At 37.4% G+C, this 72,089-nt stretch overlaps 3 protein-coding genes, 2 long non-coding RNA genes, 1 other non-coding gene and 1 pseudogene across 11 annotated transcripts; 3 read left to right on the plus strand and 4 right to left on the minus strand.

The window, feature by feature from the left end:
• Window positions 1-9,827: 9,827 nt before the first annotated feature.
• TRNAG-GCC lies at window positions 9,828-9,898 on the plus strand. Its single transcript has one exon. It is a non-coding gene; the product is annotated as a tRNA-Gly (tRNA).
• A 606-nt stretch (window positions 9,899-10,504) lies between these two features.
• On the minus strand, window positions 10,505-11,953 carry LOC121757972. The gene is made up of 2 exons (XR_006041288.1): window positions 11,765-11,953; window positions 10,505-10,931 (listed from the first exon to the last, which is right to left on the minus strand). It is a non-coding gene; the product is annotated as an uncharacterized LOC121757972 (long non-coding RNA).
• A 10,353-nt stretch (window positions 11,954-22,306) lies between these two features.
• LOC121757127 lies at window positions 22,307-25,970 on the minus strand (annotated as a pseudogene).
• A 7,568-nt stretch (window positions 25,971-33,538) lies between these two features.
• On the plus strand, window positions 33,539-35,808 carry LOC121757751 (protein FAR1-RELATED SEQUENCE 5-like). The gene is made up of 4 exons (XM_042153248.1): window positions 33,539-33,548; window positions 34,410-35,157; window positions 35,412-35,484; window positions 35,803-35,808. The coding sequence occupies exons 1-4, from the start codon at window positions 33,539-33,541 to the stop codon at window positions 35,806-35,808; spliced, it is 837 nt and encodes a 278-aa protein (XP_042009182.1).
• A 179-nt stretch (window positions 35,809-35,987) lies between these two features.
• Window positions 35,988-43,482, minus strand: LOC121759233. Of its 5 annotated transcripts, XR_006041618.1 has the most exons (5): window positions 41,412-43,482; window positions 37,996-38,097; window positions 37,493-37,843; window positions 37,295-37,347; window positions 35,988-36,422 (listed from the first exon to the last, which is right to left on the minus strand). It is a non-coding gene; the product is annotated as an uncharacterized LOC121759233 (long non-coding RNA). The 5 variants fall into 5 exon arrangements; XR_006041617.1 differs by lacking the exon at window positions 41,412-43,482 and having other exon boundaries at window positions 37,493-37,784; window positions 38,001-40,362; XR_006041615.1 differs by lacking the exon at window positions 41,412-43,482 and having other exon boundaries at window positions 37,493-37,784; window positions 37,996-40,362.
• Window positions 43,483-60,512: 17,030 nt separating this feature from the next.
• LOC121758767 (probable sugar phosphate/phosphate translocator At3g17430) lies at window positions 60,513-66,168 on the plus strand. 2 transcript variants are annotated; one of them, XM_042154160.1, is made up of 10 exons: window positions 60,513-60,851; window positions 61,137-61,438; window positions 62,138-62,245; window positions 62,965-62,996; window positions 63,070-63,171; window positions 64,058-64,119; window positions 64,214-64,475; window positions 65,256-65,521; window positions 65,598-65,686; window positions 65,842-66,168. In XM_042154160.1, the coding sequence occupies exons 2-10, from the start codon at window positions 61,355-61,357 to the stop codon at window positions 66,004-66,006; spliced, it is 1,170 nt and encodes a 389-aa protein (XP_042010094.1). In that variant the 5' UTR covers window positions 60,513-60,851; window positions 61,137-61,354; the 3' UTR covers window positions 66,007-66,168. The 2 variants fall into 2 exon arrangements, with proteins under 2 accessions (XP_042010094.1, XP_042010095.1); XM_042154161.1 differs by having other exon boundaries at window positions 60,514-60,851; window positions 63,070-63,120.
• Window positions 66,169-66,381: 213 nt separating this feature from the next.
• Window positions 66,382-68,530, minus strand: LOC121758768 (U5 small nuclear ribonucleoprotein 40 kDa protein-like). The gene is made up of 2 exons (XM_042154162.1): window positions 68,407-68,530; window positions 66,382-67,744 (listed from the first exon to the last, which is right to left on the minus strand). Exon 2 carries the CDS (start codon window positions 67,678-67,680, stop codon window positions 66,655-66,657), a length of 1,026 nt encoding a protein of 341 aa, XP_042010096.1. The 5' UTR covers window positions 67,681-67,744; window positions 68,407-68,530; the 3' UTR covers window positions 66,382-66,654.
• Between the last annotated feature and the right edge of the window lie 3,559 nt (window positions 68,531-72,089).

Consider the following 72,089-nt stretch of genomic DNA (forward strand, 5'->3'; position numbering starts at 1 on the left):
ACGACTTCGTCTCTGGTATAATAGCACCGCCGATAACAGAGCTCTGGCGAATTGGATGATATGAATGACTCAGCTTCAAAAAAATAGAACAATTTTGAGAGAGAGGGAGTTTATGTTATAAATGTAGAAGTGTCTTGGTGTGGATAATGCATAAGTATGCTTCGCTATTAATAGGCCTAGCCTATTACATATAGAGCTTATGGAATCAATGCAAAATCAATTGTCAATAGTCACAAGCTTCTATCATGGAGTATGACACCTCTGTCGTCATTAGCTGTTCCATCGACGTATCTGGACCCGATCAATATGCAATGGACAGTTCCTGTGTCACGTATTTTGGAGTTAGTGTCCAATTTGTAATTAATTAATTAATCTCATATTATTATGACATACTTTAACAAATTATTTCTCACTCACTCACCAGAATTCAATTCTAAAAAAATAATTTTTTAAGAAAATGAATATATTAAGATCCCAATAGTCTAATCTTTGCTTGACTTTGCTCTGGCGATAGGTGGGTGCATGCTAGCCAGATCTGTGCAATCGGTGTTTGCAGTCATGGCATGTATCGCTCGATTTTCTATAACACAATATCTGTGCCGTTACGGTGGACGATTTTTTCTATGTTAAGTACTTCCTCCTGTCAAAAATAGTCCGATGTAGATTTTAAAACGCGTAGTGATAACTGATAAGGTCATCCACAACGCTGTTGTTATACCGTTTCTTAAACTACTATTTGCGGACCCCACTATATGTTTTTTACTTCATTCCTTAACTAAGGAACATAACCTGCAACCCTCCGTTCCTTATTCGTTCCTTAACCGTTCCTTATATTACTATTCAATCAATTTCATTTTTTATTTTTATTTTTATTTCCAACCCAATTCAATTAAAACAAACACACGTCATTAAAAAACACACAACATAAAAAAAGTACAACTTAAAATTTAAAAAAATAAAAAACACACAATTAAAATCCTAAAAAATTAAATGTTGCATAATTTAAAATACAAATTTAAAGAAAAAAAAACTACTCACCGGCGAATCATCCCCCGAAGGCGGTGGAGGTGCAATAGGAGGCAGAAGGCCAAGTTGTGCTGCCATATGCACAATTTCGTTCCACCAGGCTTGGTATTGGGAGGGCGAGAAGCGGGAAGTGTCTGTCATTGTGGCGGTCATGTACACCGCCATAAGGGTGTTCGATCCTCCCCTGAGCCCGATCCCGAGGCCCCCTAGCTTGATTCGCCTCGGCCCTTCCTCGCTCTAGCCGCCTTCGCCGCCTTGGTCCCTTGCGGTCGACGGCGCCCATGGCTGGATACCGCGGCATCGCTGGTCGTGCCCGCAAACTCCTGCGGTGCACCCTCTTGTGCGCCGCTGCCCTCACCCTCGTCACCAGACGAGTATTGGCCACTCGCCGTGTGCTTCGTGCGCTTTGAGGTTGAGCCCGAGCTGGAGCGAACACCGTCGGCCCACCTTTTCTCGTCCTTGACGACCTGCCAAATATCAACATATTTGAATTGTTTACCGGTGTCTTGGTTGTAGACGTGCAAAGCCGCACTCAGAATGTCGGCTCCCGAAGCTTCGCTTTGGTAGTGCACCACTTCGGTCGAGTAGATGCCACAGAATTTTTTGACCTGTTTGTCGACTCGGCCAAAGTGAGAGCGCAACATCTTATATGTGCGCTTCTGGGACCCTTTCGGCTGAATCTGGTGGTAGATCTCGGTGACCTTTTCCCAGAAGCACTTGTTGGGTTGTTGATTCCCGACGACGGGATCGTACGAGACGGCGATCCAGGCGTTGTACACCGCCATCGTTTCATTGTTGTTGTACGGATGCCGGCCTAGATCCCCATCTTCCTCCTCCTCCTCGCCCGCCTCCGACTCCGCCCTGGAGCTTTGCCCGCCTCGGCCTCCTCCCAGAGTGGGTTCAACGGGGAAATCCTCCCGAATCTAGGATAATCCCTGCGAATACCGCGGGGCGGAGGGACGTGCGTATGCATCCACGTCAAAAGTGGGTGGTTGGTACCCACCCGGCGTCGCCCAACCCTGGGTGCCCGGCGTCGACGAACCGGAACCACTCAGTGTGTTGTACATGGTCTCCCAATCGTTAAACGTGTTGAGATCCTACCCGCCGGACATTTTGTGATGAGATGTTAGATGAAAATTGGAGAGGAAATGAAGTTAATTTAGGAAGAATAGGTGTGTAGTTGTGTGTGAAATGATGATGAATTAGGAGTATTTATAGAGTACAAAAATAAAAAAAAAATTCAAAAAAGGAGTTTTACCGTTTAATAAAAAAATATTTTTTTTAAATTTGAATTTTAAAAAAAGATTTATTGCGTCATCGTGACGACGGCCACTCGCGGGCCGGCGTCACGCATGGCCCAGGGGAGCGCCACGTTGCCATGGCGCGTGGCGTGACAGCCCGTCCCTCCGGCACGGAACGCGGGACGATTCCGCGCCGCGTTGCGGATGCTCTAAATGATTTTATGACAAAATGGATGGAAATTATTAACCATTTAAAAATAAAATATTTATTGGGGACGTCAAGAGCATGATAGCAAACGTTTTAATTTAAACATTGTTGTTTAGGAGTAGTCTATTATATCTAGGGATGTCAATCGGGTCAGCTTAGCAGGTTTCGGGCCAACCCTATCAGGTGCGGGTTAGTCGGGTTATGAATTTTTTTTTCGTGTTATAGAAGTTTGTCCCTAACCCTAAAAACTCGGGTTTCGGGTTAGCCCAACAGGTTAATCGAGTTGCTACAGATAAAATTAACATGCGATCAATCTAATAAATAATGATGAAAATTACTCTGACCGTCTCATTCAAGATGGTCACCTTTCCTTTTTTGTTTGTTCCAATCAAGATGGTCACTTTCCAATTTTGAAAATTACCTCATCTCTCCTCTCTACTCATTAAAATATTTAACTACATTTTTTCTCTCTACTTTATTGTACCTAATAACACTTCTTAAAATCTCGTGCCACTCACGAATGCGGCTATTTAGAGTGGGACGGATGGAGTAGTTATATTTATAAAACGTAAAACATTTAATTATGATAAATTTGATAATTTGAGATATATGTTTAAACTCAAACATAAACATGATCAAATATTAATATTTAGTGAATTTGAAGTTTCTATTTTATTTATCTATTACTCCATCCGTTCCATCTAAGTCGATACAAAACTTTTGAACACGGAGATTAAGAAATTGTGTTAAATAGATTAAATGAAAGTAAAATAAAATAGGAAAGAGAAAAAAATAGGAGAAATAAAGAGCAAGTAAAGTAAATGATCGAAATAAACTAACAGTGATTGGATGTTTTGTTTTTAGTTGGAACAGAGGGTGTATTATATTAATAAAAATTTAATATATAATTTATATATTTAATATAAGGGTTACAATCAATGTCGAACTAATTTTGATTTCCGAACTGCTGAACCCGTCATTGTTAGCTTGTTTTAGGTCATTGTAAGACATTGTTAGTTCATTTTAGGTCATTTTATAAAATCCAGATTTGAAAAATACAGATGTCATTTTTAGATCATTTTATGTCATGCTTACTATCATAACCTAAAATAGACTAAGAATGACCTTCATAAGATTGAGTTTTGCTATATCACAACTCTTTAATACTCCATCCGTCTCACCTCAATTGACCAACTTTCCATTTTAGGTTGTCCCATCTCAACTGATTGATTTCATTTTTTAGATAAAAACAAAACTTCAACTATCTCTTACTTTATTCCCTTTGTTATTTTATTCTCTCTTTATCTCTCTTACTTTTTCATCTCTCATACTTTAGTTTCTCCATTTTAACTCAATATGTATCAATTTTCTTAATTCTCATGCCAAAAAGAAATCCATCACACGAGATGGGACGGAGGGAGTATAAAATTGAAAGTTATTTTTGTAGTTATCTATATTATAAAAATAATCAATGAAGTGACGAATTAGGAGTCAAATAAATTATACAATAGAAATTTTATCGGGTTTTCAGGCTAGCCCATCGGATTTTCAGATCTTGCCTTAACGGGTTGCGGGTTAATCGGGTGCAGACTAATAAGGTTATAATTAGGGATGTCAATCGAGCCAACCCGTTCGGGTTGTCGGGCCATTCGGGTACGGGCTATTCGGGTTATGATTTTTTCGGGTTATAAAAGTTCGACCCTAACCCTAACCCTTCGGGTTTCGAGCTAACCCAACGGGTTTTTCGGGCCAATGGGTATTTTTGATTCTTTTAATATTTTCAAAAAAATAATAGGTATTTTAAATTTTCTTTAATTATATACATATTTTTAATTAATCATTCAACAATGAAATGCGTATTTTTAATTTTCTTTAATATTTTTAAAAAAGATTAAGTTATTTAAATTTAAATAACTTATTCATTACATAATTATTTACAAAATATCTATCAATAATATGTTTATGTTTATGTATTTAAAACATAAATCAACACTTTGTTTCAAAATTCAAACATAAATCAATTCGTAGAAAATTAAATAAAATTTTCATAACGTTAGAGGTGCTAGCTAATTGGAGTAATTCTAAGTTTTCTTGAATTATGATTGGTCAAATTTAATTTATTCCAGCTATAAATAAGTCAAATAATAATTTATCTTTGTTTTAAGAATCATCAAAGTACGCATAATTCAATGACGAAGCGGCGTCAAAGCACTTTGCACTATTATATTGGAAATATACTAAAGAAAGCTTTTATATACGAGTATTTATGAATCCATGAACCACATAGTGATTTTTTTCGTGATCTTATATAGTCGGTTGACGTATTTGGATTTTGCATGGTTTTAGAGGGTTGTCTTGGATTATTTTGATTATATTTCTATATTTTGGTATGTTTACATCTTTGTTGAGAAATTATAGAAAATGGATTAGAAAATGTACACAAAATATGTGGATGTGCAGCAGCCTTGTTTGAGTCAATGTTTCTCGCGATTTTGAAGTCTGATAAACCTCTAATACATATCATTCTCTCCGTCTTCGAAAGAGCTCCGCGTGGATATATTGCATGCCTCAATCGGAGCTTTGTAGAGAAAGTTATGACCGTTACAAAAACTGCTCGCTGTGCAGAAGCCTTCAACCCGACGGGCTGACCCGTAACCCGAACGGGTCAGCCCGCCTAACCCGACAACCCGAACGGGTCAGCCCGAATGGTCCGATTTTAAATTCGGGCTACGAAATTACAACCCTAACCCTGTATTTTTATCGGGTTATTCGGGCCGGCCCGCGGGTTCGGGTTACATTGACATCCCTAGTTATAATAGAAATTTATCAGGCTATAAATTTTCAACCCTAACCCTATAAATTTGGCGGCTATTCGGGTCAGCCTACAGGTTGCGGGTTGCACTAACATTCCTAATTATACAACATGGTGATGTTTAGTTTTCAAGATAAAATATTACCAAGATATAATCCATGATTGAGTTGTGAAATTATTTTAGTCATAGGAGGGTTAGCTATGACTAATTATCTCATGATTATCCATCTACGATTGAGTTGTGGGATTGAATCTCTTGAAACAAACACTCTACAAATTTAATCCCGGATACAATCTTGCAAATCGAACACCCCATATATTTTTAGGAGGTGTGATTCGTTGCTAAATTTTCTTAAGTTGCTAGCTTGCTAACTCGTCAATGCAATATATTAAAAATGTCAACACAATGGTACTGAAATGTCAACATAAATTTAAGTTGATATTTTAATACATTATGTTGATATTGATATTTAAATGTCAATACAGTTTATTAAAATGTCAACATAAATATGTATTGACATTTTAATGTGATCGTGTTGACATTTTTAATACACTACGTTAATGAGTTAACAAGTTTACAATTTAAGAAAAAATAGCATTTTAATGCACCACGGTATTTTTTAAATTATTATGGGCTTAAAACAATATGCTTCCCATTCCCGCATTAAGAAAAACTTAAAATAGCTTTCGGGGATTAAATTTTTTTTACAACAGTAACTATACAAAAAAACAATCTTGATTTTTAATTGTCTAATACTGATGTTTACGTATAAAATGAAATGCGATAAAAAGAACTGAGATTTAAAAAATTGTAGCGATTTGTTCGAGGCTGCAATCAAAACCGAGATAGATAAGGTCATCCGCAACACTGTCTCTTATCCATCTCTTAACCGTCTCATCTCTTAACTATTTATGAGTTGCACGGTACTTTTCACTCCATCTTTTAACTAAGAGACAACATCTGCAACCTTCAATCACTTATCCATCTCTTAAGCATCTCATTCCTTAACTATTCATTCAATTTCATTTTTTATTTTTATTTCCAACAAATTCAATTAATAAAAACACACTTAATTAAATAAAATAAAATAAAATTACAACTTCAAATTCTAAATTTTTTTTAAAAACACATAATTAAAATCCTAAAAAAATATTAAAAATACATAATTTAATTTCTTCCGCGCACTCTACTGGTTGCTAAAGTTTGCCTAAATGTGCTCCATTAGACAATCTTGGAGTTGGGAGTGGGCGGTAGAATCACGTGTCCTTGCCGACAACCGATCTTGCATAGACGGATGCACTCCACTGCGAGGCGGACTACTTGCGGTAGAGTAGAGCTTCCCGGGGTTTCAGGGTCAAACCAATTTCCCGCCTCAGGTCCTTCATCGGCGACAATCATGTTGTGCAAGATTATGCACGTATATATTATGTCGACCATATTCTCTATAAACCACGTACGAGCCTGGGCTTTGATAATGTTGAAGCGCGATTGGAGAACCCTGAACGCCCTCTCCACATCCTTGCGAGCAGCCTCTTGCTTCTGCGCAAAAAGAACCTGTTTTTCGTTCACCGTCCTGTTGAACGTCTTCACGAAGGTTGACCACTTCGGGTAGATGCCGTCGGCAATATAGTACCACATTTTATACCGCCGGTTGTTAGCGATGAAGTTGATGGCCGGCGCTTTACCATCCAAAACTTCAGCGAAGAGGTCGGATTGGTTGAGCACGTTGATGTCGTTGTTCGATCCGAGGACCCCGGAGTACGCATGCCAAATCCATAGCCGGTAGTCGGCAACGACCTCGTGTATAACGGTGGGATGTGTGCCTTTGTGGCCGCTCGTGTATGACCCCATCCACGCCACAGGGCAATTCTTTCATTGCCAATGCATGCAATCGACGCTGTCAAGCATCCCAGAGAATCTGTGCACTTTTTCGTGAAGCTGGAACAGAAACTGACAATCTGCCGTGCTTGGCTTCCGGAGAAATTCTTCGGTGAAGGCTGCCCGGACGCATTTGCAGAAGTTCATCAAGTACATTCTCCCAATGCTTTCTCCAATGTGGAGGTATTCGTCGAACAAATCCACCGTTTGTCCAGTAGCAAGCTGACGGATTGTTGCAGTACATTTCTGCAGCGTCGTGTGGCTGGGACGGCCAACGGCGTCGAACCTTTCTTGGAAGAACCCTCCCGGGCTGCCAATGTATTTGCGATGTGCAGAAATAGCGGTTTCCGCATGCGGAAACGACGACGGAAGTAGGTCTCTCCCCATACCGGGTTATCACAGAAGTAGTCGCTTACTAACCTTGCGGCGGCTTCCTCTCGGTTACGATGGATGTAAGTCCGGGATAGTCGTTAGGGCGGCGCGGCTTCCTCCGCCTCCCTACGTCGATCTTTTTCAAACGATTCTTCCATTATTCGACGCATTTGCTCAAATGGATCAATGAATGGATTAAATTTGGGAGAAGAATAAAAGAGATAATTTGAGATGAAAATTAGAAAGTAAAGAGAGATGATTTGAGAAGAATAGATGTGTGTGAAAGAGAAGTATTTATAGAATTAAAAAAAATTAAAATGACTATTGAATGGTCATATTACCGTTTTTAAATTTTTAATTTTTTTTATTAAATTCATTTTTTTTAAAAAAATGATTTATTACATCAGCGTGACGAAGCCCACTCGCGGGCCGGCGAGTGGGCGTCACGCGTGGCGCCAGCCGTCTCGATGAGACGGGCGTCTCGGCGAGACAGGGACGAGACGCTGCAACACGTCTCGCGTCCGTCTCGTCTCAGAGGGACGAAATAAGAGCATCTCCAATAGTCATAGCTCAGTCATAGCCTAGCCACAAACCCCTCCTGCCACGTTAGCAGCACTAAAAACTCCTTCTGCCACATTATCAGGACAAACAACTGGACAAGCAATATGTCAGCCATAGCCTAGCCACAATAAACAAAATTATAAAAACAAATAATTAACAATCACACAAAATACGAAATTAAATTTACGACACAGATACGGGAAAACTCAATAGTAATATTTAAATTTTAAAAAGTACATTAATTAAAAAAAAATCTAACGACGTGTAGTCCTCTTCGCCCACAACTCTTCAATTAAATCCTTTTGGAGTCGAATATGAGCATTCACTTGGAGCATGTCGACATGTGCCTTGAGGCGGGCGATTTCATCGTGAGGTACCCCTTCGTACGTTGGGGGCGGCCACGCCGTGGCTTGGGCCGACTTCATTAGCATCGCCATTGGCCCAACTAGTCAGTTGTACACCTTCATCTCGACAATCATGTTGTGTAGGATAATACAGGCGTACATTAAAACAAGTGGTGCAAATGAAAACGACGTGCAAATTGTTGGATATTTTAGGGGCGGTAGCCCCTGGCGGGGTCCAAGGGGCAGCGCCCCTGGCTAGGGTTGAGCTGTACAGAAAGTTTTTTATTTCCATTAAAGTTGTTGTACAAAAAATTCATCCGAAAACGTAATTTCCGAAAGTTGAAGGACTAATTTGCAATAATTTGAAAACGAAGAGACGCGACTCTTCGTCTTCAGCCTCTTCTTATGATCGATTTCTGGTTCAAAGTTGAGATCGAAATATAGACATACAGATCGCGTATATATAGTGTTTCGAAAAATTAAAAAAACAAAATAAAATTGAGCTGGCCGATCGCTCGCCGATCGGGAGCCTACAATGGGGCCAGTCGATTGACGAGGGCATCGGCCAGCTCCCAAAAATCGGCGTGCGCTCGCCGATTTGCCGCTCGTTCGGCGAGCGGACCGGCCAGCGTCGGGAATCGGCTAGTCGGTCTGCCTCTAAGAGACACCCGCAGGACGCGTTGCGGGTGCTCTTAGAAGGCAAGGAGAATCGCTTCGATCTTGCCAACCTTCAATGCAAGTTTTCGCCATTGATATAAAGTCGACGTCCTTGCTCTGCAAATTGGCAACTTTAGCCAAAAATCATTAAACCAAAACACAAGAAATGATAATTTTAGAAATGAAAGAAGAAAACGCAAAACGATAAAATGCTTATGAAATGTCCGTAAATGTTGGAATGAATTTATAGGCAGCCGCAGGAGACAGGGCGAACTGAAACCCTAGTTTCAAATTGGCTAAATTGCCCCTCACAGTTCTTTAATCCTATTTTTAATTTTAGTGATCACTTTTACTACTAATAAGAAACGAAATATATTAAAAATAAAAGAAATAACTGATGTAAATGTCGATACATCCTCGGATCTATACTTATAAATTAAAGTTAATTAAATTATTTACTACTCCGTAGTATATTTTTTTTTATCTTTGATGTGCAGAAGATTGGGGTTTGAACACTAGAGTCGGTGGTTAGCATGGAAAGTTTAGTATCTTTAAAAAAATGGGGGGAGAGAAAATTCACACCACAAAATATAAATAGTCTGAATCCATAATTGAAATTGAATGTACTGGTTCCAATACTAGTACTAATAAATAAAATCCCTTTCAATTGGTCCCAATATGAGTAAAATAGTATATATATAAAGTTAAATTTCTTTAATAATCATAAGCACCAGTGGTCTAGTGGTAGAATAGTATCCTGCCACGGTATAGACCCGGGTTCGATTCCCGGCTGGTGCAATTTTTTATATGCTCTGTTGTGGAAGCACCTGCGTGAAGGTGGAGCAATTGCAGCGTGCTCGTGCTCAAGTCTCTCTTGTTCAAACCGAAATGCCTGAGTTTCAAGTCACTGCTGATGTAAACTCTCTCTTGTGTTATTCATTTATTTTCCAACTGTGCAATCAACTTCTTTATTTGCTTTTATCATCAACATCCTTTTCACTACATTTTCTTATTTTTTATGTGCTTAAACCTCTCCCATGGTTTTCTGTATGCTACTTCCAATCTATGAATACTTTTTTTCTCACCAGTTTTCTTCTCACAACAAGTTACACTAATAAGCCCTTTTCCACCCACACCTATCATTTTTCCATCTGTATTACCTTCAAAGTTTTGACTTTGTTTGATACTGTGTGTAACATGAACCATAACAATGAAGCTAAAACTATCAGAGGACCAGAAAAAAAAAGGTTTTTTCTTAACAACTTTTACTTTATCTAGTGTTGACAAACATATAGCTTCTAAACAGCTACGACAAATCATTTTTTTGGTAGTTAAGGGAAGGAGAATATGAGATATAAGGGTAGTGTTATTGCGCAAAATATTCAAAGCAAAGTTATGTTCATCTTAAGGCAGCCATAAGTAATTGACTAGAATGAGAAAACTAGAGAGTAGAATGTTAGTCAAGTGAAACAGACAACTTGTAAATTTAGAGTTTATTTAAATATCAAGAAACCATAACAAGTCTAGGGATATAAAAAGGGCTGCCGGAAGGTAGCTTCCGTTGATAAAAATACTAGCGTATAACTAAGCCTTGGGTGTCAAGGTAGCTTCTTGCTCATTTCTGTGCTTCAGATGTTCAAACTTGTCAATAGCTACTTGAAGTTCATCTGTACCACCAACTGCTCTCATTGTGTAGAAATACACACCAAAGACAAATGACGTCAACCCTCCAGCAACAACAGCATTCTTGCTCTTTGTTGTAAGAGAACGAAATCCTGGAATGCCCGACATCTCAGAATGAATAACTCTAGTTTATGCTCCCTGTAACAAACTAAACAAACAAAGGCTTGGTTAGTTGTTAGAGCATACAGAGTCTCAAGGCTACAACTGAAAAGCATTCACAATAAAACATAATAGTACAATGTCCTACCTTCTTTGTAACACAATCAAACACTTCTATACATAGGCCCAAAAATGGTAAAACCAGAACATACACTATCATTATTCATTAAAAACACTTATAGCAGATACGAGCAACAAACAAGTTAAAGAGACACACCAATTATTCTTCAGACTACGATGTTGCTCCATTTCCCACATAGCAACATCTTAGTGCAAAGAAGCCCCATTAAATCCATAACCATCACCAAAAACCATCCCCTATATCCAATATCAAACACATGAATCACAGGATCAGAAAGGCTGACACAATAAAGGCACTCCTCGACATAACGCATTAATTGGTAGGACCAAAATTATTATTGAAAACCTCTGAAGTATATACTATTTCAATCTTGCTTCATACTACCTACAAATGATACCTAATGTAATGCATCTTAAAACCTAAATTTAGTACTTTCCATTAGAAATTAGGTCGTCCTAATAGCATTGAACTAGTATCCTATTTTTTCCTTTACTTGCATAGATTTCTCTCTCGGTGATTGCATACAAGCTGTGGAACATTCTCCTGGATTCAATTGATTGCAAAAACATAAAAAATGTCTTAGATAAAAATCAAACAGCTCGTCTTGAATACTACGGCAATAACATTCTCGGATAATCATCCAATTTAATCTGGTAAACCGAATCGGACATAGAATTCAAAAGTAAATGAATAAAGATTAAAGAGAGATAGACGGCACTAAAGCTCAAACCCTTACTAACCTGAGCTTCTTTTCGTCAGTGTCAACGGAATATGTTATCGTGAAATAGTGAAACAGGCTTCTATTTAGCTACTTCAATTTTGGATCGAATGGAATGCGGCTGTTTTATGTAGAGAAATTTTGAAAAAAGAGATTAAATTCGCAAGCCTTTCGAAATTAGAGATTAAATTCGTTAACCTTTCAGAAAATGGGATCGAGGCATGCGAATTTTTCAGAATAAGGGATTTTGATTTTTTTCTAAATTTTCTCTTCTTTTTAAAAATTATTTCCTTCGTATCATTTGTGAATTGACCAAACTATCCACCCTCTTCCTCCTCCCTTTCACTGCATACCTTTTACGAGAACAAAATTCCAAGACCTAATTTGCTAAAACCCATAATAATATGGATAATTAAATTGAAGCAATGCTACGAAGAAGACAAGCATAAACTAAAAATTGTGGAAATGCACTGCTTTGCGAGGCTGTATTGATGAGTAGAATATTGTTGTGGATGAATTTTCCTTATATTTGCCGGTTCGAATTTAGCCACTAATTTTATAAAAGTAAGACAACAATTTTACTTCAGTCTTGGAAACCATAGCAATTGGAGTTTGGGAGCTGAATAAAATGGCCAGAAGCCACTCGGCAATTAGTAACTGAGGAGGTTGGAGGCAGTTAAGAGAGGAGGGTGGAGGCAAGTGGTGATGAGAGGAAGGTGGGGCAGTCGGTGAAGGAGGAGGGTGGAAGGTGGATAATTTGGTCATCTGTAATAGTTGGAAAGAAAAAATAAGAAGAAAAAAAAGAAAAGATAAAATAGAAAAAAAGCCAAAATCCCTTGTTCTAAAAAATTCGCATGCCTCGATCCCATATTCTGAAAGGTCAACGAATTTAATCCCTACTTTCGAAAGGCTTGCTAATTTAATCACTTTTTCTGAAATTTCTCTTTTATGTATGTGAAACTTTATTTTATTTTTAATTACTCTGTAATTTTAAGAATTTAGATTTATCATTTTTAAAATTTTAAATTAATTGATTTTAGGTATTTCCATTACAAAGGAATGATGTGTGATGGGGTACGGACTAAACAAGCCCAACAGCACCAACGGCCCATCAGCCCAAAGCCCAAGGAAGAGTATGAGTTCGGCATTACCAAAGAGTTCGGCCTCAGCCTACAGCTCGGTAAAAGCCAACCAATCAAGCTCTGCTCTCAAGTCGGCATCAAGCTCCCAGATCGGCAACCAAAGCAGTTCGGTCTCAGTAAGAGTTCGGCCTCAGCCTACAGCTCGGCAAAAGCCAACCAATCAAGCTCTGCTCTCAGGTCGGCATCAAGCTCTACTCTCAGATCGGCAACCAAAGCAGTTCGGTCTCAGTATTCGACCGAACAAAGAGTTAGTGGACCCATACAGGATTTCCACAACTTCCAACACACCCACTACCACGTGGTGTCTGCTCAGGCCACGATCGTAGGCCATGACCTACGCTACATGCAGGACCTCCATGACCTCCACGACATCCACAACCATCATTAGTGGTGATGCAAGCCACGATCTTAGTTCAATGTATAAATAGAACTTAGATCAGATAGAAAAAGGTTAAGCTCTCTAGAGATAAACCATAAAATAGCAAGTCTGTATTGTAAGCTGTAGAAAACAGATCAAGTAATACAACTCTGCCCTCTTTTCTTCCCGTGGACGTAGATTTACCTCAGTAAATCGAACCACGTAAATCTCTGTGTCGTGATCTGTATTCTCTACCAGCATTTACTAACATCAGAAATTCGCGGATCCATCACTGGCGCCGTCTGTGGGAAGCAGAGAACCAAATCTGTGATAAAGCGAATTTTTTGACCCTTTTTCCACCCCAAAAAAAAAATGCATACCAGATCACATAACACTCATAATACCGTTCGTGAAAACCATGAGGAAGCTAATCCAGCCCGCAGGTCCGGAAAACAGCCTCGGGAGACATCTACTTCCAGTTTTCACGATGAAGGAACAAGCCGCTCAAAAGGTCCACACACCGAGTCTTCCCAGCAGCCTGATTTGAATGAGGCTGTCAAGCTGTTCTTGGCTGAGAAGCAGGATGAGTTCTTAGCCTTCCTGCAAAAGAGCCAAGAGCCGAAGACGAAAACGGTGGATTCTCCTTCCTCATCCAGACATGAAAGTCACTACCGCAGTAGTGCCGTATCTTCCAGGAAGAAGAATCCTCAACCCCGACATGTTCCTGTTCCTCCTCGGTACCGGAATCACAGGAGATCTCCATCTCCTCCATACCGAAGAGATGTCGGGTTCGCCATGTACGGAGCATTGAAGACTCCGTTCTCGGCCGATATCACCCGAACTTCCTTGCCACAGAACTACCGAATTCCGTCAATGACTTATGACGGGTTGGTGGATCCTCATGACTTCCTGGGACGCTATCAGTATAATATGGCGAACCAGGGTCTCAATGAGGTCCATATGTGCAAGCTGTTCCCCGAGCTGCTCATCGGGAACGCCAGCAGGAGGTTCTTTCAGAAAGCGGAAGCCCGGATTACTTCGGCTCAGCTGCTTTCTATACGTCAAGGTCGCGACGAAAAGATCAACGACTTCCTGACGAGATTCCATAAGGAATGCCTACAAGTAGATAATCTCAATGATCTATTTGTCATTTCGGCATTCCAAAATGGAATCCTGCCCGGAGCTCTCTACAGAAAGCTCGTGGAATGCAGTCCGCAAACAGCTCAAGAGATGTGGGACATTGCGGACCAGTTCTCCCGAGCCGATGAGGCAGACCGTCGAAAACGGTCTTTAGACAGCTCATCTAGAGGAGACGAAAAGAAGCCCGATCATAGCGATCAGAGGCTTCCTCGCCGAACACCTTCCCCACCAAAGGAGGGATAGCGGTCATCCGAGGTGATCGAAAAAGAGCAAGTGTGTTCGCAGATTGCGCTTAAAAGTGCCGAGCAATCAGTTCAGCACCATCAAGCATAGCAATCACAGCAGCCGGAGTCAGAGGCAGGCGAAATGACCGAAGTCACACCGGAGCCGAACTCAATGGTGTACGGCACTGAAGCCGTGATTCCGGTTTAGATCGGCATACCCAGTCCCCGAACTCAATTTCTCCTCAGAAATGAATGGTGACGGACTGAGAGCCAAACTAGATCTTGCCGAAGAAAGAAGAGAATTGGCCTGCATAAAAGCAGCCAAGTACAAGGAGCAAGTAGCCCGGTATTACAACCAAAGGGTGAAGAAGCTGCAATTTCAAGTGGGAGATCTCGTCTTGAGAAACAACGAAGTAAGCCGAGCAGAAAAGCTGGGCGAACTCGAACCCACATGGGAAGGTCCATATCGGGTGTCAGAAGTCCTCGGCAAAGGGTCTTACAAATTGACTCACGTGTCAGGAGCACAAGTACCCCGAACATGGTACGTTTCCAACCTCAAAAAGTTTCATTTGTAAGAGACAGTCCGGTCAGTCAGTCTTGAGTTCTGTTCGGTCAATGTGCTTTCTTTGGTTTGCTTGGTCTTTGTTTGTCTCTGTGCGTTTTGTCTGTCTATGTGCGTGTCGTCTCTTACAAATGTTACTGAGGTATCTTGCTCTTCGAAGGCTGATCCCCTTCTTAGAACATATACGAGCCAACGATTGTGAGTCAAAGCTTCTAAAGAGGATACAAGACCACAATTCAGCTTAAACAAGCAGTTCGTCTGAAACGAACTGCAATAAGCCAACGATTGTGAGTCAAAGCTTCTAAAGAGGATACAAGACCACAATTCAGCTTAAACAAGCAGTTCGTCTGAAACGAACTGCAATAAGCCAACGATTGTGAGTCAAAGCTTCTAAAGAGGATACAAGACCACAATTCAGCTTAACAAGCAGTCCGTCTGAAACGAACTGCAACAAGCCAACGACTGTGAGTCCAAGCTTCCAAGGAAGATACAAGACCACAATTCGGCTTAAGAAATAAGCACTTCGTCTGAAACGAACTGCAATAAGGGAAAGTCCGATCCACGCGATAAACCTCGCCGAATTAGGACGACCAAGTTCGGTCAAAGAAGTTTACCTCATAAGACCGATGACGACCATGTCTAGTCAAAGAGGTTTACTGCATAAGACCACTTCGGTTAACTGGGAAAGTCCGATCCACGCGATAAAACTCGCCGAATTAGGACAAGGGAAAGTTCGATCCCGGCGACAAAAATCGCCAAATTAGAACACAAAGACGAGTCCGGTCAAAGATGTTTATTTCATCAGACCAAAGACGAGTCCGGTCAAAGATGTTTATTTCATCAGACCAAAGACGAGTCCGGTCAAAGATGTTTATTTCATCAGACCAAAGACGAGTCCGGTCAAAGATGTTTATTTCATCAGACCAAAGACGAGTCCGGTCAAAGATGTTTATTTCATCAGACCAAAGACGAGTCCGGTCAAAGATGTTTATTTCATCAGACCAAAGACGAGTCCGGTCAAAGATGTTTATTTCATCAGACCAAAGACGAGTCCGGTCAAAGATGTTTATTTCATCAGACCAAGGACCAAGTCCGGTCAAAGAAGTTTACTTCATAAGACCGAGGACAAGTACGATGAAATTTTTCGCTAAGCTGTAAATACAGTGTTAGAAGCGAAAACAAAATTTCATTTTTCAAATCTTGTTCGGCACACAACTCCGCTACCCTACGAGATGGCGTTACGCTATTACAAAGGACTATTCTACTGTCCAGGGTTGCTAAAGTTGAGCCATCTATTCACAAAATCCTCGTGAAGCTGAGTTCGGGCGTTCCAGGCAGCCGCAGAATAAGCAGGTTGACGAGATGCTCTAATCGACCTGCCACCTCTTCTCTGAGCCCGGGAAGCCCTAGCACCTCGGCGGCTAAGAGTCTCTTCACGAAGCATTTGCCGATCTTGCTCACTCATAACCACAGCTCCTCTGCGAACTTCAGTCCGTCCTTGATTTGACGTCTCCGGTTGTCCCTGAGTTCGTTGCTGACTTGGAGTAGGGTTTTGAGCAAGTGAATCAGAGGTTTGAGCTGGAGTACTAGCATCTGTTAGCGGGAAATGCCTGAGGAATCTCTCAATTGAGGGACGCCGGGAAAGAACTATGTCGTACCGAGAAGCCCAGCGCCGCAATGATTTCACAACTTGTTGGCAAGCCGAGCTCTCCAGCGCATTGTTCCTCCGGAGTACATGATATTCCTCCCACAGTTCGTCAACTCGACTCTGAACATCTGATATGGTCATTCCCCCGCGCACACGGATGTAATCCTCGTACGCAGTCCTCTCAGCAATGGTCGTATTCAGCTCGGCCTCCAGATCATTCTTATCGGACTCTAAGTCCTTATTATCGGCCTCCAGCTTCACTAAACGAGCCAGAAGCTCGTCATTCTTTTCTCAGCTTCGTCTAAAGCCGAAGAGTACAGCCGTTTCCAGTGAAGTATCTCCATCTCCTTGAGTACAAAGCAGCTATGTTAGTTCGGCAGCTATACCGAGCAGATAGTAAAATACAACAGGAATAAAGGCGAGTACGAAAAGCTATACGAAGACAAGTGTAGAGAATTTTTCATCCACAAGGAAAATTTTTTTTACACTAGGAGGGCTTCAAGGCCATTTTACAAGGAAGAAAACTAGACTAAGAGAAGGGAGACGAAATCATACTCCGCCAGCTTCGTCTCCGGCTCCTCGGTCTGGTTCAGCTCCTTTTTCCTGAGCTACCTCAGCCTCGGCCTCGCATCCTGCCGGCCTCGCCTCCGCCTCCTGATCGGCTTCCTTCTCCGGATGCCCGGCCCGCTCGACTTCGGCCTCCGGCTCCAGCGGCTCGGCCTCACCCTCTCCGTTGTAAGTCGAAGCGGGTGAAACGGGTCCCACGGAGGCAAAGATAGCCTCCAGGTTCTCGTCCCGATCAGCTCGACAACTCCGGACTCGGTCTGCAGAAAGCAGGACCGAGGATGAAGCGAGCTCCTCAAGGAGCGGCAGATTCTGAAGCCGAGCTGCTATCTCTCGGCTGTACAGAGGCAACACGACGTCGGCCCCCTGCTCGCCCTTATCGGTAATTAGCCTTACCAGACTACCGACAAAGGCCGAGAACTGGCTGCTCAAAAAGAGTTTCTCCGTGTAAACACGGAGAGCCTCCCCCTGGGCAGCCACGGCGGCAGCATCCCTCCGTTTCGTCTGCTCTCGCTGGATGACGAGCTGGTTTTTGGCAAACTGAGCTTCATCCTGGGCCGAAATCCTAGCAACTCTGGCCTTCTCAAAGTTAGCCTCAGCCTGTTCGGCCCGATGACAAGCAGCCGCCAACTTCCTCTGCATCTCAGCATAGTCATTGGACGCTTTGGAGAGTTCGACGGCGACGAGCTTGGAGAGCATATCGTTCCTCTGAAAATGAATAAAGAAAAAAGTCAACAAAGGGGCCACAAAAATACAGAAAAAAAAGCAAGGTCAGAAAATCAAGAAGAGAATTCACCTCGGCGAAGTCCGTGGGCCATAAAAACGGCTCACAGATATGTTCCGAAGGAGGCGCCAAGACCACGTCTTTCTCTGGCGCTCTCGGGGGCTTCTGGGCCTTCCCCTTCCCCTTTGCCGAAGTCGACTCCGGCTTCTTCGGATCCGAAGAGGTTTTTTGCCTTTTCGGAGTCCTCTCGGCATCAGACGCCGAGCTGGTGGTTTTCGGCCTCTCCGGCTCCTTGGACTCCGAAGATTTACGGCTAGCCTTGTTCAGCATGTACACTGCCAAAAAGCAAGGAAACAAGGTTAGTTTTCGCTGCTAAAGCAGTAAAGCATAAAAAAGAAATCCTCACCCTCAGTTTCTTCGTCCGAAGACGAGATATTGAACACGAGGTCGCCCTTGACGAGCTCAGTTTCCGAGTATTGTTTCCTAATCATAGGAATCTTATTGAGCTCGCCCTCGAGCTCGGCCAACGGTTCTAACCGAGGATGAGGAATCACGGACTTCGGCCCTCTCCAGGGAAAGCCCGGAGCCGCTGTCCTATTATAAAAAAAGAAGCGGTTTTGCCATTTCGGCCACTTGGTTTTGCAGAATGCCCTAAAAGGCTGTAAGGGGATCAAGTAAAACCAAGATCCCTTCCTTTTAAATTGGAAAAAATTAAGGATTGCCCGCAGAGACAGATCCTTATCTAGCCTACGGAGTTCGGCAGCAAAAGCCGACAAGTGCCTCCAAGAATTCGGAGTCACCTGACCTAAAGGGAGTTGAAAAAAATCAAGAAGCTCTACAAAAGGTGGGGGAAGAGGGAAACGAAGCCCGCATTCTAAGCAGGCTTCGTAAACGGTGGCATAACCCTCCGGCGGGTCGTTAGCCCTATGATCATCGTCGGGAACCACCGCCTTCCCCCCGGGAAGAAGATATTTTTCGTGTAGAGATATCACGGTGTCCTTACTCAAGACGCTGTGAAAGTATTCTACAGTCTTCTCTCCGGACTCTTTCCGGCTAGAAGACCCCTTGCCCCCTTTCCTACCGCTACCTAACTCGGAAGAAGAAGAAGAAGAAGACATGGTTCTTACTCTTTGCAAAATCTGAAGAAATTCTGAAGAAATTCTTGAAAGCGGAAGGAAATTTTTACGCAAAGGAGATAGAGTGCAGAAGAAGCAGTCGCAAAAGTGCTTCAATGATGAAGAAAGGAGGTATTTATCAGATTCGGCGAAGATTTCAAAATCGTCGCACCGTTTCGGATCCCACCTTTTTGGGATTCAACGGCCGGATTTTACTGTCGCATTTAATGCAGTCACGTGCAAGGCACGTCCCCTGACGTCAGCCTCCCCCGTACCTTTATCCAGAATGCCGAAGTGACTCGCTTCGCCGAAGTGATTCACTTCGTCTTTCGGGGGGGGTAGTGATGGGGTACGGACTAAACAAGCCCAACAGCACCAACGGCCCATCAGCCCAAAGCCCAAGGAAGAGTATGAGTTCGGCATTACCAAAGAGTTCGGCCTCAGCCTACAGCTCGGTAAAAGCCAACCAATCAAGCTCTGCTCTCAAGTCGGCATCAAGCTCCCAGATCGGCAACCAAAGCAGTTCGGTCTCAGTAAGAGTTCGGCCTCAGCCTACAGCTCGGCAAAAGCCAACCAATCAAGCTCTGCTCTCAGGTCGGCATCAAGCTCTACTCTCAGATCGGCAACCAAAGCAGTTCGGTCTCAGTATTCGACCGAACAAAGAGTTAGTGGACCCATACAGGATTTCCACAACTTCCAACACACCCACTACCACGTGGTGTCTGCTCAGGCCACGATCGTAGGCCATGACCTACGCTACATGCAGGACCTCCATGACCTCCACGACATCCACAACCATCATTAGTGGTGATGCAAGCCACGATCTTAGTTCAATGTATAAATAGAACTTAGATCAGATAGAAAAAGGTTAAGCTCTCTAGAGATAAACCATAAAATAGCAAGTCTGTATTGTAAGCTGTAGAAAACAGATCAAGTAATACAACTCTGCCCTCTTTTCTTCCCGTGGACGTAGATTTACCTCAGTAAATCGAACCACGTAAATCTCTGTGTCGTGATCTGTATTCTCTACCAGCATTTACTAACATCAGAAATTCGCGGATCCATCAATGTGCTACGTACCTCATGTGAGCTCCTTATATGAGCACCACTCACATTTGACGCACGTTTAGAGTTGTTCGTTTCGATTTATATTTTTAGTTTGCTTCTAATACATTAAAAAATGTTATTGCAATTTTTAATCACAAAATTCATAAAAATCAAAGCTTAATTTGTTATTTTATTAATTTATTTAAAATTATAGAGAAAACGAGCAAATCGGGCTTTGATTTTTATGAATTTTGTGAAATTTAAAATTGCAATAACATTTTTTAATGTATTAGAAGCAAACTAAATATATAAATCGAAACGAACAAAGTTAAACGTGCGTCAAACGAGAGTGATGCTTATATAAGGAGTCTACATAAGGTATGTATCATATCATTCGCCTTCCATTATGTACTCTTTTTTAATTTTAGATAATTTTTTTGTTTACAAGTATCACATTCACATAAATATACGAACTTGAAATTATTAAAAATTATGAATTGAAAATTTTGAAATTGTTATTGAAATTTTGTGGCTAAGTTATTGGTGTTGTAGTTAAATTTGAAATGAGCTAGTTTTAGTAAAATCATAAAATGGATGTCCTCGTCAAGTTACGTTTTGAAAAGATGTCATTGCATTTCGGGTTCAAATCCTCTATAGTGTGGCCTACAAGTTTAAATATGTTTACCGATCCAAAAAAAAAACAACAATAGATATTTGGTAAGTTCACAAGTTTAAAATTAATAATTGAAGATCACTCGATCTTTTCAATTACAATACGCGCTCGTAGTCATGCATGCTGAACGACCCAAACCAAGGAAAAAATTTGATCAATTATATTATGCTTTGTCATCATAGAATATTTAAGTCTTGAATGTGTAGAACTCATCTTTTATGTACCAAAAAACTGAAAATTTTTTATATGTGTACATTGTAATGAGTACGTATTAAAAACTCAACTGCATGAAAGAAACAGTAAGTTTCTTCGTACCTGAGTGTAGTAATATCATTTTAGGGTTTGTCATCAATTGAGATTTTTAGCCTAATTGAGAATTGAGATGCATTATCAAACCACTTATTTTTATTAAATGAGTGGTCCAGAATTTGCCAAATGGAAAATATTTTTAGATTAATTATTTATGAAAGGGCAGAATGGTAATTTCATGGTACATTTTATTCAATAAATACTTTTTTTAATTCTAATTTTAAAAAAAAAATTTGTCAATTACATGTACAATTCATGTCAACTATACATATATAATGTTAACTACATATACAATTCATGTCAACTACACATATAATGTCAACTATGTGTACAATCTATGTCAACTACTTGTACAATTCATGTCAACTACACATATAATGTCAACTACATATACAATTCATGTCAAATATAAGTTGTTGACATTTGATGTGCAGGCTATTGACAATAATACCCCCGAGTTGACATAATCTACTTGCAGTTGACATTTCAAAAATGTTGTGGATGAGTGGCTGAAAATGCATCTCAATTCTCAATTAAACTAAAATATCTCAACCTAACATGACCCTATCATTTTATATAATATTGATATTCTTACTAAGCATCATTTAAGAAAATAACATATTTTGCTCTTTTTTTTTTTGCAAAGTGATGAGGTACAAAATCACAAAGTCCAAGCTATAATATACTAGTAGTGAGTAGTAATAAAATGCAATCTCTATATATTATACAAACTCAAAATTAAGATCTAGACCGTTAGAAAATATGAACAGATGACAAAATAATAGCAATAAAAAAATGTCAACACAATTTCAACACATCAACATCAACCGTTGACACTATGTTGACATTTTTTTTCATTATTTTGTCATTATGTTGACATTTTCTAACGGTTCAGATTATAGTTTAGAGATTGTACAATATTTACAGTTTGCATTTAACCACATTGCTAGTAGTAGTAGTAGTAAATAAGTAGAATGGTAGGAATTATGCAACTCGTTGATTTTACAAACGAGCTGATAATAGATGCGCTCAAGTAGAACAATAGAGGAAGAAGGATGAATCGGAAATTATAGATGTCCAGCTCCTTCAACGACTGCGCCATTGTTTCAGCGCTACAACAAAAACTCACCCTTCTAAGATATCGTTACAAACTTTCTCCAGGATAAAAGAAAAACCGACTACAAAAGCTAACAATCAACACTCTTATTCGTGGATCAAATTTTATGCTTCAGGCTGCATCTTCTCACATTCTTCTCTTATGATAAGTATCTGTTGCCGAAGCTAGGAAACACCACCTACAATAACACAATATCTCAATTGAGGATATACACAAGCAATAACATTTCTATTTATCAAAACACAAACAGGGTCCATATTTATTACTGCGCTCAAACTTTAAGCAAAATTGACTGGATTGTGCATACACACAGGAATGGGGATGTTGTACAACGATGACACCTTGTGCATCTAACTTCAGTCGAAACCATTGGGAATATAACACCAGTTTGACAAGCATAAGATATGCTCAACGTGAAATAAGTTTAATATATTCAAATATAAATATATAACCGCTATAAGCTTTCTTGCATTCTCAGGTCTCTTTCCAACCCTAATAGCATCTGCAGCTGCAGCTGCAGCTCCAGAAGAAATACCCACCTGGCCAGAGAGTTCCAGAAGAAACATGGACTTGAAATACCCATCTGCATTCTCAGGTCTCATTAGAGTTGAATCATTTCCTTTTTTGGCAAAATACATCATACTTATCTTTATTATCTCTCCTACTTTATTATCTCCTCTACTTTATTCTCATTCTCACCCCTCTCAACTTTTAAATATGTATTCCTTAATCTCCGTGCCCAAAGAAATGCTCCAACACTAATCGAATGGAGTGGATGCAAGAAAAGTATGTAAATAAGGCTAAACTAGACCTCCATAACTTCATCCATCACATCTTGATCTAAATTCTTCGGAATAAAACCTGCTCCAATCCCTTGAATTTTGTGAGGCCCTGCAGTTTCAAATTGCAAGTACCAAAACCGTATACAAATTTAACCAGGAAAAGTAACTTTGCAAAGACATAATAGGCAGCACTCATACCAGGCTTTCCACCAGACAGTATGTTGCTTTCAGTAGGCTCCACACCAATAACCTAAACCCAATAAGGAATTTACATGATATAAACAAGGATTATAGAGTTTATCAAAGAAAATGCATTACCTTGACGTTAGGGTTGTATTTTTTGAGATAACGGCCGACTCCTGTAATGGTTCCACCAGTGCCAATTCCAGCAACAAGTATATCCACCTTGCCTTTTGTATCTTCCCAGATCTCAAGGCCAGTAGTTTCATAGTGAACCTGCAGGGTCAATGCAATGAGAAATTTATAATCCTCATCTATGACTCCAGTTTCCATCCATATTCACTTTAGTACAGTGGAAGTGCAGCACACCAAAAGCTACTCCTAAATTCAAATTGAAAATCACATTGTGCAAGCATAAAGAATGAATGATCAAATTAGATGCAAAACAAGCTACTATTGTGTACCGGGTACTAGAATTGGTAGGGTCAAAGGGTTCACAAACTAAGAAAATGTTCCACTATTTGATATAAAGAAAAGAGGGAATCAAAATATTATTTAAGTTAAACCTAGTTTAGACATAAGTAGGCACCTTGGGATTTGCAGGATTATCAAACTGCTGAAGCATGTATGCATTTGGGGTGCTATTTACTATCTCTTCAGCCTTTTGAACAGCTCCTTTCATGCCTTTGGCTGCATTAGTTCAAACTAGTTCAGCTCCAAATGCTTTCAAAGAGAACTCTTCTCTCAAGACTCATGGATGCCGGCATCGTCAAGATGAGCTTGTAGCCTTTTGAAGCAGCAATAAATGCAAGGCCTATTCCCGCATTTCCACTGGTAGGCTCAACCAACACACTCTACAAAATATCCACCAATTAGAAAGGAGTGCATCCAACACAAGAAAAGATCGCCATGTGCGGAAGTACTACTGTGTAACAAGTGTGTCACACATGATTACTTAAGGAAGAAGTCAAATCAATATTATCCTCGTGTTATATCTGTAACGACTAGCCACCAAACCAGAAAACAAAAACAAAGAAAACAGCTATTGGAAGATTTTGTGCACAAAACAATTATGGTTCTTCATCTCACCTTTCCTGGAGTAATAAGCCCTTTCTGCTCAGCATCAGTAACCATACTTAGTCCTATCCTGAAAAAGAAAGATATTACCATAAAGAAGCCTATCATGGGAACACCACAAGATTAACTTCTGAATAACTTTGCTGACTGCATCATTGGAATACTTAATGAGTCAAAGAGGCAAAAAGCATGCGCACTTATGCTCAATGATAAATATATCTTGTAATGTCAAAACGATAAAAAACTCGGTGTGATTATCAAAAAGCCCTCACCTGTCCTTGACACTGCAACATGGCTCCATAATTTCAAGCTTTGCGGCTATATTTGCAACACAACCTTTTACAACATTGTTCAAGTAAACCATTGATGTATTACCAATGAGCTGTTAGAAGGTAGTAACAAATATTGAGATAACAAATAATAATAACAACTGCAAAGCACATCTATAAAAGAATGACACAGTCAAAAGAAATACGCAATAGTTATACAAGATGTGGAGTATATTTTTATTTGAAATCATGTGTGCATCCCAGAGACAAAATGATGCATCAACGCACCCACTAACCTGAAGCTTGAAAGCACATTCATCAACTATGAACTTCAGTCATTTCAAAATTTCAGCAACAACTCAACATAGGCACAAGTGGCACAACAATATTTTCACTCCTCCTTTCATTATGCATCAAGTCATGTAAAAGTTGTAAGTTGATCAGCCTACATGATCACTAATTCTAAAAATAAGTGCACAAAAGCAAGCCTATCTACAAATCCTTCCATTTCTCTCCATGATTAAATTTCGAAAGTTCTAAATGGCACACGATGAATATCCAGACCATTAAAATGAACAGGCAGTTCGAGAAATAATATAAGCACAACACCAATGCTGGGCTCCTCTATATTTCCAGGACATTTGTAATGAATAATCAGGACAAGGATTGGATAATCTCCACAGACAAAAAGCAATAACACTCTTTAACTGGTTTAACAGAAAATATGAGTTTGATATTCCATTCCTATCACAGAAAATGAGCTTGGAAAACCACTCTCCTCTGGATAAAAGCACTCGCTAAGTACATTCTCTAATAAAAAACACACGGTTTCCAATTTCATAAGAAGCTAAAAGTTTCAAGTTCCCAACCAATTTCAAATGCATGTGATGAAGCATAATCATCAAATTCAAATCCAAATCCAAACACACAATCAACATATCTCATCAAAATTCAAGTGGATAAAGAGCTACAGTGTGACCTGAGTAACATCTTCAGCGATGTTGAGCCCTTCAATCTCCGTGTCCGCCTCCATAGAAATTGCTTTACACACAATTCCATTAGCATTGCCGCAACACAAAACGCCCCTGGAAAAAATCCTGGTGCTGTCGCCGAGCTTCGGTGCACCGACGCGACAGCGTGCGGCGGAGAATATCGCCGGTGAAAGGCAGTCCGACTTGTTGATCGTGCACAGAGAAGTGGGCGGCTTGTTCACGAGCGATGCCATTCGAGCTCCTCCTCTTCTCGCGCTTTTTTGTGTATTGTATATTTGTATGTTATTCAGTGATTGTGTGTATAGAGACAGATACTCCATATGCAGTAGCTAGTAGTATATGTTTATCCTTTCGGGCTCTACGACGACGTTTTCTTTATATTAATAAAAAAAGAAATGAAAGGAATGTTATTGGATTGTTATTCTAATATAATATTATTATTCGTTGAAAACTATATATATTTAGATTTGGTGTAATTTTAAGGGACGATCCAAAATATTAAAAATAATCTACTTTTTTTTACTACCGGTGTGTATTGAACTTCAACTAGCCATGATATAACTAGATAATACTTCATCCGTCTCCAAAGAATATTCACTTTGAGTTCAGTCAAGTTTTAATGTAAAATTGATAAAGTAAGAGAGAGATAGAGAAAAAAAGTAATTAAAGTATTGTTAGTGGAGAATGAGTCCAACAAGAATTTATAAAATTAGAAAGTGCATATTCTTGTGGGACGGACTAAAAAGGAAATAATGTATATTCTTGCGGGACGGAGGGAGTAATAGCTTTCAGATAAATAGAACAATACTACTAAGATAGTACCAACATAAAATAAATTAACATTAAATTAATTATATATTAGATATTAATTAATACTCATTCCGTTCCACATTATTTGAGGGTTTCTGTTCAGCACGAGATTTAAGAAATGGTTTAGTAGAGAGAAAGTAAAGTAAGAGACAGAATAATATAGAGAAGACTCTTATCTAAATTATTCTCTCTTTTACTTTACATTTTCTCCACTTTAACTATTTATTATCATTTTTTTCAAAACGAGTGCTCAAAATGAAACGTCTCTACTATAGAGGAATTGAGGAAATATTACTTTTTATAATATAACAATCCCATCATGCAAATAAATAAATATTAGACTTCAAATTAAATTATTTACTACCTCTATCTATAAAAAAAATAGAATTTTTTTATCATTTTGGGTAGTCCACCAAAAATAGACTAATTCTAAAAATGGAAAGTTTTAAACCAATACTAACCCTAAGTATAATTCTAAACTTTGACCCCATAATCCACTAACATTACTTCCACCATTTTTCCTCCATCTCTCTTATTTTATCAATTACGCATTAAACCGTGTCATTTACAACTTTGAGTCATTTTTTTTGCCTTTTTTCACCAAAATTCGATGTGGATATGAAATTCATATTTTATTTATTTCTTTTTAATATAAACTTTTATAAGAAAATCAATTTTATAAAGTTGGACAATCGAATTTGCAATTCGATTAGAACTATTGGAATTAAACCCTACAAAATAAGGATCATACTATTGATTGCACAACAATCGAGATTCGAATCTGTAGTGTTCATGGCAAGAATTTTTTGCGATTGTTAATAAAAAAATTCCAGCCCAGCACTATCAACCTATCATCATCAATGATTTACTACAGATGTTATCCAAACTCAAAGTTGAACGCGCATGCAAATCCACACAAGCTTTGGAGCCAGTTGCTATTGATTGTCATTTGAAGCCGCCACCTACAATGCTTTCCATGGTTATATTCCTCCAGATTCGATGCTTTCCACTGGCTCTGATGTCGTTTCCGATTAGGATGTTGCTCTTGTTTGTTCCCATAACGTCGTTCTTGATTATGATGTTACTTTTCTGTTCTCTTGGTGCAACATGTATCAAATCCACTCTCGACAATGAGTCGCTGCATATGCTTATTATCGTTACGGAAGAGATCTTGTACCAAAAGGCGGTGGCCGACAAATGATAGCAATTTTTCCATAGTGTTTTGATTTCTACCAATGTGCATTTCTACCACAAGGCTTCATCTAATTTTCTCCATGAATCTAGAATATGTATTATTTAATCTATTTTTATTTATATAGAATATGATATATTTTTTAGTCTATTTTTATTATCTAGACTTAGAGTTGATTTGATTTGCTAGTATATTATTTACATCCACACGTATAAACATGTGTGGAGTATTTCATTAAAATGAAGAAAGATGAATTATTACGGAATAGATATTCTAAAAAAATGAGTAATTGTTGTTATATGGAATACTAAAAGAAAATATCGGATTATTGTTTATATACGAATGTCAGGGTCTGTGTTGATTATGATAATCTTGGTCCCTCCATTCCCTCAGTTTAATATTCTCACCAATATCTTAGCCTTAGAAAAAAAAAAAATTCAAACAACAATATATAAACTGTGAATAATAATCTAAAACTACAAATAAAAAACTAATACTTGCTATTGCATATCTAACGGCAAGTCTGTAGTACAGATACATCGGTGCATTTATTTCAGGCAAGTTCGTAGTATAGATACATAAGTGCACTTATTTCAGGCTAAAACCCGTGTTTTCTCATCTCATACAAAAAAAATATTTTACTACCTCCAAACACTTTGGCTTTTTCAAACTTGGCCAATGACTTAATATTTCATTATTGTAGTCTTGAACCAAACGAAAAAAATAGTTAAACACAACCTTATCGTCTTGTCCATGATATATTTGAGGATGAACTTCCAGCACAGGATATTACACACACGAACGTTCTATGACGATACAAGTTTACAAGTTGTCATTTGTTGGCCCCACTCGTGGATGAAATTGAACCTTTATATGCATGGCATCTTCTTGAAAGATAAAGCTGTTTGGCTCACCAAACGTAATTATAAGAATACCAAAATTAGTGAGGAAGTTAAAGAGAAAGTTGGCAAATTGATACATTCATAGAATATTGTGGATTTAGGGGTAGTATTATGGTCCGAGAACTAATGTCAATTGTATAGTAATGTTTCGCTAGTTATCTTGCCTTTTGGTTTGGCTATGAACACTAACGGTCACCCGAGAAATTACGATTAGCTAAGGAAGCACTCTCCCAAGTTGGAGGTGGCAACAGCGGTGTAGGAGAGAGGAAGTGACTGTGAAGGGGGAAAAGTGATGGCAACTGTGAAGGAGGGAGAAGTAACATATGCAAATGCAACAGAGGAGAGGGGAAAAAGTAGGAGAGGAAGGCGCGGTACATGTTTCTGTCTTACCTAAGTGGGAAGATTATTATCTATTGATGTAGTATTAAGTTCTTCAAATATTAAGTCCTCGAAGTAGTAGGATGATCTGCAGATCAACTAAATCAAATTGTATTTGGATACACTCGCTCCTTCTTGGGTAAAGAGAGAAAGAGCGGAAAGTCTTTGGTGAAGTGCGAGAAGAAGAGTACACTGAAGTTACGGAGGGAGTGCTGATTTCCAATTGTTGGATTGTGGACTTAAGAATATAACTAAGAGTAAGCAAGAGGTAAATGAAGAGGTAACGAGAATAACTATTTCTTTTTTATAAAAAAATTTTCTCCAATGAAAAGGGTATCTGGTATTATACATTTTCCAATTTTGAAAATGCATTTTTATATTTGTTAGTTATATTTTTTTACTATTTAAATACACCTTTTTTTTCTTTGGAGTTCATTAAAGTAGTAATTACTTTTTTAGAAGGCACATGAATTTTTTTTTTTCATTTTACCTTTTTTTCCGAGATGCTCTAATAAAAAAAGTGAATAAATAAATTTTCAAATGTAACACAACAGATGAAAATAAAGGAATCCAAACAAAAGTTCAAAATAGAAAAAGATGAAAATAATAAGGGCCCAAAAAGGCCTATTATCTAATTTTCATAAACAAAATATTGAGGTCCACTAATAAAAAAAAGTCGTCGCTTTGAATCCTAGCTCCCCTTTTCGATTCAAATAAAGATCCCAAGGTCCCTCTCCACGAGAAAAAATTCAGTGGACTAGGCATACCACCATGGAAAACTGATGTGGTATGCCCTACCAATAAAATTTTGACAACTAGATATATACATGGCCCACATCTCCAACTATAAACACACATGCCTCCACATAGGCATGCACAACCGAACCGGACCGCCGGTTCATGAACCGGAACCGGAACCGGAACTGGCGGCGGCGGTTCGGCGGTTCAAGCGGGCCAGTTGAGGTTCAGAAATATCACAAACCGTAACCGGCGGTTCACCAGTTCGAACCGCCGGTTCAATAAAATAAAAAATATTATTTATAAAATCAATTTTTATATATAAAAATCAATTTTCACGAATAAATAAATACAATAATACAATAATTTCATAATAGCCCATATTTATTTGTTGGGCCTATGATTCTAGGAAACCATTTTTGGTTGTTTCTCTTTTATAGAGACATCCTTGAATATTTTGTATTTCACTTTCGATGTGGGACAAAATATGTTGAACTATTTTCTCTTATAAGTACATGTTTAGATCATTCATTCATCTTTTTCCAATGTGAGATACAAAACTTTCATTTGTTTTCTACTTTTCTTTATTTTTTACTACATTTTATTATTCACTAACTTTATCTTTATTTTTGTTATGATTAATTTTCTAAGACAAATTTATAGATAATAATAGAATCAAATAGAATAGTTCAATTAAATTTGATTGTTGCATGTTGCTCATAATTTCTATATTTATAGAATGTGGATTTGTTCAAATAATAATAATAATTGGATTTAAATGTGCTCACTTTTAAGAATTCTAAGAAACCATTCTTGGTTGTTTCTCTTTTATAGAGACATCCTTGAATATTTTTTGTTTCACTTTCAATGTAGGACAAAATATGTTGAAGTATTTTCTTTTATAACTACATGTTTAGATCATTCATTCATCTTTTTCCAATGTAGGATACAAAACTTTTATTGTTTTCTACTTTTCTTTATTTTTTACTACATTTTATTATTCACTAACTTTATCTTTATTTTTGTTATGATTCTTTTTCTAAGATAAATTTATAGATAATAATAGCATCAACTAGAATAGTTTAATTAAATTTGAATGTTGCATGTTGCTAATAATTTGTATATTTATAGAATGTGGACGTGTTCAAATAATTGGATTTAAATGTAAGTATGTTGTTAATTTTTCTCAATATATTGATTAAAATGTGAAAAAATAACAATTAATATAATTGGTATAATAATGATAAAAATAGATAACTAAAGAATGATTTGTTTAGTGGTATAATATAGTTTATATATTAGCAGTAGACTAATAGTATGATTTTGTATAATAGTTGTTATTCTAATAGATGTAGTATAATTTATATAAATAAAATTATTATTTGTGAATATATTCTTGATAGATAAGAATAAACAATTATTGAGTAATATGATTTGTGCATAGATAAATAATTATTCATATTATAGTTATCACTAGATTAATACAATTTGTATAATAATTATTATCTTAATGTGTATAAATTATAATGGTATTTATTAGTTAATATACACATAAACTTATACACAAATAAATTGATAATGATAAAGAATTAAAGAATAATACTTTATGTAATTATATTTGTTGTTAAGTTATAATAATAGAAGATAGTTAAGATATAAACTAATATAAACAAAGATGATAGAGATGTATCATGTAGTTATAAATAAGGAGTTTTATCCCACATTGAAAGAAAGAACAACACATCCAAGAACATGTAGCTATAAAAGAGAATCATCCAATACACCCTCTTTCAACCCAAAAGCTCAAGTCCAACATTAAGTGTAAATTGTAACTTATAAGTTGTGACTTGTGACTTGTAGTCTCGTTGAAATAAACACTAAAACGAGAAGAAATGCAAAAAAGAATATTTATAAACCGCCGAACTCGGGCCGGTTCGGCGGTTCAGGCCAAAAACCGACGGTTTTGAATCGCCTCGTGAATCGGCGGTTTTTTGAATCGAAACCAAGTGTGAATGATGAACCCGTGAACTGCCGGTTCATGAACCGGAACCGGCGGTTCCGAACCCGTGTGCATGCCTAGCTCCACAGATATAGAAAATTTTTCGTGTCCCATACTTAACACATATTTATGTATACCCACATTAATTACGCAATATTTAATACACTTAAATCTTTCACATTAAATAAAGATTGCGGATAAAAATTAACATGCTTATATAGTTATCACCAATTTACATGCTGGAAAGTTATATTTTATTGCTAGCATTGCATATAGTATAATATTTAATGGGATTGTTTTTTTTGTCTTAGTGCTGTGCATAATAAATTATCTATATGAATAATAATATAGTACTAATTATTATTTTTATTTTTCTATGGCACGTTAATTTGATAATATTTATATTCTATGCTAAAATATAAAATTAGTAGTTAACAAAATTAAGTTGAACTAAAAAATATTTTTAATATATTAAAATTTTGTCAATATACCATAAAAACACTATAAACAAAATAGAGTGAACGATTGTTATACTAGTAAATAGGAATTAAATATATAATATAAATAAATAAAACTAATATACTCAAATTGATCACCAACCATAAAGTTTAATCATATAAAAATTATTTGATAGTTAGTACATAAAACATTTTCCGAAACAAAATAGTTTCAAGAGTTATGTGATGACTTTAAATTTGAACTATTATTTAAATATTTTATTTATGAAACTGTTTTATGTTAGTAATAAAAATTACTTCCCACCATATAAATTGGTGATGTATATATACTTGTGTAATTTTTTCTCCACAATCTTATTTGATGTGAAAGATTTAAATGCATTCAATATAGGTAATTAATGCGTGTATGTATAGATATTTGAGTTATATATGGAACATCAAAATTTCCGCAACCGTATGCTTATAGGTGGAGTTGTGAGTCATGTATATATCTATTTATCAAAATCTTATTGGTAGGACATACCACATTAGCATTTAATGGTGGTATATCAGGTCTACTGAATTTTTCTCCTACTTTTATGCACGAAATTTAAGAAAATTATATTTATTGAATTAAGTGGAGAAAATAAAGCATGAGAGAAAAAAATAAGAGAGATAAAAGAGAAAATAATTTAAGAAAGAGAAAATAAAGTCAAAGATCGAACAAAGTAGGAGGAATAAAAGTGTTGCTTTTTGCTTAAAAAAGGTGAAATCAATTGCTTATAATGGTTGGTCATTTATAATCGGACGGAGGGAGGGAGGGAGGAAGAAAATTTCTCCACATTCCATATATAATAAAGTACTCACTACAAGCACATAATATATATCTATACACATACACAACGGTGTTTCATTTTACTATATATTTATATATTTAAAGCATCATACATATAGATGGAGAATAATATCACGTAATATATATATATATATATATATATATATATATATATATATATATATATATATATATATATATATAGGGATGTATTCATTTCCTTTTCTCATATATTCTTCTTTTTCCTTCTTAATCTCAACCTTTAATTTTATAAATCGGATGGCTGAAATTAATCACTGATTCCATTAAATTATAATACCTTAATAAACGATTAAGGGTAGATTTGGTACATGATTATTTGATAGTTATGGAAATCCCATGATTCTCTCATGGGAATATACGGCAGTTTTTTTCCAAAAAACACGTCAATGAAGGAAGGTAATGCTGCGGTGTATATGATTTCGAATCTCTATTTTTTTCCAAGGTTTCAATTGTCACAATTCTCAAATCTTTGCTCAATTAATCCTCGGGAGTGTAAGGTTGTCTAATTGGCGTTGGATCTACAGCTTTCGTTTCTAATCAATGGAAGAAGGTAAATCTCGAAGCTTCACGATTCTGTTTTTATTGCGGATGTTTCTGTCTCAATTTGTAGCAGTTTGATTATCTGATTTTTAACCAGCAATAATTAAGTGTATTGTGTTGCCATGGTATAACATGAGCGCTTGCTCTGAAACCTTCCTCCATGGATTCGCTCTCGGCATGTCGAAGGTATTAGGTTGAAACGAGACATATAATGCACATCTAGATGAAGCATAATGAACTTATGATCATATGTAATGCATAATTCTTTGAACTGCTATGTTTTCGGGGTAAAACGGTTTTTTCTGGTTTGCGATGTGTGGCGCACGTTGTTTTTTTCCCCGTAAGGGTTTAATAATCCTAGGGGCTAGGGTATAGTATGTAAACATTAATAACAACATTTAACAAAGCTTTGTGTCTGACCCAGTAATAAATTACGTAGGTCTATAACGTACATAGTTTAATGAATAAAGTTTTTAACAATAATGCATCAACTGATTAACCGTAATGCACTATATTGTTTGTATAATGCATAATATATTATTTGGAATGTGTATGTTGTACGAATTAAAACAGGTATGATTTTATGCCTCATTTTACTAGGGCTTAAATATCAGTTGTTAGCTTTGGATTTTGGCACACGTTTCTTGTTTTTCCCGAAGGTTTTCATAAGCCAAGGGGGTAGGGTATAGTATGTACAAATAAAAAACGACGTTTTTAATAGTGTGTGTTATACGTATGCATACATCAAGGGTTCGTCCAAGTGAAACATTTGACAGATTGAATGTGTGCAAATCGTGCATTGCTTGGCAGCTTATTTTATTCCAAAGTTGTTATTTTTTGCTGACCCCTTTTTGTTGCCAATTGTGTGCAGTGGTTGTTGTACCTGAATGTTCCGCCGCGATGAAGCCTGTTGTAGGTCAGAAATTCCAATCATTGGATTTTGCTTTTGCTTTCTACGACATATATGCCCGTGCAGTTGGCTTCGATACGCGCAAACAAGCTATGAGGAAGGTTGATGATGTCACGACCTGGTATCAAGTTGTATGCAACAGGGAAGGAAGGAAAAAGGGTGGTGAGGATGACCAGCTGAATGCTCGTTCTGGTTTCACTATCAAGCGTAGGAAGTTATCTAAGCGGTGTGGTTGCACAGCTAGTATATCCTTCAGGTTTTTCTCGGAAGATGGCTCGTCGGGATACATAATTCACGAGTTCAATGAGATTCATAACCATCACATGGTTGAGACGGAACATCAGCAATTCATGTCTAGTAATCGCAAGTTGGATGATGTTCATCATAAATTTATCCTCGACTGTTCAAGGGCGAATATAGGACCCACGCTTACATTTAAGGTATTGAAGGAGATTCTTGGTGGGTTCGAACTGGCTGGTTGCACGGTTGGGGATATCAGGAATGCCTCACGGGACATCAAAGAATATGCACAAGGATATGATGTACAAATGGTGTTGGATGATATGGCGAGGAAGAAGGAGATTTCCGAGGCTTACACCTATCACTACGAAGTTAACGAATCTGACCAGTTGGTTGCTTTGTTTTGGTGCGACGGTGTAATGAAGAGAAATTACCACATGTTTGGTGATACTGTGTCCTTCGACTCCACGTACAACACAAATCGGTTGAAACTGACTACTGTGTTATTTATGTTTACTATATGTATCTATTGTATATTATGTGCATTATTACTGGATGTTACTGCTTTACGCATTGCCGCAAGTTGCATTATGATATGTTTACGCTACTGAAGACAATATATATAGTATGCATTATTAATTGATGTACGTGCATTACGAATTACAATATGTTGCATTATGATATATTTTAGATTCTGACTGCAGGTAATTGTCATGTATGCAGGTACTGTATGATCTTCACTCCTTTCACTGGAAAGGATAATCATGGTAGTCCTGTGACATTTGCAGCGGGGCTGGTTTGCAGCGAGAAAACAGGGGCTTTTGCTTGGTTGTTCAGACATTTTGTAGATTGTATGGGTGTAGCACCCAGGATGTGTGGCGCACGTTTAACAATGCATTACGTAGTACGAATACTTACATTATATGTAGATATGACGCACATAAAACTGAGGCGTACCTTATATGTTGCTTAATAAATGTAATGTAAAATATACAAATGCATTATGTGGAGGTGCCATTGCATTATTCCTACGCATTGGTGCATTATTTGGTTAAAATTCACAAACAACGTTTAATAATGCATTACGTATTACGAATACTTACATTATATGCAGATATGATGCACACAAAATTGAGGCGTACTATATACGGCTCAGTATATTAGGTGTACAATATACACAAGCATTATTTGGTTATGCCTTTGCATTACGCATAAGGTTTGGTGCATTATTTGGTATATGTTGGTCATTATGAGAGTACATCGTCCACCTAAACAGACCAAAAAAACATAACACAAACAAGCAAATAACATAATACATCCATTAATGGTCGCCAGAGTGTTCACATGATAGAAATCAAAAAATGCTATTTTAAAAAACATTGTTCAGTGTATTCAAGCTTGCAAAAAGGAAATAAAGTGCAAATTCTTCCAACAAATACTAGAAATAATCACGCCCTACAACCCATAATTTTCTACCCACTTTTCGAAATTGAAATTTTTAGGTTTATCTCTCCAGAACTTGGTTGCCTTTTTTTGGTTTGCGGCACCGCGGACATTGTAGGGAGAAGTCAGTAGCACCCTTGCAAATTTGATTCGAAACATTTCAAGACTTTTGCTTCCCTTTGCGGTCAGCCCGCAATCCCAATCTTTATCCTTCTCTCCAAAGTACGTCTCCAAGTGGCGCATTACGTACATCATCGACTGCATCATCGAGTTCCGATCTTACTCGTTTTTCTGAAATTGCACAAACAAAGAATCAAATTCAAACCTTTTCCATACAGTAGAGTACGATATGTGTAATGATGTGTTCGTCATAATGGGTTCATATTAATGCAACCGGCGTACTTAATCAGATCACATGAAAGTTTGCGTAACACATTCGCATAATGCATTAAACATCCCTGATAATGCACTAATAATCACTGATAATGCACTCAATATTACTGGTAATGCCAGTAGATACCACTGACAATGCAATCAATAATAATGATAATGCATTAGATAATACTGATGATGCACTAAATATTACTTAAAATGCATAAAATACTACTGATAATTGACAAAGTATTACTGATAATTCATTACATACTCCTGATAATGCGTTATTATTTCATCGGACTACACATTTTTTCACAGAACCTCTGTACTGCATATTTTATGAAACACAATTCATACATTATGTTCAGAAATTCAAATGACCTTATCACGCATTTCATCCAAAATGCAAATGTACTTGTGTTACCAACAAATTGTAATACAAAACACACAATTTCAGTTCGACAATTAATCTGTAATGCACGTTTTGATAAACATAATGCATAACATATGTTACATAATGCTTAGTTCATATGAATTAAACTCCATATAAAACAAGTATTTTTCAATTTGTAACTAATATACCACAAATAATGCACATAATAACTCCAAAAACCCATGCTTATAGTTCCACAAATCATTGAATATATCTGAAATTATGAACCGTGTGAAGTATTTAGTCATCACACCACACAACATGTATACTGGGGATTTAACAGAATTGCTAAAACCATCACTCACAATATGAAAAAACAAATATTGATTTGAAGCAGGGCGATGTAAAATTATACCTGCAGCCTCTGTTACTTGCGATAGCGGACGACCCCTCTTCGGCATTTTTGATCTGGCAAAACCAACAAACACGTATCATGGTACTGGAATTCATCATTATATAACCGAACCAAAAACGGGTCTGCGAAATCACGAAACCACCGCTTTGGTCTGCAAAATCTCAAAAAAAAGACGCCTAAATCACTCTTGAAACATACCTATTGGAAATTAGTCGGGGTTTCCGAGTCGATTTCAGCGTTGAAAGCTAATTCCCTCGGAAAATTTGGTCGAGAAAATAAAAAATCTCCAAAAGCGGCGCTGGGGATGTTGAAATATGGGGTTTTCGTAGTGGAGAGAGTGGGAGTAGATGTAAGGGTTGTGGGATTAATGACTGATGGAAGAAGGAGAATTGTTGCGTTCGAAATCCCGTAAAATTAGCAGTTTCCAAGATTTGGCGGTTCAGCTTCTGTCAAATGGCCAAATTACCCCTGTACTGCATTACGCCAACTTCTATAATGCAACGCGGATGAAAATTTAGTCACACAATCCAATCCGTCGATTCCCTAGATCTAATGGTTATTATTAAGAAGGAAAAAGGATGTAAGAGTGGAAAAGGAGAATAAGGCCCCCCTATATATATATATATATATATATATATATATATATATATATATATATATATATAACAAATCTATGACAAATATAAAATGTAACTAAAAACCTGACTTTTCACTCTATGTTCTTCTCATTCTTTTTGGTATCGTTGTGAACTGCTCAAGTTAAATCGTTAAACTGATCCGGCTGGCCTATGTGTGCCTTCTACCTGCAAAATGCCGGTGAGTGGTTCCAGTGGAAACTCAAGCTGATCAACTTGACTTAGATTTGACTTGAGTGAGATGGACCGAGGAGTTCAAAGTGTGTTTTCAAAACCTTAACCCACAATACTATTAACTAGTATAGGGAGTAAGGATCGATCCCACAGAGATTATGTGTTTTGCATTTGTTTTTTGACACGAAATGGGAATAGTTGCGGCCACACTTTCTAGGGGTGGGTTAAGTTAACTACTTGACTTGAGAAATTAAACAAGCTAAGGTTCTAAACTGATCAACTTACTAAAGTTTAACTAAATCTACTTGATCAACTCAACTAAAACTTTTCATAAATGGACAAACAACATAAAATGGACGATTGTCAGTCTCCTGCAAAATATACAATAAAGTAAAATTTTTCTAACAATTTCATCTTCTTCACAGAATCAACATAAAAAGCATAGTAAAGGTAGATCTGAACAATTACGAGCAACGAAACACCATAGCAACTTGTAAACGTAAATATACTCTTAAGATCTAAACTACGACTACGTAAACAAAAAACTAAACTATGATCATGCAGAAATAAAACATTACCTACTAGATCTAAACATCTTAAACAGCGTATCCATAATTTCCTTCACAACTTAGACAAATCGTAAGTCTAAAACTCATATCTAACCAGATCAAACCACCTCCAAACACTTAAGCTAAGATATGCATCATAAAATAGAAACCGAACGCAGATCAGAAGTATCATGCATAAAAACAGAACATTTCAATAAAGATCGAAATCAAAACACTAGATTTACTAAATCAAAAACATCAAAATTCTACAACATCAAAAGTAAGCTGGAAATAAGCAAACTAAAATATGAAATTGTTTCATCGCTTCTTCTCGAAGCAAAATAACATGACCAAAAGCTTAAAGTGCAGAAAACCAACACCAAACCACTAAACTAAACTAAACTAAAACAGGAACCAAGTGTGTGTGTGAAGGAATTCCGGAAGAACGAAGTAAAATGAGCTCCGATTTTAGCCCTAGAAGAGAACTGAAATCCTAAAGATGTCTTTGTGACCAAAAGATATCGCTTCTTCTCGAAGCAGAATAACATGACCAAAAGCTTAAAGTGCAGAAAACCAACACCAAACCACTAAACTAAACTAAACTAAAACAGGAACCAAGTGTGTGTGTGAAGGAATTCCGGAAGAACGAAGTAAAATGAGCTCCAATTTTAGCCCTAGAAGAGAGCTGAAATCCTAAAGATGTCTTCGTGCTGACCGTCCCACCTCTTCTTCACTCGCGTTGGGCTTTCTATATATAGAGGGGCGTAGTGTAACATCCTGAATTATAGGGATCGATGAAAGGTTTGGATATGTGGTGAGGAATAGTAGTTAAGTTAAACCGTAAGATATAAATTTGATACGAAATGCCGATTAGTCAATTTTTGGCAATTTCTTTTGTCCGTGTAAAATCATAAATCGAAGCTAAGGGCTAATAATTTTATAAATTATAAATAATGGCCTAGAATAATTGTAAATAATGTGAGGAATTATTTTGGGCCATTTGAGGGTAATTGGAATTTCTATCTCCGATTATTTCGGTTTTTTTTGCAAAATCGATCATTTGAAACATTTGAGGTTTCGGACGGGAGTAATTTTAGATTAAACTAGAATTAATGTGCTACCAGATGGTATATAGAATTCATAAATATGGAATCATATGATATGGAAATAAATTAGCACAAGAAATGAAATTAATTTAACTAATTAAATAACTAGAGATTAAAAGAAAGTTCTAGAAAAGTTGTCACCTATTATTATCTATTAAGCTTGACTTCTTCTTTATTGGGGAAAGAGGATGAAAATCAGAATCCATGGGAGAAGAGAGAACCGTGAGTTCTCATGGCAATCCTATGTTTCGATTTTTCGTCGAAATATCGATTCAATCGTGTAAACGTTATGGAATCAAGTAAGGCCTTTCTTTGTCACGACCGCACTTTCTAAGGATAGAAAGCCCGGTTGATCGCGACTAGGGGAGGATGAAAGAAGCGGGGAAGAAAGGGGAAAACTGTGGCACAACTGAAACTTGAACTGAAATAACTCGAATTTATCTATATCAGAGTGATTGATACAAAGATTGTAAACTCGACTTTTACTTTGCAGCGGAAGAGTCAAGAGTAGATGCCATCATGTATGGAGACACGACGCATCCAAGTACTATTCTATCGAAGGATCTTCATCGTCTATGCTCAACACCGCCAGCCGTCTTCACTGCCTCAACCTGCACATTTTTAAAACATATGCAGGGCTGAGTACTTGGTGTACTCAGTGGACACGTGCCGAAATATATTTTCATAAAAACTGATTTTGTCAAGCCACTCTTTGAGTGAACTCGGGGTTTTAGGAAAAGTCCGAGAACACTAAAATATTTTTCTTTTCTTTTTTTCAAAAGCGATCTTTCGATCTATTTTTTTTTGGAACATATGCCATATCTAACTACCTCCTGGGGAACAGAAGCCCACTAACCTCCTAGTGAAACAGAATTCACGAAACTCCTGGTGAACCGGAATGTATGAGCTTCAACCGCTTACAAACCCGAATTCACTAACTCCTGGTGAAACGAAATGTATGGGCTCAACCCACTACAAACCCAAATTTACTAACTCATGGTGAAACGGAATGTATGGGCTCAACCCACTACAAACCCAAATTTACTAACTCTGAAATTCCTGGTCTAGTAGAGACATCGTCCTTGCTAGTCAGTCGGATAGGCAACGTTCAAAACAAAATATGGCTTGACATAACCTTTGCAACTTTATTTTTTCTCATAAAATATTTTTGACGTAACTCATCTTTCTTTCATCAAAAGCCGCACACATAACCTTCAAAACTTCTTTTTTTTTGTAAACGTATTTGGATCAAAACTCATTTCTATCGGTCAAAGCCGAACTCAAAACTACCGAAACTTCATTTTCCTCGTAAACGTTCTCTCAACGGAACTCACTTCTATCGGTCAAAACCGAACTCAAAACTTTCAAAACATCCATTTCCTCATAAAACACTCTTGAAACATAAACTCATTTTTCTATCGGTCAAAGCCGAACTCAAATATCAACGAAGGCTACACTTCATAAGCACCAATAAGGCAACACATAACATCATATTATAGCATCAAGCAAATAGCACTTTTCATAAAAACTGCACATCAAATAGCGAGCGCGCACTTAACATCGTATCTTAAATAGAAACACACGAAAATACTTCTCATAAAAACTTTATAGTAACTGTAAACCTTCATAAAAACATTTTAGTTCGAAAGCCCACCTCGTTTGCTTAAACTTCTTAGCTTGATTTTTCCTGACTCCGACCTTAGCTCGCGGAGATAACCTTTTTGAAAACAACACAACTTACTAACAAGACTTAAGAAAATTCTTTAACTTTTAATTAGAATTAGAATGCATGCCCTAAATAATCATGGCCCAAGAACTTAATTAGAATTCTTGGACAAGACCAAATTAATTTAAGCCCAAGCTCCTCCGTAAATTAATTCCATCCGACATATCTTCAATTTCCTATTCTCCGGCCCAACCAATGCAGCCCAACTTCACTTCTCTTCCCAAGCATACACCATTTCCGGCACAATATAAATTCCTCAAATTACTCCTCAAGATGCCCAACTCAAATTAAATCCTTGGCCCCAGTCATCAAAAGAATTAGTGGAGTAGGCCCAACTCTAAACAATGACCCAAGATATTTACTCCACTCATTCGGTCAAACCATCCCCCACACTCTACTTTCATCTTCAAAAATTCATTCCCAATTTAGAGGAAAACCAGCGGCGCCCGCCTCCGCCATACTTCGAATCTCTCTCTAATCCCATTCCTCACTTTCACTTCTCATCTCTATTTCCAATTTAGAATCCTTCAATTTGGAACGAAGAGCAGCGGTGGTTTCCACTCCGTTGCGCTCTCTCACTCCGGCGAAATTGCCGTCAATCTCTTCCGGTGACTCGGCGTCGTTGGTCTCGGCCCCGTTCGTCGGCGAGCACCGCCGCTGCGCATCAGGAGCTTCCGCATTACTGCTCCGTCCCCGGAGACAGATTTCGCTGCTCCAGCCGTTGCCGTCTCCCTCTCGGCCTAAAGCTAAGTCTCCCCCCTTTCCCTTCTACTTTTTTTTCAATTGCGAGTTATGGCAGTAACATGTTGAGAGTTCCATTTGCATCTTGTGAAGCAAGTTATGACTTTTGGGAGGATTGTTAGCTCACTGGAATGAGTTCATTATATTGGGGACTTCAACTGCTACTTGTTCTAAGAGTTGCTACTGTCATGAGATTGCTACAACCATGATTCTATGTTCTTGGGCCTAGTATGATGTTCGAAACAAAAGCAGAGGGTGTGCTAGTGTTTTACCTCTTTCTCGATGACTCCTTCGAACGCCGGACTGCCCTCTCGGTCTTCACCACTCCTTCCTCCCTTGCTGCACTTCTTGTGTATTGTGAATATAGAGAGGTGTGAGGAAGGAGATGGTGGTGGGGCTGGTATTTATAGCCAAAACTCCTTGGCATTTTGTGTCTAATTTGGGTTAAAGATTCTCTCTTCTTTTTGATTTTGGGCTTAAAGCTTCATTACTAAATTGGTGTAAGGCATTGGAGAGCTCCAATTTCTATTTTGAGCTAACAACTAACCTCTCTTTTTGAGCTCCATAATTATGTTGATCATACTAAATTGGTGTAAGCTTGGGGCTGTTCTTAGCTGGATTCCCGGTCTTGGTGTTGGGAAGGAGTATCTGATCCATGTTCCTTTTGAGCATGTTCAATGAGCTCATTTTACTATGCTCATTTGTATTAGCTTCCATTTTGGTGTAAGATGGGAATGTGACAAAAATAGCTGCTTCTCTGCCCAAGGAGGCAGCCTCTCGGCTGTATTATTCAACCTGCCTCCTATCCATGCTTAATCGAGCTTGCCCCTCCTTCCCCTTTCTTATAAGTCAATTTTTCTAACCCCATTTTGTGTTAATTTGCAGGTCTAGGGGCTGCCTCTTTTGGAGTTTCATGGGGCCATATTTTCGAGAAAGATGGAGAGAAGATTGAGGAGGGGTAGAAGATCTCCTATTGTAGCTCCTTTGACCAAAGCAACCTTAACTTTTATCTAAGTTTTTGCTACTACAATTCCAATAGAGTGGGATTAGCTACTACTTCATTTCCTTCCTTGGAAGGGTCTCTTATGCTTGAATAGGAACCTTACTTGTAGCTTCATTCATCCAATTGTGTAGTCCCTTTCAAAGTACTCATATACTACTTGCAAATTCCATCATTCTTGTAAAAATACTCCTCTAAGTATTTTTCTAATAAAGTATATGTTTAACTTTTATCCTTGAATTAATTTATTTGTACTTTGATTCCAAGTATCTCTTCGTCCAAATTGTTTTTATACTCCAAAATCCGCGCACGAAAACTCGGGGTGTTACATTCTTCCTATACTATTTTTATAGCATAAAATTCAATATATATTAAGGTTAGAAATATGAAAACTTCGAGCTCCATAGGTGTTGATGGATATATGGTTTTATGTTCGATTAATTATTGAATACGTAGTGTATGGAAGTCGCATGCCACGTTTTGATGGGTAATTTCAAAGTTAAATTGACATGGTATGAACTTGATGTTGACACTGAAAATATACTTTAGGGTTTATGGTTTGGTGGTTAGATGTTCATGATAGATGAAATAAATGATTTAAGAGTTGATTTAACATGAATTGAAATAGAATTTGATCAACAAGGTTTAATCCCCTGTTTTTCAGTGACCAGTTCCGAATTGTTTGGCATGAGTAGAATAGTGAAAACTTTGGTTTAACAATTTTTATAATAACTATGATGAGTCTAGAGGATTTCTGATATTTATGAAGAATTTAGGAGTTCGTTTACTATGTGTATAAATTGTTTGAACCATATGACCATAAACTGTCAAAATTATGGTAAACTGCCTTATTTTCGTATGTTTTATTTGAATTATTCTGGGTACTTTAACTAGCGTTAAAATCGAATGCATAATGTTTATATTGACTATACGGTGTCCATGTGTTCTGGGAATTTTATGATAAATTAAAAAGTACAAACACCATTTATAAAAAAATTGTTTAGAAAATATTGCCAGAAATTGTCTGATTTTGGTAGTTTGTGGGGAAATGGTGATATCTCTTAAACCATTAGGAATTTTTGAATAAATCTTGTTGGATTATAAACTGGACTTCTCTGGTTATTTAAAAATATTAGGTCAAGCCTCTACATCCTTCCGAATGAATATAGAAGTTTTATGACGAATCAGTCCAGTGCAGTTGTTATATTAGAAAGTTAATGTATAAGTGGGATATTAAGATAATAGAGCAAATAAATTCATTTAAGATGTTTGATCATGAAATTGTGATTTAGAATGAATATGAGTGTTAATGTAAATTTTGGGAACTTTCTAATTGAGGTTAGCAATTTTAATACATTAATTATATGATTATATACTTTATATGAATAGTATTCCGTGAATAGTAACAGAATACTTAGTGATTTTATTTGGAAGACATAATGAGCTGCATCTGATTCTGATTCTGCGTCTGATTCTGATTGTGCGTCTGATTCTGATTCGGAGTCCTCTCGAGGACAAAATCCGCGTTTGCATCTGATTCTGTTTCTGATCTGGTCCGTGTACCCTGCCTGAAACCAAGCAGATATTGGGGCTATATGATAAGATGAGAAAAAAAAATATCTGATGACTTGTGAATAAAAGATCTGTAATCTGTAATCTGTGCTATATGATAAAAATAAGATAAAATAATATCTGATGACTTGTGAATAAAGATATGTGATCTGTGATATATAAAATAATATCTGATAACTTGGAAATAAGGATCTGTGACCTGAGATATATATAAAATAATATTTGATGACTTAGGAATAAGGATCTGTGATATGAGATATATAAAATAATATCTGACGAATTGTGAATAATGATCTACGATCTGTGATATGTGATTTGTGAAAAATGATATATGATGATATGCGAAATCTTGAGAAAAACCAGAACTATAAGATACAATGAAAATGCTGTAGTGTAGGAAGAAATAAGTGAGTATGTTATCCAGAGACCATAAGACATATGACAAGAAAGATATGATGAATATGTGTGGGTATCTGAACAAGTATGCTCTGGCGTAGAAATTATGAGAATTTGGAATATATATATATATATATATATATATATATATATAGGGATGTATTCATTTCCTTTTCCTATATTTCCTCCTTTTTCCTTCTTAATATCAGCCATTAGATTAGAGAAATGGAGGGTCAAGATCAACATTGGGTAATTAATCCCGTGTTGCATTATTTATCCTATTTTGTGCATTATGAGGGTACAATAGTAATCTAATAATGGCTGGAAACCGCTACGAATAATGCACCACATGGTCACGAGTAATGCATATAATTGCCTATATAATGCACAATATGTGAACTGCAATGCATACGAACAAGATGTGCTGTGTTATGATGTTTGACACACGTTTCTTGTTTCCCCTAAGGGTTTAATAAGCTTATGGGCTAGGGTATAGTACGTAGACATGTATGTAATCTTCACATGGTAACGAGTAATGGATATAATTGACTATATAATGCACAATTTGTGAACTGCAATGCATACGAACAAGATGTGCTGTGTTATGATGTTTGACACACGTTTCTTGTTTCCCCTAAGGGTTTAATAAGCTTAGGGGCTAGGGTATAGTACGTACGCATTAATAACAAATTATAAAACGATACGAATAATTCACCAAATTGTCACGAGTAATGGATGTTATTAACTATATAATGCACAATATGTGAACTGCAATGCATACGAATAAGATGTACCATGTTATGATGTTTGACACACGTTTCTTGTTTCCCCTAAGGGTTTAATAAGCTTATGGGCTAGGGTATAGTACGTAGACATTACTAACATCCATTACTCGTGACAATTTGGTGAATTATTCGTATCATTTTATAATTTGTTATTAATGCGTACGTACTATACCCTAGCCCCTAAGCTTATTAAACCCTTAGGGGAAACAAGAAACGTGTGTCAAACATCATAACACAGCACATCTTGTTCGTATGCATTGCAGTTCACAAATTGTGCATTATATAGTCAATTATATCCATTACTCGTTACCATGTGAAGATTACATACGTGTCTACGTACTATACCCTAGCCCCTAAGCTTATTAAACCCTTAGGGGAAACAAGAAACGTGTGTCCAAACATCATAACATGGTACATCTTATTCGTATGCATTGCAGTTCACATATTGTGCATTATATAGTCAATTATATGCATTACTCGTGACCATGTGGTGCATTATTCGCAGATACCAAAATGTGGCAGTTACTTTTCCGTCCAATGTCAATAATAACCCTGTAATGCATACAACCACCTTCTATAATGCAACACGGAACCAGTTTTATAGAATCAATCTGATCCGTTGATGCCTTAGATCTAACGCGTGATATTAAGAAGGAAAAAGGATCTAAGATGTGAAAAGGAGAATAACGCTCCCCTATATATATATATATATATATATATATATATATATATATATATATAGGTGTGATCAAATACAAACTCTCTAAAATACAAACTATACAAACTATGTCGCCGGAGTGTACAAATTCTGTCACCGGAGTGTACAAATTCTGTCAACGGACTGTACAAATTCTGTCACCGGGGGTCGATGTCAACAGAATGTACAAATTATGTCACCGGGGGATGTACGGAGTGTACAAATTCTGTCGACGGGGGTGTCCAAATTCTGATTTTTCGATGTCAAAATGTTGACATTAGAAAATCTCTTATATTAACCGTTGATTAATTGTATTAAGTGAGTATGATTAAAGTTTGCATAGTTTGTATTTTAGAGAGTTTGTATTTTATCACACCCCTATATATATATATATATTGTAATAATAAATCAAGATAATAAGGAAATAATATTAAGAATGAAATATCTGAAGAGACATAAGTAAGAAATATGGAAAAGTTGTATGACGAAAGTACAGATAAGTTTGATATAATGAGATTGTAAGAAATTTTGGAAATCTGTGAAACTGAAATAAAAACAAGCAAAAGATTAAAAATGAAATAATATAGTTATTATAGTTACTATTGTCATAGCTGAGAGGGTTGGATTCTGTGGTTTGGATATTGCTACTGGGCTTTCGATCTCACTCCTCCTCCTTTTTTCCCCCTGCAGGTTAGATTTGATATTCTGTCAGTGGTGTTGAGCAGCTTTGCACATCTTTGACGGGTCACTGGTGGTCAGCTTGGTTTAGTGGTCGTGTCATGTTGTGTATTAGTTAAATCTTTAATCTTCCACTGGATAAATATTAAGTTTTTTTTAAATGTAATATATTTTAATTATTCTTTTAAGCTAAAAAGAAAAAGGAAAACTTCAGCATGGGTTTTTGATACTGAAACGTAACATCACTTATTCGGTGGGTTTACCTACCCGGTAAGGGGTGTTACACGTAGGGCTCTGATCCCTAGGGTACCGTCCTCTCAGAAATGTCATTCATGCCCTTCACTTTGTGGTGTGGTCTTTTAGCTCTATCTTCCATGCGAAAACTCCTGCTCGCTCCATTTAATTATGACTTGATCAACTCAGCGCTGCAGTTTTTAGCTTTATTCTTTGACCCGTTCATCCGCCTAACTGATCTGTTCATTTACTGAATATGGTGGATTTTCACACACACTTGGCTCAAAATTGGATGTTAGTTTACAGAATTTGATGTAGTTTTATGATAGAACACATGCGTGAAACGAGCCTCATCAAACTGCTCACATTTAACCCATATTTGTCCTCAAGTATGAAAGAAAAAAAAGAAAAGAGGCAAGTTTCAAAGCATGGTTTTTATTCAAAAATATAAAACAAACGCAAATATGTAAAAGACCTAGAAAGGAAAAAACACATAAGTAAACTTAAACACATTGACAAGTAAAAAGAAAAGACAGAACTGGTTTATGTTGTTTGGCAATCGTCCCCACAAACTTAAGGTCAATCCAATCGTCTACAGTCTCAGATTCCTTTCCCTCCCCTCTTCTACCTAATCATGCTTGTTCGTTCGTCAAGATAGCTTCTATCTTTCCAACTGTTGGATTCACTCAGGCATTCAATCCTCACCAGAATTGTTAGGACCATTCTCTCAATCATTTTGCCATACCATTGATGCTAGAGTTTTGTTGACAGAAGCTAACTCCTTAAAGTCTTTATTTAGGTTGTAATGAGGTAAGGGTTGTAGTGTATAGAGGTGAGGGTCATATGGGTTCTAAGTTCATAATGTATAAAGAGGAATGAAGGACATGTGAACTTAGGGACAAAACTAGAGCAACCTCCCTATGTACAATTTTAAGATTTTTAACCTTGGAGATACCCCTGGCCATCTTGGCCTTATTTATCTATCTTTTTCTTAGGGTCAGGTTACATCATTTCCTGCCCTCCTATTTCTATTTTTTTGTGAGTCAGGTTATGCAATCTTCCTGTCCGTTTTCTCTCTAACTTTTTGCTTCATATTCCTCTGTTTCTCAACCTTTCTCCTATTCTTACCCCGAATGGTGAGTTGCTCCACCATATCCCCCTGTTCACATGACATGAAAACTTGGGGTTTTCAAAAGAAGGGATAATTGCAATTCAGCCTCAAGGTGTGTTACTAGGGGATGCCCTTACCATGAGGCAGGTTCATCTGGTTTGAAAGAATTAAGCTCAACTGGTTATTCCTATTGCCTTTAGTCCTCGCTAGCCTATGTTATTTCCCTCTAAGCATCAATGGCAGCCTCTCTATTATTTTATTTTAGTAGAAAGTGTTCTACTCTGGTTTCTAACTCACATTTTAGAGGGCTTCACAGAGGGATAGGATTAAAGCTACTTCTATATTTCTTACATCCTCCAAGCAAATTTTGGTTTATTAAATATGTAAATCTCACAAATCAACATGCATCCTTTCTTCAATCACTCTTACTAAGGGAATCTTGTCTTTATTTTCTTAAACCAGTTCATATCTAAAAACATAAAAGATAAAAAAAATAACTAACAGAAGATTCCTAGCTAAACAACACACAATTTTGACACTAACTACACTACACCACTGTTTCCCCCTCCCACTTCATTACAGATTGTCCTCAAGTGACTTGATGAAGTGGAAAACATGATTGTTAGTGTCAAAAGCAGAGAAACAAACTTCTCACACTTAGACCAAGCAGTGGGCTAAGTGGGAGAAGATAAAAACAAATCTACTTGAAACACTAACAACTAAAACAAAAAAAAAAGAGAAACTTCTCACACTTAGACCAAGAAGTGGGCTAAGAGTGAGAAGAACAGACATAAGACCAAAACTACACAAAACATACTTTTAACAAAAACTTCTCACACTTAGACCATGCAATGGTCTAAGTGTGGGAAGAACACAAGGCTTACACAAACATATTAACACGGAGAACAGACAAACTTCTTACAAACAGCAAACAAATAAACATATGGTAGGAGTGTAGTCAGAATTTATCACATGAAGCATAGGCCACCATCGTTCACACAAAAATCGTGAACCAGCATATATACATGCAAAGCATGCTTAACCTGACAATTAGTAAATATGAACCAGAAATTAAAATTTACTTGGTTCTGCTAGTTTAGTTCATTTTCTGGCTCCCGTGCCAGAGTGCCTAGTTCTCTTGGCCGCAGATGAGGCGAGAGCTGTAGAGGGTGGCTGGCTGGCTGGTGGTGGTTGGTTTCCTTTTCCTCGAGGTTCCCGCAAGGTCAGTGTCTGAAACATTCTGCCGAGGTTCATTCCGTCCTGATGCTGAGACCGCCGGTGAGGATTGGTTGGAGCATTGAGTCTCCCTGTCCATCCAGAAGATTACTCTGTCCACCAGGTTGACCATTTTGGTCATTTACTCCATTTGAGCCTTCAGCATTGCGTTTTGTTCCGCATTCTCTGCTATTAACAAGTTCAGCGTGTCCTCCATCTGACTTCTCCAGTCATCTGATGCGACTGCCTCCTCTTCATCCGTCCCCATCAGGTCGTAAATCTCTCTAATGGGATTCTCTTGGCCTTGGGGTTCCCTGTTGGCAGCCTCTGTAGGAATTTGCAGCGGTTCCCCAGCTCCTTGCGTGTCTTTTGATTTTCTTTCCTCCCTCTCTTCAATTTCGGGCATCTCCATAATCACCTCAGAAGCGATTTCTTCAAACGTCCGACCGGTTCTTTTCTTCCCCTGACCGTGCTGAATCTGAGTGAGGACGATGATGTCGAGCTAGTCTTGGTGCCCGATTGGGTTGCAACTTCGCTTGAACTTTCACTAGAGCTTGTCTCTTCCGCATTGATTCCATAACGCTTTAGTTTGGCCATTGCCTCTTTGATGATATCTGAGTACAAGTTGCCGGCAGATGTCTCTGGTGGCTGAGATGTACCCACATTCGGGATTGCCACAGGTTGTACGGTTGGAAGCGTTGTGCCCTTTGGTCTGGGAGTTGCGGGAATCAACCGAACTCGGCGTCCGGTGGAAGGTTTCTGTGGCTGACCAGATTTAGAGGGGTTGTCCATTTCTGGCTAAGAAAATAGTTTGCAGAGGTTCGAGGGAATGAGATTAGGGCTCAAGGGTTTTAGAAATCGACTATCAAGTGTGTTTTGCTTGAAAATGAAGAGTTGAGAGAGGTATATTTAGGGAGAGAAAGGTGAAACGACTTCCGTGACATCATCGACTACTCGCCTTCCTGCGCCAAAATTCAAATTTTGAGAATTTATAATATTCCTTTTTAAATTCCATCCAGATACGTCCAAAAATTTAAAAATATTTTTGCTATTTTCTAAAATAAAATTATTTTGCAATTTTCTTAAAACAAGAATTAAAAATAAAAACATTTATTCCAAGTCGTGGGTAATTCTCGGAATTCACTTGATCAAGTTTTCATGTATGTGAATTGAGCTGAATAAGTGAACCCCCGAGAATCGTCCAACGATCACTTATTTACTTAATTAGGCTAAGTATGCATAGTGAGATTTCTCTGGCTACACATGTGCCGATTTATTTACCATTATCATTTTTATGTGGATTAACAAAGAGAAAGTTATAAAGTAGGATACTCCCTGAAACTTGGTAGCTCCTAGGATGTGGTGGATCAATTGAGTTGCAAGTTTGCACTTGCTCTTCTTAATTTGACTTGCTTTGATTCCCACCAAAACATGATGAGTAGTACTTTCTGCCCATTTGATCATTTCTGCTCCACTGTGCTCTTGGTTTGGCAGTTTCCTTTCCTCCTCGTAGTCATCCATCCTCTGGTTCCCGTTGCCCTTTTATACAGTTAACTGGATCAAGTGGATTGGAGCTCTTTTCCAACTTGATCAGCTTAGAAGTCGGGAAACCATTATTGGATTGATCATCAACTGGGGATTCTGAATTAACTCTTCTTCTTTTTATCCACCGATTTTTCTGAGGACTTATCACCAACGTGCCTGTCCGCTTTTTCTTGTGATTCTTGTACGTCCCCTGAACCTTCTTATTTTCCTTGGGACGTAATCCAGGGTCGGGATGTTTTTCCATTCTAAGTGGCTCACGTCATGGTTCCAGTTGTACCCAGTAGGTAAGCCTGACAGCATTTTTTCTCGGCCTCCCTTCCTTCAGCTCTTGTTCTCTTTCTTCGTAGCATCCTTCGGACTTGTAAATCGTTGGAGGTGGTCTCTCCGCCTATGCAGTCTATCCTTCTTCTCTAGATGTGGATTTTCCCACATTCTCATCGAATGCATGCACCGTTTGTGTCTGGAGATAGAACATCGCAGCGTCTAGTCCCTCACAACGCTTGATGATTTCTCCTTCTGTCCCTTGAGGTTCATCCTTTGGTTCCTCTGGAATGCTCTGTGACACTTCGTCCTCAAGAAGTACGGAGGTAGACCCTTCTTCCACTGGTTCCACTCCAACAGCTTCTATCTCTTCTTGCCTCTCCAGTGATTTCTCCGACTTTTGTTCAGCATTTGGTAGCCCCTTTTCCTCAGTTTCATTTACACCTTTTCATCTCCCCTCTTCTCATTCACCTCAGACCTTGCTCTGTCCTCTTGTATCCCCTTCATCATCTTAGTTAATAGAGCGACCTGCTTTATCATTTCATTCATGCTGGATTTCTGCTCATCATGAGCGTGCTGCATTTCCACTGTCAGTTCATCATTTGATTTCAGGCAGCACCTCATGTTCTACTGAGATACGATCAATCCCTCAATCTCCCCCTCTGTGGAATTTGCATAATGATTCTCATCCACGGGCGGTTCAAAACTCTATTGAGGCTGAGGTTGGTATTGATGTTGATCAGGACAAGTTTGGTTTTGGTAATAATGAGGATCTCGAGTTTGCCAATCCTCATTCGGCCATGTCGGAAGGTGAGCCTCTGCTTCGGGAAGACAGGTCTGGTAAGGATAACTTGGAAATGAAGGGTAACGGCTGAAATAGTTAGTTTGGTATGTCGATGGGCTGCACTAATAGCTTTGAAATTCAGGGTGAGGTTGGTAGTCTGGATACCTCATTTGCCAAGTGGGCATTTAGGTGGAAGTCGGATATTGCTCTGAATGGTATGGGAAAGGTGAGTACTCTTCTGACCAGCTCCATTCTCTACAATGTTGGTTCACCTCTTCTTGACCTCCAGGGTTCCAACTTCTATTTGAACTCCATATCTCCCATGTATTCTGGCAACGACTCACTTGATCAGTCTGGAAATGGGTTTGGATTGGAAAGACTTGAGGTTTTCTTGACTCAATCATTGAGTGGAGTGTTTCCTCTAGCTTGTCAATCCGACTCTTCAACAGATTGTCATTGTCTTCTATGGGAGTACTCTTTACTTTCTCTTGCAATGGGGTGATCGATGTATCATCGTACTCTCCTTTTGCGTTTAGAATCCTTTCCATGACAATCTTGGCCTTACTCAACTTGAGTTTGTAGAAACTTCCTCCGCTTGATGAGTTTACTAGGTCCTTGCTTTTTGCATCCATCCCTTCGTAGAACCTTGAGTAGACCTCCACTTCCATCAGGTTGTGATTTGGGCAAGCATCCAGAAGACCTCTGTATCTGTGCCAATATCTGCTCAAGCTCTCACCATACTCTTGGGTAGCCTCTCTGATTGCCCTTCGCAATGCATTTGGTTTTGCTGATAGGATGAATTGGTTTAGGAACTCCCTCTTGAAATTTGACCATGTCTTGATGATGTTGGGTTCCAATCTTCTAAACCAAGCATTTGCTTCGCCCTTTAAAGAGAGAGAAACGACCCTTAGCTTGAAATCCTCCTCACTTTACCCTTTTGGCCTTTTCTGCACTCTGCGGATCTTGCTGAACTCATGGAGGAATTCAACTGGGCTTTCAATACTAGCTCCCAAAAACTCAGGTAAGATGGTTAGCAAATCGGGTTTGACATATATAGCTTCTTGCCCAGAGGTGCTGAAGATAGCATGTGATGGTTCCTTATCCACGTGGGTATAGAGTGAACCTATCTCCAGATCATCTTCCTGATCACAAACTGAGGTGACTCCTTCCTGGCTTCCTCCTTGTCTGGGGTGTCCATCGACTCAAGCGGACTCACAAGGGTGATGTCATCATTTTCTTTGCTGTTGACATCCGAGTTGATTGATGGAGTGGGAGGTGATTTGTCTTGGACAATGTTTGGTTCCACTCCATCTTCTTCCTCTGTTTGCCTCCTGAACCCGGTGCCTTCGAACTGGGGAACACAAAAAACAACAAAAAGTATATTTACAAAATTTAAACTAAAATTCTTTAACAAAACCCGAGACGCTCCGCCCATCTATGTGTTCCCTTGCTCCAGTTGTCCCCTTGGTTCACACCAACAAGGAAAATGCTTGATCCACAAAGATAAAGACATTGATTCTTCACTGTTGCCTCCTTGAGCCGACTCTCTACTGAAATCAAAACAAAGAAACAGAGAAAATATCAACAATATTTACACCAAAGTATCTAACAACAAATGTAGGATAAACGCCATCATCCCCGGCAATGGCGCCATTTGAAAAGCTGACTTTTCACTCTTTGTCCTTCTCATTCTTTTTGGTATCATTGTGAACTGCTCAAGTTAAATCGTCAAACTGATCCGGTTGGCCTATGTGTGCCTTCAACCTGCAAAATGCCGGTGAGTGGATCCAGTGGAAACTCAAGCTTATCAACTTGACTTAGATTCGACTTGAGTGAGATGGACCGAGGAGTTCAAAGTGTGTTTTCAAAACCTTAACCCACAATACTATTAATTAGTATAGGGAAGTAAGGATCGATCCCACAGAGATGATATGTTTTGCATTTGTTGTTGGACACGAAATGGGAATGGCTGCGACCACGCTTTCTAGGGGTGGGTTAAGTTAACTACCTGACTTGAGAAATTAAACAAGCTAAGGTTCTAAACTGATCAACTTACTAAAGCTTAACTAAATCTACTTGATCAACTCAACTAAAACTTTCCATAAATGGACAAACAGCATAAAATGGACGACTTTCAGTCTCCTGCAAAATGTACAATAAAGTAAAACTTTTCTAACAACTTCATCTTCTTCACAGAATCAACATGAAAAGCAGAGTAAAGGTAGATTTGAACAATTACGAGCAAAAAAACACCATAGCAACTTGTAAACGTAAATCTACTCCTAAGATCTAAACTACGACTACGTAAACAAAAACTAAACCATGATCATGCAGAAATGAAACATTAACTACTAGATCTAAACATCTTAAACAGCGTATCCATAATTTCCTTCACAACTTAGACAAATAGTAAGTCTAAAACTTAGATCTAACCAGATCAAACCACCTCCAAACACTTGAGCTAAGATATGCATCATAAAATAGAAACCGAACGCAGATCAGAAGTATCATGCATGAAAACAGAACATTTCAATAAAGATCGAAATCAAAACACTAGATTTACTAAATCAAAAACATCAAAAGTAAGCTTGAAATAAGCAAACTAAAACAGGAAATTGTTTCATCGCTTCTTCTCGAAGCGGAATAACAGGACCAAAAGCTTAAAGTGCAGAAAACCAACACCAAACTACTAAACTAAACTAAAACAGGAACCAAGTGTGTGTGTGAAGGAATTCTGGAAGAACGAAGTAAAATGAGCTCCGATTTCAGCCCTAGAAGAGAGTTGAAATCCTAAAGGTGTCTTTGTGATGACCGTCCCACCTCTTCTTCACTCGCGTTCGGCTTTCTATATATAGAGAGGCGTAGGGCTCTGATCCCTAGGGTACCATCCTCTCCGAAATGTCATTCATGCCCATTACTTTGTGGTGTGGTCTTTTAGCTCTATCTTCCATGCGGAAACTCCTACCCGCTCCATTTAATTCTGACTTGATCAACTCAGCGCTGCAGTTTTTTGCTTCATTCCTTGATCCGTTCATCAGCCCAACTGATCTGTTCATTCACTGAATATGGCGGATTTTCACACACCTGACTCAAAATTGAATATTAGTTCGCAGAATTTGATGTAGTTTTATGATAGAATACATGCATGAAACGGGTCTCATCAGTAACTACTACTATTACTTTAACTTTTATTCGCATTGGTGTAAATTAAACTAACTATATGAATAATATTTTGAATCTACAATTATTTACTCAATCTATTTTTTATGAACTAATTACTATGAGTAGGACATCATAAGTTTGTTTTTAATTTCTAAAAAAACTTATACAAATACAATATAATTTTATATGATAGAAATTTAACTTTATAACAAATTTATGTAAAAATTCATTTAACATACGATTTAAACTTATTTGTGAATAAGTTTGTATACGATTTCAACTTTAAAACTCATTTTTTTTAAAAAATGCTAAATTATAGAACTCCTATATTTTTTAAAAAATATTCTTGTCCGACCTACTGCACTTGGCATCACTCTTACCCATACATGAATATTATTGTATCGTTGGTTTGTATTTTTTATGTATTTATTTGAATTTTTAGGTATTATTTGTTATATTTCTAGATGTTGAATTACTCCCTCCGTCCGTCATTAGGAGTCTCATTTGAGTTTAACACGTGTTTTAAGAAATATGAAGAAAAGTGGGTGGAAAAAGATAGTGGAATGTGAGACTCATTTTTATATATTAGTTTTATAAAAAAATGTGAGGAAATGAGTTAGTGGAAAGTGAGATCAACCTATCATTTATGGTAAAAGTGAACCGGAACTCCTTGTAACACCCCCTACTCGGCGTCTGCAAGCTGAATAGGTAATGTCACAAAATAGGCGCCGTCAAGTATATCAATTTAAAATTTTCATTTTTCGAACGATTCGAAACCAAATATTTAAATCATTAATTAAAATCATATTTACAATTACAGAGGAAGTAACGAAGTATAAAATTTAGTGATAACATGCCACAACTAACAATTCGAAAGATCTATCAGTAATAGAGCTCAGTGACCCACCAAGGATGCAGCGCTGAGACAGACATGAAGAAACATCGATTGGTACTCTCCAATGCCAACTAACGTGTTGCACACTCAACACTTTAGCCAAAATTCTCTTCAAGCAAAAAAAAATCCTAGTACAACTTAAAATTCTAAAAAAATTCTTATTATTATTTTATTTACCAATTATTACCACATCAATAATATTATTAACGTCTTATTAATTTCTAACATAAATTGGGCAACATCCCTCCATTACCAACACAATGCCCAGAAACCACAATAATCAGGATCAATTCTAGAACATATTATCAGTCTATCATCCCTTGATCTCATGAAATTCATCAGATTCATAATCACGTACCACTTTAAAAACTAGTAGAATAGAATACAAATTTAAATGCATATCATCAATTATTATTCACACACCAACGCATATACAGATCACTAACATTTTCACATAACCAAACATATATAGCCAATTATTTCGAATTACTTTTACATCATTAGCAGTTTACTTATTTAGTCACCGATCATATCAACCTACACATACCAACGGTCAAAACTTCACCCACGACGTTAATTTCCAAACTATGTCAACAGGAAGTGCATAATAATTAGGGGTGAGCAAAAAAAACTGAAAACCGAATATCCGAACTGAACCAAACCTAAATTTTAAAAGTCGTTTCAGTTTTTTCGGTTCGGTTCGGTTTTAAAATTTTTAAAAATTTGGTTTTTCGGTTCGGTTCGGTTAGGGCGAAAAAAACCGAATAACCGAAAAACTGAATTATATTTTAAATATAATATTATATATATTTATTCTGTTAATTTAATATATTATATCATATATATAATATATATTATTTTAATATATTTTATATAATATGCATTATATATATTCTATTAATTTTATATATTAAAAAGTATATATTATATTCTATTAGCATATTTAAAATAAAATATTATATATATATATATTAATGTATACTCCATTTTTTTCGGTTTTTCGATTTTTGTGAAAAATTCAGTTTTTTTTTATTTTGTTTGGTTTTTAAAGTTCGGTTTCGGTTTTTCAGTTTTTCGGTTTTGGCGAAAAACCGAACCAAAACCCGAATGTTCACCCCTAATAGTAATACGAATCTTCATTATGTTAATAAATATTGTCAGTAAGTTCTTAGGTTTTCAATATTTATATCATAACAGAATTCTTTTTCATGTAATAGATATTAACCTATCACATTATAACAGATATTCCACATGAACTCATATATTATCATACACTTATTAACACATAATCGACATATATATTTGATTGACAAATTATAATACACCATCACAAAATTTCACACATAGCCCTTTATGTAGGGTACACGGACCAGATCAGAAACAAAGTCAGATGCAGGCAGTTTTATCCTCAAGAGGAATCTGCACAGACCACCCATTTAGGGTGCAGATAGATTATCAAACCACCCATGAGGATGCATATCAGACAGATAAATGATCCTCGCTTCGGTTATCCAGAAGACGAGTGATCAGATATAATGCAGCGTTGCTGTCCTATGGCATGCCAATTGTACCCACAGAACACACTCAAGCACGGGGCATAAGTACAAACAAGTACACTTTACTTTATTTCCGACAATTTCCAACATAACAAATCAACACAGACGGACCACACATCATCCAATATAAATCAGACATAATCACATATAATCATATTTGTACAATGTTATGTCAACATTGATTAAAAAATAACAATCACATTGATTAATATAACAATCACCGAGACCTTGTCTTTCAGTAAATAGCAAGAAAAACTTATCTTACTATTAGATCTATTCAGTGCTATATCATACCAGTGTTGTTTATTTCGTAAAGGCGACGGAAACGTGCACACTGCAATATTTCGCGATAGGTAGCCAAAGCATATATAGGTTGTGAAATTCTACGAATTATACTGCAAAGCATAGCATAGAACCGACTGTGTTATCTTATTGTGAACGACTCTCACAACCAGTCTACTAAGCAAAAGAATTAAAATTTGTTTGCTTTATATACTTTAAAATGTTTGAGAAATATTTTATATAAATGTGAATTGTAGAATTTATTGTATACAAGCAAAATTCTATCCGTGCGAACGACTCGAAACATGTTTTTAAGTATATCAGCCCTAACAGTGATTAATTTGTTATTTTAACAAAAAACGATCTATTTACAAACTCTTATTTTATTTTCTCTCATATTTTTTATGTCTTTACTTTATTCTCTTTGTTACTTTATTTTCTTATTACTTAATTTAATAAATATATTTTTCTTAAATTTTATGCTGATAAAAATTAATCACATAAAATAAAATAATCACATATTTTATATAAATATTGTAATTATCCCAAACCTTGGCATTACTTGTTTTGAACGGGCATCTATTTGGAATCCTTCGGGCAATATTTGGCATTTTCTAATGTCTAGTGCCAGAAAAATAGAAAAAAAAAACAGAAAATATATTATATGAAAGATGTACCTAGGAGTAAAGGGTAACCACAAGCTTTAGATTTTTTGTCAGTTCATATCTCATTAAAAAGTTAATAGCTGAGGTAATAATGATTTTTTTACTCAGGTAGGATGCAGTCTTTAATTTTAATGGGGAGCACTTTGAGTGACGGTGGAGTTTAATTATTGAAGCTTCCTGCTTTTCCATAGAGAATTGGACTTTTATTATCCATGTTTAAATAATAGTTTCACTTTTTTATTTTGATTCCATAGTTTCACTTTTTTATTTTGATTCGTCTAATAAAACTACTCCATTTTTATTTTTGACAATTTTCTTTATATTTTTATTATATTTTATCAATTTCGTAGTTCGTCCTATTAAATTTCATGTCATCTATAATCTTATTAATTTTTAGAGAAAGGAGGAAGTATTATTTAATTATGATTCCTATTGCATGCAATGCTTATTGGGTTGGGAATGGGAACATATTTTCAACATTGTTTCTGTTTTTGATTAGTACGTTTTCTGAGCACTCTGCACCTCATTGGTGGGGGAAAAAATAAATTTAGTGTCGGTTGACACTTATAAACGACCAACCAAATGTGTGACTCATTTAAATTCAATGTCCAAAATAGGGGTATTTGTCCAATTTTGTGATTGCATTTTTTTCCATCAATGTTCTGAATTTCTTCTTAGTTAAAGAATATTTTAACTGTAGAAATTCAATGTCCAAAATAGTGGACTAGCAGCATCACTCTTGCTACAATATTCAACACCACACCTCACTTTAAACAACCACATCAACTTGTTTATGATATCCCAATATATTTGACAACTCACAAAACTATAAATCAAATAATTAAATGAAAAAGACTACAATTATTAATTATTGACCTTTTATGGCTAATCTAGCGTGACACTCGTGTCTTCGACTTTCTATTTTATATCATGTGTTAGGAAGTAACGAGAAAATTTGCCAGATAGTGATTGACGAAGTGGAAATTATTTTGATTTTTATTTTTACATCAAAAATTCAATGAGATACTTTAATTACACAACAGAAATAAATATTTGCGCGTTTTGCAAGCGCATACAACTAAATGTTTTTTTTTGCCATTTTGCAGTAATAAATGCTTACGTCAATAATAAACAATAGTAGGAATGGTGGGATTTGCTTAACAATGAGAATTGAGAAAATATTAAATCATGAGTACAGTTAATATAAATTCGTGAGTCAGCTTAACTTAATTACGTATATGGAGTAGTATTTTTATAAATTCACATTCAAATATGGCATCCTAATAAAATTATAATATATCTAATTTATATTCACATGCATGTAAAATTATACTCCTACTCGTGCTCTTAAATTGTGATACATTTTTAAATTTCTTATCAATTTAATCAGATGCGACAAAAATAAAGCTTCAACAGCCATTTCTAGTTAAAGTGTAAAATAGCTGAAAATAAATAAAACACACACATCAGCAATTACTAATTAGCGAATCACCGAGATCTGAAGAGTTTTTTTTCTTCTCTGATTCATCACCAGCAAGATTCATTCACTGTTATCACATCTTCCTCACTAAATTCTCCAACATATCGCACAAAAATTGCAGATCCTAAATCCATTGTTAGCTGCGAGAGTTGTAACTTCCTTGACCGACTAGCGACATTTTTTTACTTTTTTTTCTGAAGACCCAATAGGAATTTGTATCGTCATCACCGAATTTCCCTTAGACCCAACTCGAATCGACTGGCTTTACGGAGGCCCAGTTGAAGTTGCAGCTCTAATTTTACTATTCAGGTTCGATGTTTTCAAAAATTCTACTCATTTACTATTATGCCCATTTCGAGTCTGCCCGCTACGTGTTTGTCGTAATGTTTCTTCGCAATGCCATCTCTATAGCTGCCAATCTTGGTATATTTTCCGGAAATTGTAGATTAATTATGTAATTATTGATTAAGTGTGATTATAGTGGACTGTAATTCGTTTGAGATTGTGTCTCGGGGTTAATTTTCTTTTCGATGTTGAACCTTGCGATGGATTAATGGATTCTGATCATGCGTTTGATTTTGGTACCTTTTCTAGATTCGAGGGGCTGTTGGAGTTGCAGCATCAGCTACTTTCCCGGGAAAAGCGTTTTTTTTGTCACATATCGAGGGAATGAATGAGAGCACCTCTACCAAATATAGCATTAGTTGATTTGCTGTAATATAACTAGTTTAGTTAGTTTTAGTAGTGACAGATACCAGGACGTTATATCTGGGGCATGAGTGCATAGATTTAAAGGGACAGAATTTGGTACAATGATCAGCAAACACCTTCTGCTGACCTACCTGTATCTCTTAGTATATATAACCCTATCCTCAGGAGTTATTCTGTATAACAAGGTATGTACTACTTGCTTAATGGCCAATATAATTACATGATCGATATGGTTAACTGGTGTTTGTGTTCTTTTGTATGTGTTTATGTGGTTTTCCTTGATGTAGGTATTTTTGGGAAATGTCCTAGCTGTAGCTTTACATGTTTGTGTTGTGTGTAGCTGATGGTACCTTAACTTACAATATATAAGACTCGCAGTTAGAATTATAGTGCTATGCAGGCAGGCAGACCTCTTGTTCGTATGGGATTATGTTTGGATTAAACAGTCATGATACAGAATAAAAAGTAAAATGAAATAAGATTCTCTTGTATTATCTTCTGAATGTTATGCGGTGTGCATTAGTTTATGGTGCCTGAACTTTGTGTGTTTCCTTGATATATGCAATGTTTGTTTCTAAATAGCTAACGAGCAAAGTGATCTCCTAACTAAGACAGACAAGAAAAAAATATCCAGTTTTTTGCAGATGCAGCGGCATGTACAAAAATTGAAAAAAAAAATCTGTTTACATGATAGAGGACTGACTCTCAAATGTTGCAAGAATCTTTTATCAAATTGACAAATATTTAAATATTTAAAATACCTGGCACAAGTGGTAGTTATTTTGTTATATATGCACGATGTATAAATTTATGATCTGTTGGGTCTGATTTTATGATATTCATGACCTCACATTTATCCCCTCTTACTGTTTTCGTGTTTGTAGTGGGTTCTCTCACCAAAGTATTTCAATTTCCCATTGCCGATAACACTTACGATGATTCACATGGGCTTTTCGGCTTTTGTGGCATTCGTTCTGATCCGTGTTCTTAAGGTACATAACTTTTATGGAACTTCTTTCATATTACTATTATTGCTGTTTTCATTTCACAACATTTTTATTGAGCTAGTCGTGTCAACAGCAAAAGCCTTATTGAACAGACTAATAAATTATGAACTCCATGAGTTTATCTAATTGGACTTGTCAGTGTCATTCCTTTAGCTAGAGAATTTTAAATTTACAATTCGTTCGTCAGGAAGTACTATGCCTATTATTATCGAGACCAAGCATTGTTCTAGTATAGCTGTCCAGCCATGCATTTTTCCAATCCCGAACTTGAACCTATGTTGCGCTTCCTTGCTGGTCTTTTTGCTTTCATACTAGCTAGCATACTGCCCATGGGCCACTCCCATCCAGTATGTACATATTGGAGTTTTTGGCTCTTAAAACCTTGTAATTTGATATATTAGGTTGGCTGTATTCTAGCCAAACAGCCAATTCATACTTTAGATTCAATTTGGGAAGCTTTGGTTTACATCAAATTGAATTGTGGCAGTACAGTTCCGTGGATTGCTCTTATTAAAGAAAAATATGTTTGATTTCTTTATTTTTATTTTTTTTTGATTTTGTGCAACTATTTTTTGTACATCAAATTGAATTGTGGCAGTACTATTTTTTCTTCAGTGATTTCCTTCATTTATCATTTTGAAATATATCATATTATTGATTTATTTTCTTGATTCAATATCTTTTACTCCCCCCCTCCTTTTCAGGTTGTATCACCTGTGAAGATGACATTTGAAATGTAAGACATGTTCCCCTCATTCTTAGTTACTGCATATAGCATATAGTCTGATAATGGCTTTTGGTATTTGCAGATATGCAACATGTGTAATTCCTATTAGTGCCTTCTTTGCTGCAAGTCTATGGTGCGTGATGATTTTCAAAGAATGGAGGAAAAGGCTTGCTTTCACGGTTTTGTATGCTTACATAGGAGACATGCTACCTATTGTGCAGTAATTGTGAACCACCTATTGATAGGAGACTTCAAAATTGACTACTTAGGGTTATCATGACTTGACTTTTTTTTCTTTAATAAACTGGGGCCTACCTTGTTAAATATTACCATCACTTTTAACAGCCCTTGCAAGGATGGATCAGGATGTTAACAACAACATATTGTTTGCTTTTGAATAGTGTAGTTCAGCTTTTCGCTCAATTTAGTTGATTTTAATATGGTTCATGATATACATGAAAATAAATGTTGAAGAGATTGGAATACCTTTGTTTTTTGTAGTTCATGATAAGAATTACTCCATCCGTCCGCGAATAGGAGTCCCATTCCTTTCCGGCACGAGTTTTAGTAAATTTTAAGAAAAGTGGGTGGAAGAAAGTTAGTGGAATATGGGTCCCACTTGTATATATTAGTTTTAAATGATATGTGAGTGAAGTGAGTTGGTGGAATGTGGGGCCTCTTTACCATTTATGGTAATTATGAACTGGGACTCCTATTCGCGGACGGACCAAAATGGAAAAACGGAACTCCTATTCGCGGACGGAGGGAGTAATGTTAAAGATATTGTAACACCTTTGTTTCTTACCCTCAACTTGTAGTTTTTCCTGGAAGCTCACTTGTATCAGAAAAATCTACCAAAGAGATAAATGATAGTGTGGATGAGTGGTAAACCGTATCATTATACCGACTTGTATGTCAAACTATATTTTATCGTATATTAGCTGTTATAAAACTGTCATTTATGAAAGTTGTTCTCATCTTGGGTGGCACTTCACCGACTTGTATGTCAAACTATATTTTATTAGCCATGTTCTTTTCTATTTTTAATTTGAGGATATACTCTTTTACAGGTTTGGAAATACAGCCTACTTATTCATCTCTGTTGCCTTCATTCAGATGCTCAAAGCCTTGAGTATGTTTACATATTTTCATTTGGCCTCTTATTTCAGTTGTTAGCCACAGAAAGTTGACTGATTAATTTTTTTTATCCTTATACGTGATGGCAGTGCCAGTTGCCACTTTCCTCATGGCTGTTCTTTGTGGAACTGACAAGTTAAGATGCGATTTATTTCTGAACATGCTATTGGTCAGTTTTGGAGTTGTGATATCGTCATATGGGGAAATTCATTTCAATGTAGTGGGCACAGTCTATCAAGTTACAGGAATATTTGCTGAAGCTCTTAGATTGGTTCTTACCCAAGTTCTGCTCCAAAAGAAGGGCCTAACACTCAATCCTATCACAAGCTTATATTACATTGCTCCTTGCAGGTACAAACCTCGCATTCATGAAAATTTCCACATCATTTCATATTCCTGAACTCTTGAGTAATCAATGGAGGAAAGTGCATGCACTGCTTCTTGCAGAATGAAATTCTGCACTGATCCATTATGAGAGTGAAATTGTACAAACTTTGTTTAAGGAAAGTAGTTGTGAAATGAATTCACTTCTCAACTAAACATCTTTATGCACTGTCCAAACTTCATGTAATTTATGGCCTTTGATGAGCTGGATTTTGGTATCTTTAATGTCATATCTAGACGTGTGATGGTAATTAATGTCATATCTAGACGTGTGATGTCAACTACGCTATATGATTGGTGGGGGGCTTTACAATATTCCATTCATGTGCAAAATCATTAGATAATGATATAGTACTGTTATAAAATCCATATTGGGGTGTAATTTCTGAAAAAATGAGAATCAAGATTTAGCAAACAAATCTTGGAGTATGATGCTTGGCTCATGTTTCCTTAAAAGCTTTGTGATGGGATTATTCTCCATTTGCCTACCAAATATCTGCATTTTAACTCTTCACATGAAAATTGATATATTCTCAGTAGTAACTTTCTATTAATGTTTGTTTTACCATTTGCCCATAAAGTTCATATATATTTCTCAACTTATGGGCTTTAAATCTTCCATTTTATAAGAGAAGGCTATACTTGTATTATTTTCTTAGTCCGCAACCATTGGTACATGAAATTTAGCTTTGATTTTGTGTATTGACATGTATAATACTTGAGATGTCCTTCCCATTTTCTTTGCAGTTTTGTGTTCTTGTTTGTACCATGGTACCTGTTGGAGATGCCCGGGATTGAAGTATCACAGATCCGGTTCAATTTCTGGATATTCTTCTCAAATGCACTTTGTGCATTGGCTTTGAATTTCTCAATCTTCCTGGTAATTGGTAGAACTGGTGCTGTTACTATTCGAGTTGCTGGCGTTCTAAAAGACTGGATTCTTATTGCTCTTTCAACTGTCATTTTCCCGGAGTCGGCAATCACAAAACTAAATATCATCGGTTATGCTATTGGTACAAATCTTATTCCACATTAAGTTTGTATTTCTGTGGAAGTAGTCAACTCAAAGACTTATCATTGTTTCTACAGCTCTGTGTGGTGTCGTCATGTACAATTACTTGAAGGCCAATGATGTTAGGTCATCCCAAACTTCCGGAGATAGTGAACGAGCAGCGAAGGTAGAAGTTCTTCTTAGTCAAAACAATAGTACCTTATAATCTCCCATGGTCTTTCACACCACTCTTTAAGAAATGACTTCTACTTTTAATTTCGTTTGAAGGAGAAAAATATCAGCCTCTTGACACAAACAAATTTGTGCTCCATGTTTTTACAGGATCTGAGGTCTTCCAATATGTATGGTCTGGACGATAACTCCTCAAACAGCAGTATGGCAGGAAAGAACGGAAGGAGTGGGTCTCATTTAGAGGTTGTGATAGACGAGGAAGTCCCTCTGATTCCTGCTTCGAAGGGTCTGTTGTCGAGGTCAAAACCCAGTTAGAGATAGATGCTGGAAATTAGTTACAGTTGTTCCTTCGATTGTTGGTCTACTCATGGAGCAGCTCTTTTTGCAGCCTATTGTCATTCTTTACCTAGGAGAATTACTATGGATACTTGACATTTCTTTGGAGTATACAATGCAATAGTTGGTTGTTTGCATGAACCCTATACTTTTATTTCTCTTTTATTCTTATCATAATATGCATATGGATGAGCCAATAACAGAGTCATAATATTTATATGTTCAAAGATTAATTACAATCCAAGGATGTGTTGAAAGCTGCTTGGTGATTCACAAGATAGCAACTAGTAATTAACATCTCACAAGCGATACTATTCTTTTCTACAAGCCAGCAAGCAAAATTATACTCCACTATTAAGTTTCAACAATTTGAAATAAATGCAGATCAGTTCAACTTACATCAGGATGACAAATCAGAACCAAACAAAGATAGCATAGTACTTTTGATTTTTGGCAAATTAGTAGGCAATTTGGCATGGTGTAACATCTACAAAACACCAACCCACATAAACCAAGACATACCATAATCATAGACTGTATCCGCAATCCTTATATAGGTCTTAGCGATGACTGTCACATCTCATTTCTCAACCATATAAGATGACGTTGGATAAAGCACTAACTGAGCTAAATTTCACCAAGATATATCCGCTTGTCGCTGCTGCAAGACCCGATTATAGGTTCATTGGGATGAAAGACACATTCATTCACTGACCCAGTATGGCCTGGAAGCTTGTATAATATGCGTCTTGAAGTAGTGTCCCATACGTAAACCATGCAGTCGCTACTACCAGCAGTGACTTTGCTTCCATCAGGTGACCAGCTACACCTCAGCAGGTTCTTCTCAAAATTGTGTTGATGCCCTTCAAGAATCTTCACACATCGATTTTGGGGGGCATATGGTCGCATATCCCATATTCGAAGGGAGCAGTCCATGCTGTTTGTGAGAAGGTAAGAGCCATCTGGACTCAGCTGCATACCAGTAATCATATCTTTATGTCCTTGAAGCTTCATAACAGGATCAGTTCTTCGTAAATCCCACACCTTAACATCATTGTCAATGCCACCAGTGTAAATCTTATCTGATGCATCAGAGAAACTGACTGCGGTAATCTGGTATTTGTCTGGAAAACTCTGAATGGAACCCCTTTGACGCATGTCCCAAAGTTTTGCAGTTCCATCATCTGACCCACTCACAATAAGAGGTGGCCCCCTCCGAGCAGGACAGCAAGAGTTCACAACAAACAAGTGCCCTACCATCTTCTTAATCTGTTTTCCTGTCTCCACGTCCCATGCCCTTAAAGTTTTATCAGGACTTGTTGATATTATCTGCGAACCATCAGTATTCCACTGAACATCCAACACAGCATTCTTGTGCCCTCTCAAGACCATAAAGTTTTTGCAATCACCATGCACATTCCACAGAAAGATATCCCTGTCATGCGAACCAGATGCAATGACAGTCCCAGCAGGGTTAAACTTCATTGAGTAGACTGCACTCTGATGCCCAGCCAGCAACATAATAGGTGTTTCTAAGCTTGACGTCCGCTGTTTCCCATTGGGTCCTGCCCCAGGTGGCCCAAAGCTGTGTGTGAAAGTAGACAACTCTGTTGGCTTTGGACCAACCACGGATAGAGCACTTTCGACTTGCATATTCTTTTACGTTCACTTACTAAGATATTGAATAATAAGACAACAATAGTCGGCAACTTCAGCACTGCATGGATGTAGAATTAAGAATGTCATCAAGTCAGACTAGATATATAATCAAATAATAACAAGGATATGTGAAATTTGCTGGACTGGTTGAGCAAGGGTCTATTTTGCAAAGCGGCTAACGCCTAACAGCCAGGATCGAAGAGCATGATACAAATATATGAACAAATCTACTATTGCAAGTAATCAGAAAGCATTGAGTTCTCACACACAAAGCATCCTATTGATTTTATATGCATTCCTTCAATCAAAATCAACACCACACCTTCAAAGATATTCTCATGAAGTTCAACATAGGAAGACATTCTCACATGCCACACTTTTCAGTAAAAAAAGAATCTACTGAAAGCAATCCAACACTACCAAATCAAATAACTAGTCACATCTAGAACACATAAAATCAAACCTCCAACGGGAATTATAAATTTAAATTCCACATTTACACTCAGCACAACGCAAATCGGCATTAAAAAAGAATTCGGAGAATGCAACCAACTAAGACAAAAATATAAAACGATCATCTTAACTAGCATCAAGTAAAAGACCCGAAAAGAGGAATGACGCAGAGAAAAATTATGGACATTGCTAACCGTGCGAAGTAGGTAATTATGAACTAGATAGAAGCTGATGAACACTAAAATGATGCAATCGCACAATAATTACCTCGATTCAGAGGTAGTTCTAAACCTGTAAGCTAGGGTTCTTCAAGAGAGTGCTGGAACAATCCGCATAAGAAGCTTTTACACTGAAATGATGGGATCGGAAATGTTGTTTCAGCGATGTCGTGTATAGTTTATTGGGTTGGGCCTATTGCCTCGTGTCTTGGGCCTTCATTTATTTTGCTCTCACCAATCGTCATGCTCGTGGCTAAGTTGAGTCATTTTATTTTTTAATAAAAAAATAATATTCAATAACTCTTACTTTATTTTATCATTAACATTACTCTTTTTATCTATCTTATTTTTCAACATAATTTCTTAATTTTCGTACCCAAAAATTTTATTTCAACTTAATTGGGACGGAGGGAATAATAATAGTATTGTAGTAACTTTTTGAAAAGACAAAGTAGTATTTGACCTTTGATGATTTCTAAACCCCTAAACCCATACTCTATATTGATTTCTTAAATTTCTTTAAATGCAGTATTTCACCTTTGATGATGCTTGGAAAGACTTATAATTAATAAAATAAGATAGATAGAAAAAATTGATTAAAAATATTTTTTATAAATGATTCCTTTATTATGGAGTAATAATTTTTAAAAAGAAAAAGAGAACTCATAATTTTGAACTACCTGATTGTGAATGATGTAAGAGGTAGGTTGCTCGCAGGGGCAGCGCAGTTGGTAACGAAGGAGCAGATCATCCTATAATGAGCCTGGGTTCGAATTGGGAGATGGGCTTCTGGCAGCCAGTGGATTAGGCCTCTCCCTTAACGGGTTACTGTGTACCCTGATTGAACCCCCTCACATGATATCGGGCCGGAGTGTGGGGGTCGCCAAGGCAACATAATCGCCTTTTTTTTGCTGCAATGTAAGAGGTAGTTTGGTGGATTGTTGGTCAACACTGTTAATTAAACATTTGACAGTTATCAAATTACAACTCTTAAAATGACATGTCGGGCGATTTCAAGGTGAAAAACGCTCACCCAGGCGTTCTCTCTGGAATGCCTCGCCTATTCATAAAAGATTTCGCGAAGATTGCCCAGCCGCTCACCCATCTGTTGCATAATGATGTTGATTTCGTTTTCGACGAAGAGTGTAAGCAGGCTTTTCAATTATTGAAAGATAAATTAGTATCTGCCCCTATCATGAGGGCACTCGACTGGAGTCTGCCGTTTGAAATAATGTGTGATGCAAGCGACTACGCAGTAGGGGCGGTACTAGGTCAAAGGGTTGATGGAAAAAGTTACGTGATCTTCTATACTTCGAAGACACTCAACCAGGCCCAGAAAAACTATGACACCACGGAAAAGGAAATGTTGGCAGTCGTGTATTCATTTGAAAAGTTCCGGCCATACTTACTGGGTCGAGAGTGATAGTTTTTACCGACCACGCAGCTATCAAGTACTTACTGCCGAAGAAAGAATCCAAGCCAAGGTTAATCCGTTGGGTGTTACTTTTGCAGGAATTTGATTAGGAAGTCAGAGACAAAAAGGGGACAGAAAATAAAGTGGCCGACCACTTGAGTCGGATTTTCCAGGGAGAAACGGAGGAAGCTATACCTGATGCATTCCCGGAGGAACATCTATACTACATAGGAAAATTTCCTAGACCTATCAGTTGGGAGGAAATAATGGCGATAACAGGTCCAGGAGATGCTGAGAAAGGGAAGTGTCAGCTGAACGCTGAACCATGATTCGCAGACCTGGCAAATTACTTGGTCACAGGAGAGGTGCCTAGTTTACAAGAAATTTCCCGGGCCCAGAGGATGAAGCTTAAAAGCGAGGCGAAGTATTATTTCTGGGACGATCCTTATTTATGGAGGATGGGAGCTGACCAGGTAATCAGGAGATGTATCCCTGAATGAGAACAAAGGGATGTGCTTAATCATTGTCATACATTGGCGTGTGGAGGTCATTTTGGGCCAAGAAAAACTGCGAGAAAAGTCCTAGATAGTGGATTTTATTGGTCTACATTACACAAGGACTCTTTTGAATTCTGTCAAAACTGCGAGAGGTGCCAGCAAACTGGAGGAATTTCAAGGAGAGATGAGATGCCGCAAGTCCCAGTAATCGTCTGTGAAATCTTTAACGTCTGGGGGATGGATTTCATGGGTCAATTTCCATCTTCATACGGGAATACATACATCCTTGTGGTTGTAGATTATGTTTCAAAGTGGATAGAAGTCAAGGCTACCACGTCTTGTGAAGCCAAAGAGGTGGCCAAGTTTCTTAGAGCTAACATTTTCAACAGGTATGGTGTGCCCCGAGCTATTATATCTGATCAAGGCACGCATTTCCGTAACCGAACCATAGAAGATCTGATGAGGAAATACGGAGTCCGCCACAGGCTTTCAACTCCGTATCATCCTCAGTCTAATGGACATGTGGAGATCTCAAACAGGGAGATCAAAACAATATTGGAAAAGACGGTGAATCCGTCAAGGAAGGACTGGAGTAAGAGGCTCGGAGATGCATTGTTGGCTTACAGAACTGCATACAAAACTCCTATTGGGATGTCGCTCTACAGGTTGGTGTTTGGCAAGATGTGCCACCTGCCCGTGGGAGTGGAGCACAGAGTATATTGGGCGGTCAAGGAGATCAATATGAGACCCCAGTCTTGTGAGGAAGAGAGGAAACTGCAACTTCAAGAGCTGGAAGAGTTGAGACCGGAATCATATGAGTCCGCAATGTGGTACAAAGAGAAGACGAGGCTCTGGCATGACAAAAACCTCTGGGTCAAGGAACTCCAAGTAGGGCAGAAGGTCCTCCTTTACCAATCCAGGCTCAACCTGATGCCTGGGAAACTGAAGTCCAAGTGGATCGGGCCATACACAATTGTTGGCCTTCGAGGAAATGGAGCTGTGGAAATCTAGGGAAGTGCCTCAAACTCTACTCCTTTCCTTGTTAATGGTCATCGAGTGAAAGTGTTTAGGGATAATTCGGAGTTGTGTGTAGTGGAGGAAGTGCCACTACGCGCACTCTCTATTATCGCATAATCGGTCTAGTGAGTAAGTGCTCTCGACGAATTCCTGGGTCAGGTAAATGGGGATGCATTTTTCAATCTATACATTGAACCATGTGATCTCGAGAGTACTCAATTGAAAGTGTAAATAGTTTAATTGCTTTTGTAAAAAAAGAAAAAAAAATTACCAAACAAAGAAAAAAATTCTAATCTTCCAAAAATATTTTCGAAACATCAGCCTTCTTAGGGAAATTGTTTTGTCACATGTGAATCCTTGACGTGGGAGTCTGGCGTTTCATTTTTGTTGCTTTTTATCTAAGTATGGTATTGCGGAGAGTAGCGTTTACATGGGGCAGAGAGATTTTAGTTTGGGAGGAAAGTGGTGAAGTTTCGAATTTCAAATTTTCACTTTATGGGAAAGCGTACGGTTGCTTACATTACGCCTGCAACCGCCTGCAACCGTTCCCATCCTTACTCAATATACCTAATTCCCTCCTTATTCTTTTATTTTCCAAAACCTAATTCTCTCTCACTCTAAAAATCCCCAAATTTTCTCTCGCTATACCCATAGTTGTCCAACCCTAATAGAAATTTCTCCCAAGTTCTTGAGAAATTTGTAGATTCAGGTCATGAAGAACGCATCAGAAGCAGGGAACCCCACCACATCCGTCGATTCCGGTGCGGAGGTTTTCATATTTGATTTGGTGCAGAAATTCGAAAG

Source organism: Salvia splendens, chromosome 12 (assembly GCF_004379255.2).
Source record: "Salvia splendens isolate huo1 chromosome 12, SspV2, whole genome shotgun sequence".
NCBI classification, from domain to species: domain Eukaryota; kingdom Viridiplantae; phylum Streptophyta; class Magnoliopsida; order Lamiales; family Lamiaceae; genus Salvia; species Salvia splendens.

Bases quoted from the DNA above. Each gene is read 5' to 3' on its own strand.
- LOC121757751 (XM_042153248.1), top strand. The intron at 35,158-35,411 runs GTACAACACAAA...TCATGTATGCAG, and splicing joins ACTGTGTCCTTCGACTCCAC to GTACTGTATGATCTTCACTC.
- LOC121758767 (XM_042154160.1), top strand. From the start codon at position 61,355: ATGATCAGCAAACACCTTCTGCTGACCTACCTGTATCTCTTAGTATAT. The intron at 62,997-63,069 runs GTAAGACATGTT...TGGTATTTGCAG, and splicing joins GTGAAGATGACATTTGAAAT to ATATGCAACATGTGTAATTC. The intron at 64,476-65,255 runs GTACAAACCTCG...TTTTCTTTGCAG, and splicing joins TATTACATTGCTCCTTGCAG to TTTTGTGTTCTTGTTTGTAC.
- LOC121758768 (XM_042154162.1), bottom strand. From the start codon at position 67,680: ATGCAAGTCGAAAGTGCTCTATCCGTGGTTGGTCCAAAGCCAACAGAG.